Source organism: Mangifera indica, chromosome 14 (genome assembly GCF_011075055.1).
Source record: "Mangifera indica cultivar Alphonso chromosome 14, CATAS_Mindica_2.1, whole genome shotgun sequence".
NCBI classification, from domain to species: domain Eukaryota; kingdom Viridiplantae; phylum Streptophyta; class Magnoliopsida; order Sapindales; family Anacardiaceae; genus Mangifera; species Mangifera indica.
Genome location: NC_058150.1, coordinates 9,425,074 through 9,497,162, shown reverse-complemented (window position 1 = coordinate 9,497,162; position 72,089 = coordinate 9,425,074). Strand labels below are relative to the sequence as shown.

General features: G+C 33.0%; 3 protein-coding genes, 1 long non-coding RNA gene and 1 pseudogene across 10 annotated transcripts; 2 read left to right on the top strand and 3 right to left on the bottom strand.

The window, feature by feature from the left end:
- Window positions 1-27,561: 27,561 nt before the first annotated feature.
- LOC123196204 (clathrin interactor EPSIN 2-like) lies at window positions 27,562-36,175 on the top strand. 5 transcript variants are annotated; one of them, XM_044610123.1, is made up of 14 exons: window positions 27,597-27,835; window positions 28,612-28,747; window positions 29,259-29,310; window positions 29,600-29,679; window positions 29,761-29,839; window positions 30,092-30,175; window positions 30,292-30,437; window positions 31,524-31,823; window positions 31,912-32,007; window positions 32,098-32,330; window positions 33,042-33,256; window positions 34,087-34,383; window positions 34,432-35,095; window positions 35,191-36,175. In XM_044610123.1, the coding sequence occupies exons 2-14, from the start codon at window positions 28,713-28,715 to the stop codon at window positions 35,760-35,762; spliced, it is 2,853 nt and encodes a 950-aa protein (XP_044466058.1). In that variant the 5' UTR covers window positions 27,597-27,835; window positions 28,612-28,712; the 3' UTR covers window positions 35,763-36,175. The 5 variants fall into 5 exon arrangements, 4 of the variants coding, with proteins under 4 accessions (XP_044466056.1, XP_044466058.1, XP_044466057.1 ...); XM_044610122.1 differs by having other exon boundaries at window positions 34,087-35,095; window positions 35,191-35,480; window positions 35,517-36,175; XR_006497634.1 differs by having other exon boundaries at window positions 34,087-35,095; window positions 35,191-35,822; window positions 35,996-36,175.
- A 5,787-nt stretch (window positions 36,176-41,962) lies between these two features.
- On the top strand, window positions 41,963-44,086 carry LOC123196218. Its single transcript, XR_006497638.1, has 2 exons — window positions 41,963-42,287; window positions 42,564-44,086. It is a non-coding gene; the product is annotated as an uncharacterized LOC123196218 (long non-coding RNA).
- On the bottom strand, window positions 42,357-52,972 carry LOC123196217 (2,3-dimethylmalate lyase-like). Of its 3 annotated transcripts, none has more exons than XM_044610147.1 (9): window positions 52,518-52,972; window positions 50,838-51,049; window positions 47,498-47,779; window positions 46,724-46,846; window positions 45,815-45,962; window positions 45,211-45,425; window positions 44,315-44,351; window positions 44,072-44,222; window positions 42,357-42,695 (listed from the first exon to the last, which is right to left on the bottom strand). In XM_044610147.1, the coding sequence occupies exons 1-8, from the start codon at window positions 52,837-52,839 to the stop codon at window positions 44,104-44,106; spliced, it is 1,458 nt and encodes a 485-aa protein (XP_044466082.1). In that variant the 5' UTR covers window positions 52,840-52,972; the 3' UTR covers window positions 42,357-42,695; window positions 44,072-44,103. The 3 variants fall into 3 exon arrangements, with proteins under 3 accessions (XP_044466082.1, XP_044466084.1, XP_044466083.1); XM_044610149.1 differs by having other exon boundaries at window positions 42,357-42,614; XM_044610148.1 differs by lacking the exon at window positions 42,357-42,695 and adding an exon at window positions 43,601-43,939.
- Window positions 52,973-56,119: 3,147 nt separating this feature from the next.
- Window positions 56,120-58,710, bottom strand: LOC123196617 (DNA-directed RNA polymerases II, IV and V subunit 6A-like). Its single transcript, XM_044610669.1, has 7 exons — window positions 58,528-58,710; window positions 58,344-58,417; window positions 57,962-57,995; window positions 57,683-57,855; window positions 57,534-57,585; window positions 56,619-56,686; window positions 56,120-56,417 (listed from the first exon to the last, which is right to left on the bottom strand). Exons 2-7 carry the CDS (start codon window positions 58,376-58,378, stop codon window positions 56,348-56,350), a joined length of 432 nt encoding a protein of 143 aa, XP_044466604.1. The 5' UTR covers window positions 58,379-58,417; window positions 58,528-58,710; the 3' UTR covers window positions 56,120-56,347.
- LOC123196619 lies at window positions 58,528-71,186 on the bottom strand (annotated as a pseudogene).
- Window positions 71,187-72,089: the final 903 nt, after the last annotated feature.

Here is a 72,089-nt window from a genome sequence, read left to right as displayed (position 1 = left end):
AAAATATAACTATGAATTATAAATAATAAATAATAAAGGAAAGACTCCATAAGGGTTGGGTATTACATACATTGAAGCTCTATCAATTTGGCGTCCATCAATGCTTAACATGCTTCGAGTGTCGTTTGGCGCTCATCAGTGTTTCCAAGTCGCTTGTTAACTTTATGCATAAACCTTTCAATAAACTGCTAAAGTCAATTGAGTTTATCTTCAACCATTAACATGGGTGCAATGGTAGCCACATGGGGGAGTGTTTCTTCAGTCAATTGAAATGATGACATGATAGGCTATGCATAGGCAGAGCTGATGTGATAGGTGTACTTCGATTTTTCGATTATAGAGATTAGATTTCTGAAGAAGGTCCTATAAGGCCACGAGCATTATCATATTCTTCTCTTTCACCAACATACTCTACAACATCCTTGTACCACGATAACTGTCACTCAACTTCGAATGGAACCAAAATAGGAGTTATAACATCTTGGAAAATATGATCAATAGTTTAGTTACAAATTTGTAAAAATATATGTTTAATCATATTATATTACCAGACCTTCTAAACTCTTCCATTTTAACATTCAGGGAACCTTTTCTGTAGACTTACAAACTACAAAACGCTTCAGATTATTAAGAGTTTTGTATATCCACATATGCAATATTAACAATATGGTATTAGTTTACATATTCAATCATAAATATAAAAGTAAAATAAATATTATATTACCTAAAATGTCATTACATATCCCATTATTGCATACGATAACACTGGGATATTCTTTGAATATGGTGGATATGTTTTTGAAACTCCATCATACTTTTTCTCTGTAGCCTGACTCATAGATTATATAGTCACCCTCCAAACAAGTGTCCCCCATGGATATATATTAAATGCATCCTAATCATCAACTATACTCAATATGTGTTCTGATACGACTTTCCTATTATCTACTCTTATCAGTCTATAGTGAAACAAATATAGCATAATTATTTTTACCGCATCTTCATCATTATTGCCTCATGTCTTCTCTTTAAAAAATTTCCCAAATCACCATAGGATACATGTTTGGCATCTAAAGATACCTCTTTCTTAACTATGAATCTCTTATCGTATCACTCCTAGCCATTTATTTACCAAATTTCAACCATGTTATCAAAGCAAACTCAACAAAGTCAAATCTACAGTCAGCCTTATTCAGTCAAAACCAAAATTCTACTCCTAGTACTCCCTTGTTAACTTGTCAAAATAGTACAAAATGCATCAAAATGGAGTTATGTTTCAGGATTTCTAACTTAGAAATTGTCTAAAACAACTTTCTCTGAACAATTTTTTCTGCCCACGAGTAAGAGCATTCTTTATATGCTTAACTATTTCTACGTGACTTCTAACTTATATTTTAGCCATACAATTATGTGCATTATTAAATCGTCTTTCCCCAGGTTGATCATTAACTGAAATTCCTTGATAGATCCCCTAAAACAAAAAATTTGCAACATTAAATGATTTTAACCTAAAACAAAATAATCCATCCAAAAAATAATCTATCATGTGAGTACAAGTGCAAAGAGGTGCAAACAGGTGAGAAGAGGTGTGCTTGGGTGTGAAAAGGTGAGAAGAAGTGCGGGCGGGTGCGAAAAGGTATGTACTGGTGCATTTGGGTACGCATAGGTGCTTGTGAGTGTACCCAGGTGTGAAAGAGTGCAACGAGTATGACTAGAAACTTTTTTGCTCCGTCAACAACAACACAACATAATCAAATCGACAAAATATACTGCATTATAATCGAAACCTACAACTCTAAACCAAATGCAACAATATAATCAAAACCAAAAATAATAACCATTTCAACCATCCCTAAACCTACCTATTAAATCTTAATAATGCAAAGGAATCCGACATACCTCAAACAACTTAGACGATATTGCCACATAGTGTTTATCGACATCCATTATCTAAATGTGAATCGATGGAGTTTTATTTTGGTAAGAATAGATTGGTTGGTTTTTGGTTTTATAGGATATAATGGGTCAATGTGTTTTTAACTTCTTGCACCTTTCGCAACAAAATCGCACTCTTTCGCATTCACTTGTACCCTCATGCACCCACACGCACCCATGCGCACTTATACACACCCCTTTGCACCTGCACGCACTCACACCATTATTCACACTTATGTTCATCTTTTCTCATTCTAATCTGTATTTCAACAAAAATTGATTAATTTTCAAATAAGTTTTTGAATCTTCAAATCATAACTTATCAAACATTGTATGCTCTAAAAGAAAAGGTTGTCGAAAAAAACCATACTGAATCTGACGTAGTTAGCTGAGAGAGTAATGTAATTAGCCGAGGGGGATATTATTAAAAACAAAATTAAATTTTCTTAGAAAAGTAAAATCACTGTAAGTTTGCCTAAAAAGGTTTATGCGAAAAAATTGGTGTCTATTTTAATTAATATCCCTAATAAATGTGACTAATAGATGGGCTGCTTATGCATATCTGAAAAAAAACAAATATGAGTTTTAAGTTTTTCGGTTTTATACATGTTTAAACTTATACCTATAAAAATTATTTTCCAATTAGATTAATTATGGTAGTAATTTAAAAAATATATATATTTTTTACATTTTTTTTTTTACGAGTTTAGGATTTTCACTCCCCTTTCTCAATTATTTGAGCCATATATTGTAGGATTTTCACCCATCTTTCTCAATTTTATTATTGATGTCCATGTCGAAACCATAAGGTTGGCTTATTATAATTGAAGCACCTAAATAAAAAATCATGCATTGCAAGTATTGCAATTTAGTTATTAAAAAAAATTAAAAAACAAGCTAAAATAACGCTAGTACCCGTAAGTTCACCTAAATCTGCATGGACCAAGTACAAATCCATATTTTCATTACCCATTTAGAGCAACCCATTTTGGACCCGTATATGTTTTACTTATCCCAAGTTAAATGTTCTTAAATTAGTAGAACAGTGACAAAGAGATTAACAAATAATTTAACTGTGAGGACCCAATGAATATGTCATCAAACACTCTTAAAATCCTCTTTTCTAATGATTTGTGCATTCTGATTTTAGAGTTAACGAATGCCCCAAAATCAGTGCAATATCCATTTTAAAACTTTCAACATATAACATTGCACACGGTGTGTGCCTTCACCACATACTATTGTATGTCACTCAAATTTAAATTATCACGACACTTATCTATTCCGATTGACTTGCCAACTGACACATGGGCTTGATCATCCTATGCACAATTGCCCCTCACTAAAAAATCATACTTGATCATTTATTTCACATTAATTCATACATACATCAATATAATTACCTAAAATGACTACTATACCTTTGAGACATTTCTATGAGTGTTACAATGACATTCTAAGGTTTGGACCTAGATTTGGGCTCTAGTTTGGGATTAGCTTTAATTTTACCTTTTGGTTTGTCCCCCTCTATGCCAAGGTAAACTAGTTTAGGCATGAAATCATCCTGTTAACCCTTGGCTTTAGTCTTACCCTTTGCTTTGTCCCTCTCTAATGTCAAGCTCCTCAACTATCGAATGCCTTAGTAAGTTAGGCATGGAATCATCTTGTCAGCCCTTATTTTTATCTTTCAGTAAACTGGGCATAGGAATTTGAAATAGGCATTAAGACAAACTTTATGGCCAAGTCATCTACCAAGAATTTGCCACAAGATCTTACTGTCTCAATCAACCTAATCATCTTGACCATGTGAGGACCAACTTGGGCTGCTTCTTCAATCTTTCAATTGAAGAGTCCTTTGGATGTCTCATATCAATCTCTACGATCATGGCCTTGAAAGATCTTCAGCTAGTGATTGATCAAAGCTTGACCTTCCAACTGATTATCTTGGATATTAGGAGAAAAAAAAGACAACATGATGCTTAATGCATGTTTTACATTATTGAGATGCTTATCATGCATCATACTCTATGCAGGTAGATCCTACTCGATAGTATACATATCCTTTTGTGACTTTGTACCATCCAAATATGTCAATACTAGTCGTCAAAATTAGTCCCATTCAGCCTGGACTCTTTCTCGATTATTGATCGAAATGTTATATTATTTGTATCCATTTGATTACCATTATGTTTCCTTGGTTTACGAAGGCATGAAACGCCCTCCTACAGTGACACAACATACTTAAAAGGTATTATCAATCAATCATCATTCGTGAAACATACGATAATACAATTTTTTGTGCAATAAAATAAGATATAGTGATATTCAACCAAAACAGAACAAAATTTAGTTTTCAACACATATTTTTCATAAACCAGATCAACAAACAAGATCAAAGCAATAAAATAGACATAATTGATTTTTTGACTTCAAGAGCAACATTCAAACAATCATTAAATCGCAACCAATAAGCAATATGTGTATAAAATCATAATCCTTAGTGTATGTGATTTCTATTGCTCTATAAAATATAAAATACGGTTTTGCAAAGGCTAAAAAATTAGTGCTCTATAATTTAAATATACATACGCAAATTTTTCATCTACCTAGAAAGATATAACACTTTGTCCTTTGGAAAGTGGAGGTACAATTTCCTTTTATTTTCGTAAACTTGATTTTAATGCATGTTTATATTAGTTGATGAATAATAGATATAAAAATCTAACATTTCTTCTGCATGCCTTCATGTTTTCTCGTTAATTCAATTAGTTTTCAAACTTGCAAGGAATTAGAAAATAGACACAATATTAAACAATAAAATAAAATAGGTAAGAATTATAAAGAAAATGGAAATCCCGTGGAAGTGATTTCTCAGATTTTAAATGTCTTAGGGCCCTTTAGAACATTCTGAGAAGTTTAAATATGTCTGTTTAATAAATATTGTTTTAGACAAAACATTTTCTCTTATGTTGACGATAACTCTGATCTGATTGGCAGGTAAAACTCAATTACGGCTTGATTTCTATCTGGAGATTTAATAAAGGCCAAAGAACTTGTTCGCACCCAAGGTATAGTGAATTTCTATTCCCACCCATCAACTTTTAAAAACCCAATACCCACCGATGGCTTGGAAAACTAACGCCTACCCTTCAAAATTAAGTTAAGATTAAGGGAAAAATCATCATTTAATAATAATATTTAATATTTAGATCATTTTACCTCATTAATTTGAAAAACTAATAATTTTGTCCAAAATTAAGTTTTAAAAAATGACATTTTCCCCCTTACCTGGGGTTTCCAATTTCGTCGATGAATTTGCGACTAACGATGACTGATCTTTCTCCCTCTGGTGTTTAATATTGGATCGATGATGTCTGGATTCGATAAAATCCAGACATAATCCAAACGAAGAGTCAAAACTCTTCGTTTGGATCTCCGTCATCCAGATAAAGTCAGCTTCGTTTGGATGATGACGACAGTCTAGATGAGAAGATCAGTCTCTTCTGGATTGTCGTCGTTGTCCAGACGAAGTCGACTTTGTCTAGATGACAAAGATCTAGACGAAGAGTTGGATTTCATCTAGATTCCATCGAATCAAGACATCGTCAACCCAATATTGAACACCAGAGGGAGAGAGATCGGTTATCATTGGTTGAAAATTTGTCAAGTAAATTGGAAACCCTAGGTAGGGAGGAAAATATCACTTTTCAAAACTTAATTTTGGGTGAAATTATTGGTTTTACAAATTAAGTAGGTAAAATGATATAAATGTTAGATATTATTGTTAAATGATGATTTTGCTCTTAATCTTAACTTAATTTTAGAAGGTAGGTGTTAGTTTTCCAAACCATGGGTGGGTATTTGGGTTTTTGAAAGTTGGTGGGTGGCCATGGGAATTCACTATACCTTGGGTGGGAACAAGTCTGTTGGCCTTTAATAAATTTACGTACAATACAAATTGCCTGACAACAATTAATGAGTATTTATAGAAAGAAATTTATTAGATATATTGCGACGCATAACATTATGTGTATCTTATTCAATTTTTTTTACTCATATAAATTAATAAAATTATTATTAACTTTAAAATTAAATTTAATAGTATGATTATTTGTAGTCATATAAATTTATAAAATTAATATTTTTTAAAATAATTTATTTTCATTAATAAGTTAGCATATTATAATATTATTATTTCTATCCAACCAAACAAATTTTAAACTCAGAAGTATGATAAATATTCAATCACAAAAAAGTATATAATTTCCTTTCCACTTTCCGAACTTCCATCATGGTTTGTTAAAATATAAAGTAAATAAACCAGTAATAAAATTTTATTACATGAGATGTTGAATTTTATTTAAAATTTTATTTAAAGCAATGAGACATTGAATATATATGAATTCTTTTCAAATATTATTGATATTCAAAATCATTTAACAAAAAAAAAAAAAAAAAGACCCTTGAATCTAACTCATAAAATTAGGTAAGACGTAATCACCTCCATACAATTCAAGATTCACATCACAACAATAAACAAATATACCTTTAATTATTGGGCAAATTACCATGTCTTACCCGAACTTTAATAAATACATTTCCCATCTTCAAATTTGAAAAGTTTTTTTTCACCCATATATCAAAGTCATGAATCAATTTTATCAGTTAAAGAATCTATACAATACGTAATATAGTTTTCACCCTCCCTATTTATCTTCTTTATTCTTACCACTTTTTCCCAAATTAATTTACGGTATTGACAAAACTCATTATGGTCAGATCACACCCGTTTTTCACCATTGGCATCACTGACACACCACCACAACTACCACCATGATGCAATCACCCTTTTACACTGAAAGCTTAACTACAAGATCTTGTATGTGTCGACTCTGCAAGTAACATTATAACTACAACTGGTTTTGGTCTTAATTTGTCTTCATATGAAGGCCTTGGAAGCAATGGTGGGTTAGGCTCATTTAATTTGTCTATGGATTCACAGCCTTAGAAGCAATGATGAATTCATTGTCTTCAGCGGCTTCATTCGATGACGTTTTTAAAGCTTGAATTTCAATGAAGCAACAAGAAGTCATTGTAGAAATTATGACTATCATCATCAACCAAAGATTTCTTAGGGCTAAGAACTTTCTCTCAATCTAATATTCTCAATATTGTTGGTCTTGAAAATTGGATGAACTCTTCCTCTTCCTCTTCCTCTCATTCATGTTATGGGTATAAAAATTTTAGAAAGGTGAGTATCAAGATTTTCAAAGGTGAAGACTTGGGTTTGAGCTTCTGTTACTCTTGTCAAACCTTGACTTATCTAGTACAATGGTTATAGGTTAGGTCACTATGTCTTGGGTTTACCTGTCCAACAAATATAGTCAAGATAGTTCTAATATAAGAGTGTACAATAAAAATGATTTTTTGAGGTCCATTCAATTGTTAAGTTGTTTCCTAAGGTCCCTTTTTTTTCTCCCTACAAACTAGTCCTTTTTTATTTTTGTTTGAGTTAAAACTTCAAGCCATTTGATTTTGAATCAAGAATAAAGTAATACTCAAGTGATATGTGTCATCAAGTGACTTTAAATTAAGAATAAAATAATATTTGATCACATAATGATACATAATTTGTGTACTCAAAAATAGGTGTAGATAACATTGCTCTATATCAATAAAACTATGTATATCACTTAAGTATACACTTTATATATGTCACATAGTTGTTAAAACTTCGCTTTAAGTGCACTTAAGTGAGAGGCTCGTCAATGTAGTAGGTCTAACACTTTTAGACATGCAAGGCAAGCGAGAGTCTTAAAGCTCAGCGTAAGTGCACTTTAAAAGAAGTAAAATGCGCTAGAAAAGCATGATTTTAAACCAAAATCTCTTCTTTTTTAAGTCTAACACTAAGTCAATGTTTAAAGATAAAAAATTCTTAGAATACAAGTTCTCTAGTAAAGAATAATGTTTTGATGAAGAAATAAATAAAATCAGATATGAAAACTTTAATGATGAGAAAGAAGATATGACCTTCGATGATAAAAATGAAAACTTGAATTTTGATTAAAATACATGTTTGATAAAAGTTTATGTAGATTGAAGAATTTTTATATTTGTTTATGTTTTATTATAAATATATATTTCTTTTTTTTGAGATTTCATCTATAATATTATATTTTGGTATTTGAGTGATTAGTCTCTATTAATCTTTTTTATTGCTTTTTTCACTTAGACAATGGGACCCTTATCCCTTTTAGGTGTTTTTCGTCTTTGACAACTATGGTATGTCATCAAGTAATTGAGTAATTTTGAATTAAAGATAAATAACATTTAATTATATAATAATACATCATATGTATACTCATTTATATATTTAAAAGTGAATACACATAGCATTTGTCTTTGGATATTGTTACGCTTGTAAGTTAATTTCAAATCAATCATTAATGAACCCACACATCTTTTACTGAATCTATCCATAAATCTAATAGATTCCACTAACCCAATTAACAAATTAATGAGAAATAGGTTTTTCAAATTTGAGGGTCCTAAAATCATTGAATCAAAGGTGGGGTCGAAAATAGTGATTTGGCCTTAATGATAATAGAAAACAATGAACTTCTTTATGATTTTGACTTTCTTTTAGTAATTTTTTATATAAAGATTGATAATAATATAAACAATATAAAAAGTACGACTTTTTAGCTTGGCTCCAGTTTTCACCAAGTAAAATTGTTAACGGATAAGAAGATATGATCAAGAAGCATTGCCACTAAACATTAATCTCAATTTAATGACAATAAATGTGAAAGTTATGAATTATAAGATAATTCTATTTTTATTTTTAATTAAAAATAAAAAATAAAACGGATGTAAATTAAAATAATAATAAAAAACTTTTAAATTTAGCTTTATTACTTGATATCATCTAAAATTATATAGTTGAATATGACATGTATTTAAATAATTTAATTTAATTAATTATAATAACACAACTTAACATGTGAAATAATCTTGTTTTGATGTACCGATTTATGAATAAATGTTTTAATTATGACTTCAAATATATTTGTCATTTTAACCGTACATAAGTCTTCCTCTTTTTTTTTTTTTTTTTGGTTATAAATGAATATATTACAACATATTGATGCAATGCCTCATACTTAATCAATATATATATAATCTTGAGTTTCACATAGGATAGATTAAGTTAATATAATTAATATTAAAAAAAAATTCTTTTGTGTTTAATACAATGTATTTAAATGCAAATAAGAAAAAAAAATAAAGCCAAGGAAATGAAACACATGATTTTTAACATCCCGATTATTAGAATGTTTACATTAGTGTAGTTATTGATTGATATATATTATAACAGAATAGCTATGATTATTTAGTAATCCATACTTGCTTTGGTTTTTCTCTTTTTTGTCTGCTCTTTTCCTTTTTTTTCTTGGTATTTATAGGACTCTAAGGATTTCAAATCCTCTTAGGAATATAAAAGATGCATTTTCAATCCATTTTAAATGAAAAAATGAATATGATAGATATTAGAAACATCTCAGTTAGGAAGGTGAAATTATCTTGTTTGAGATGTGATATGTGAATATTTGTAGAAGATTCTATACTAATTTCTCTTTTAGTAGGAATTTTGTCATTATCTTAATTTGGAGAGACTTTTATTTTTCTTGTGAAGAGTCAAATATAATTTATTTGGTTGCAAGTTATTTGTGAAGACATTTGGAGTTTATTTAGAGATAACAATACCTTCTAGTTCTGAGAGTGCAATGTGGACTTCAAGAACTTCCAGAATCTTTAACTGCAAAAAAGATATTTCTACATGGAGATCTATCATATCTTTTGGATTATAACACGCTAGCTAGTGTTATTATAACTCTATACACTTTGAGTGGTGTATTTATCTTATCGTTTCATTTCCTTTTAATATATGATTGGATATGCATTGTTTGTACCTTGGGATAATTGACACATGTCCATAGTTGTTATCGAATAAATAGGATTCATTTTTTGCTATAAAAGAAGATGGAGAATGACCTAAACTATTCACTTTTTATAAAATCTTCTTTCTTGATGGCTTCTATGTATGTCTTCACATGTTCTCTTTAAAGTTCTCTTATATGTATATGAGAATTGAGGAATCCTTTTAAGTCTAATGGAAGAGGGATGTTTGGAGTCTGAATCCTTTATGGAAAAAGAGGATGGCTTTCCATATTCATTGACAACTAGCTTATGTTGACATGCTACTATACTTGATATCTTTATGCCTTTTCCATGGTTAGACGAGGGTGTTGTACACCATGATGGCTTTCTTTATATGGGTGTGTCGTCTTTCCTCCATGAACCTTCATAATCTTGGTGCAAGCTTTTGTTTTGATTCCTATATAAGGCTTCACTTTGGCTTTTCTTTAGGAATTAATATAGGTAGTACACTTGCCTCATTGAAGCAAAAGTCAGACTGAAGCTAAAGAATTTGTTAGAAGTGTCTCCCAAAGTTTATCTTATGAGTTCAACATAAGGGTAGCTTGATGTGAACTTCAATGATGACATGCAAAACCCAATCAAGAATTCAATTTTTGTCCAAGATTGAAACAGGTTCCATTTTGATCCGATACGAATGAAATTAGTATGAACCTTGGTATAGATTAGTGATTAGAACGCCACAAGAGATGAACCTTGATAAGTTCTTGATAGTTTTGAATCAAGAAGTTAAAATGTTGAAACAAGGTTGAAACTCACAGTTACTATTCATTCTTCTAAAAAAAATTGTTTTTTAAAATGGTATCTACAAACCCTAAAGGCCTAACTTGACCTTAACCTAATGGACTACCCCATTGCCTAAGCCCATTAACTAATTAAATACCCAATAACCTAAGTTTAAAGTCAACATGACATTTGAGCTTTAAAAATAAGTAATTTAAATAGCCCATTACAAAACACATAACTTAAATAGAAGCTTAGGTTTTAACAAAACAAGTCTTAGCCCATTACAAAAAAAATACTAATAATATAATCCTAGGTCTAACCAAGGCATGCTTGGACATCTTCCCTTGAATGCTTGAAGGTTGAATATGACATGCTACTCTTGGATTGGACTTTTATCCTTCATGGCTAATTCCTCTACTCTTTCTTGAACTAAGAACTGGATCTAATTAACTAGTCCTTCAGTGCCTTCCTTGACCCAATCAACCTCTATGATGATTAACTTGGACCAAAACTCTTTTATTAGTCCATTTAAGGTTTGTTGTAACTTTTTAGCTCGACTCTTTGTAATTGGTCTTGTTGGCATTTGAAGTGGATCAAACTTATGGCTTGGTGCTTTGATGATGTCTCTATCACTCCCCCTTCTTGAGAAGGGTTTTCCCTCAAATTTGTATATCAAACAAAGATAAGTCAAAAACATTAAACGTAGCACTTACAATGTACTCACTTGGAAGATCCAATCTATAGACATTATCTCTAATTCGCTCAAGGACTTGAAATAGACCATCTTCCCTTGAGTGGAGTTTTGACTTTCGTTGTTGAGGAAATCTTTCTTTTCGTATGTGTACCCACACCAATCTCTTGTTTGAAATATCACATTTTCCTTCCTTTGTTAAATTGCTTAGCAAACTACTCAATTTGTTTTTTAATGTATTGTTTGACCTTTTCATGAATCTACTTCATAAGCTTCGTTTTTCTTTTCCCGTCTAAGCTAGTTCTCTTATCAATAGGTAATGGCAAAAGACCCAAAGGAGTTAGTGGATTAAAACTATAAACAATCTCAAACAGGGAATAACTTGTAGCAGAATGCACCGTCCTATTATATGCAAATTGTACATATATAAAACATTCCTCCTAAGTTTTTAAGTTCTTTTCAATTATAACATGTAATAATTGAGTTAATGTCTTATTTACTACTTTAGTTTACCCGTTGGTTTATTGGTGACATATAGTGAAAAATAAGAGCTTTGTACCTAATTTTCCCCACAAGACCTTCTAGAAGTAACTAAGAAACTTAACATCTTCATCAGACATAATGCTCTTTAGAAATCCATGTAAACGTACTATGTCCCTAAAAAACAAATTAGCAATATTAGTAGCATCATCAGTTTTATGACATAGAATGAAATGTGCCATTTTGGAAAATCTATCAACAACCACAATAATTGCATCCCTACCCTTCCTTATCCTAGGCAACCCTAACATAAAGTCCATGGAAATATCAACCTAAGGTTCACTAAGTATTGGTAAAGGTGTATACAATCCATGGGGTAAAACTTTTGACTTAGCGTGCTTACACTTAACATATCTATTACAAATATGCTCAATATCTCTTTTCATATGTGGCCAAAATAAATGCTCTTGTAAGATGCCTAAGGTTTAGCCATGCTGAAAATTACTACCCCATGTGCTTCCCTAATAAGCAATTCACGTAAGGAACTCATAAGCATACACAATTTATTCTCCTTAAACAAATATCCATCATGCCTATAAAACTTACTAAATGCAACTTTCTCACAAGCATCATAAATATTGAAAACGTCTACATCAGTCACATACAAATCCTCGATATACTCAAACCCAAGCAACTTAGTATCTAAAGTTGAGATTACAGTATACCTGCATGATAACACATCTGTCACAACATTTTCCTTACCTTGCTTGTAATTGATAATATAATGAAACGTTTCTTGAATTCAACCCACCTAGCATGTCTTTTATTCAACTTATCTTGTCCCTTTAAATGTTTTAAGGACTCATAATCGATTTAGATGATGAACTCGAACTGCCAAAAGTAATGTTGCCACGTCTCTAATGCCTTCATCAAAGTGTATAACTCTTTGTCATACGTAGGGCACTTCAAGGTGGTCCTATTGAGTTTCTTACTAAAAAATGTTAAAAGTCTATTTTCTTGCATCAAAACAACTCCAATGTCTAAACCTAAAGCATCACATTAAACTTCAAACAGTTTAGAAAAATCAAACAAAGTAAAGGTGTAGTACTCAACTTATCTTTAATCAAAGCAAATGCATGTTCTTATCCCTCACCCCACTTAAACCCCACACTTTTTGTAATTATTTTAGTTAATGATGTAGCTAGTGTACTAAGTCTTATACAAATCTCCTATAGAAACTAGCTAGATCATGGAAACTCTTAACCTTGATAATAAAAATAGGCATCAACCACTTTTGCATAGCCTTGACCTTCTCCTCATCTACCTTAATCCCTCTAAATGAGCCCACAAATCTTAAGAACACAACCTAGTTAGTGTAAAAAGAATACTTCTTAAGATTACCAAACAATCTTTCTTTCCTAAGCATAAGCAAAATATCATGCAAGTATCTTTTATGCTCATTTAAACTACGACTATAAATGTGTATATCATCAAAATAGACAACTACAACCTTACTTACAAATGCACATGAGACATGTTTCATTAACCTCATAAACGTACTAAATGTGTTTGTAAGCCCAAATGGCATTACCAACCACTCATACAAGCCATGTTTGGTTTTCATTCATCACTTTCTTTCATCTTAATTTGATGATACTCACATTTTAAATCAATTTTTGAAAAGATACATAATCCATGCAATTCATCAAACATATCATCTAGCCAAGGTATGGGATAGTGATACTTTACAGTTATTTTGTTGATGGCTCGGTAGTCAACACACATCTTTTATAACCCATTATTCTTAGGTACTAGAATCACTGGTATAACATATGGACTTATGTTCTCCCTCACGTATCCCTTCTTCAACAGCTCTGTCACTTGCCTTTGAAGCTTCTTCGTCTCCTCAGGATTACTTCTATAAGCCAGTCATTAGGTATCGCCACTCCAGGTATGAAATCAATTTGGTGCTCAATCCCACGAACTAGTGGCAATCCATCTAAAATCTTCTCAGGGAACATGTCATTAAACTTCTACAAAAGAGAAACAAACATACTAGGAAAAGAATGGTCAACATTAGTGGAAAACAAAAATTGTTCCTTATAAACCAACAATAATAAATATTGTTTTGCCATAAGGGTTAACCTCACATCACTCGCTTTTGCAAAAAAACTCTTTTTATCCTGCTCATTTTTTCTCTCCCTTTTCTTTTCTCAAAGCCAAATTTCTCACTCTCTTTTTCTTTTCTCTTTTTTTTAGCTCTAGTATTTTTTTTTCTCATCCTCACTCGAATCTTTTTTTTTTCTTCTCATTCTCCCTTTCTTTCTTTTCATCAAACATCTTTTTTCTCCTCACTTGATCATCATAAACTTATTTTGGTTACAAAGGTACTAGGGTTATTAACTTATTGTTCATCATGAAAGAATACCTATTTTTAAACTCGTCATGTGTCATTTTTCTATCATAGTGCCATGACCTTCCCAACAAAATATAACCGACTTGCATGAATAGTACATCACATAAAACGTTATCTTGATACCTACCCACAAACAAAGCCACCACCATTTGTTTATTCACCCTAATCTCTTCATAGTCAGTCAACAACTAAAGTTTATAAGGTCTAAGGTGTTTAAGTGTAAATAAACTAAGTTTCTCTAAGGTCAGTACTGGCTACATTTGTGCAACTATCCTCATCTATGATCAAAGTGCACATCTTACCCTTCACATACACCTAGTATAAAAGATATTCTCTCTCTGTTTATTATTTTCTTCTTTGTACTATAAATTTAAAGCTCTCCTAGACACTAGTGCCTCACCCTCTACTACATACTCTAACTTTTCATCACTAGCATCCTCTAATGGTAGCATAAACTCATTACTCAACTCTTCTTTTGTCTCATACTCACCATCCTCACTCAATAACATAGTTCTTTTATTAGGACATTGAGAGGCTATGTGACCTCTACCTAAACACTTAAAACATTTTATCTCACTTTTTTTCTTAGGTGGTTTGGGTTTGGTACTACATTTTTGTCAGTTAGGTTCTTCTTCCCTAGATTTAGAGTGTTTGGTTTTTGGCTTATAAGGTGGTTTGTCATCTTTTTTTGACACACTTGGTTTCCAAAGGCTAGAATAGGACCCCACATCCCTTTTACCCTTTCTTTGTAATTGTCTCTCTACCTTCATTGTTATATGCACCAAATCCTCTAATTCTATATAATGTTGAACTTCTACTACATTTGTTATATCCTTATTCAACCCATTTAAAAACCTAGCCATAGTGGTCTCTGTATTCTCCTTTATATTAACCCTAGTCATGAGTATTTTCATCTCCTTGTGATAGTCCTCTACATTTTTTATCCCTTGTCTAAGCCCTTGTAATTTTTTAAGTAAATCCTGAAAAAATCGTTGCCTCATCAAGCTCTTCATATCATCCCAAGTATCTAGGGGTCTATCCAAATTTGTATACCTATTCTTTAGCAACTGATCCTACCAAATACTTGTATAATCAATGAATTCTACAACCATTAATTTCACCTTTTTTTTATCCATATACCTATGGATGTCGAAAACCTGATCTACTTTATGTTTCTAATCTAAATAGGCCTCTGGGTCATTTCTACCCTGAAAAGGTGAAATTTTCATCTTAATACTATTGAGGCTACTATCACCCTATCTATCTCCTCTATACAAACTATTTTTATGCCATCTTTATCCCCTTTTACTCTCTAAAGTAATTTGTTTAGCACTACTCTCATCACCCTCTTTATCAAAATTGTCCCTATCTTTAACTTGCTTTAAAAATGTTTTTCTTCTTTCCTTACTCTTACTAGATCCCTCTCTATCATTTTGTTGCTTCTCTAACCTATCTAATCTATCATTAACACCCCCTATCACATTAAAGAAGTGCTAGAATTGTTATTGGATGGCTTGCATTGTAGAAGCCTTGGTATTAGTTAAACCTTTCATAACACTAGTGTTTTTGGGATCTACCAGATCTAAAATTTCAGAAAAAAAAAATGTATATATAAAAATAAGAATCCTTACATGCTCCCTCATGTGTTTACACTTACGCTCTATTTTCACTCTAATTTTCTCACACACTCTATAATCTAAATTTTATAAAGAACCCACCAATGATAACCTTAAGATGAACACAATCACTAATGAAGACAAATGAATAGAATAAAAACTCAAGAAGGAAAAATTTTCAAAATTGAAAGATGAAAACAAATAAAAGAATGAAACAATCAAGAAGAGAAAACTTGAAAGAGACAAAAAGAATGGAGAGTCAAATTCAAAGGAGGTAACTGACTCTAATTTTGCTCTTTGATTTTTTTTCTTTCTTTTTTGATTTCTTTTTTTTTAACAACCTTTTGGCCAAATTTACACTATACTAGTTTCTTTATTTTTGTTTCCTTCTATGACTTGCAAGCAAACTTCAATCAAGAATAGAGTGACTCACACAAGATCTAGTCAACTACTTCCCAATTTCAGCAAACTCATACCTTTTTTCCAAACAAAATTCACACACTCAAAGAAAATAAGCCAAGACTCAAGCTTTAAATTTTGGCAATCTCAAGATTTCTTTCCAAAGTTCAAAGAATTCAACATAAACTGACAATAACTTTCAACCAACCCAAAATTCTCCTAAGAATTTAGGAACAGAACAAGAAAGATCAACCAAGACACTACTTTCCCAACTTGACAAACAAACTTTTCTCTAACAATTTCAAGATCAACACAAAACAAAATTCACCTAAGACATTACTTATCCAATTTAACTCACACTACACACGCCAAGGTTTGTTTGAAATTTTGATTATAAACCAATCAAACCTTAACCAAACTCAACATACCTATTCAACCACAACCAATCCTTTTTTTAATTTTTTTTTGTATATATATTTTTTTTTGTAGCTATTGTTTTTTTAAATCAAAGATCAATCAAAAACAAATTTAGACACCAAATAATCTAGAATTTGGCTTTACTGGTTTTTCAAGCAAGAATTCCAAGAATCAAAGGAAAAGACACTTAGAATGACAATTAACACAAAAGATAGAAGAAATAAGGATCAAGATCACAAAGGAAATTGAAAAATAATACAAGAATCATAAACCCTAAATTTGGCACTATCATGATTCACCAAGATTTGGTGAAATTTGATCAAACTCTTCCTTAGGTGATCGGATTAGATGTAGAAAGGAAGGAAACACAAGAATAACAAATTTTTTTGAAAAAACTAGCAAGACCCTAATTTGACATGACTCTGATATCAAATTTGAAGTGAACTTCAACGATGACGCGTAAACCCTGATCAAGAATTTGATCTTTGTCCATGATTGTAATAGGTTCCACCTTGACCCAATACAAATGAAATTCATACAAATTTTAGTATAGATTAGTGATTAGAATGCCACAACGAATGAACCTTAATAAGTTCTTGATAGTTTTTAATCAAGAAATTGAAATCTTGAAACAAAGTTGAAACTTACGATTACTATTCATTCTTTCTAAAAAAATTGTTTTTTAAAATGGTGTCTACAAACCCTAAAAGCCTAACTAATTTAATGTCCAATAACCTAAGTTAAAAGCCAACATGACATTTAGGCTTTAAAAATAACTAATTTAGGTAGCCCATTGCATAACGTATAACTTAAATAAAAGCTTGAGCTTTAATAAAACAAGTCTTAGCCCATTAAAAAGAAAAAATACTAATAACATAATCTTAGGCCTAACCAAGGCATGCTTGGATGTCTTCTCTTGAATGCTTCCTTGATGATCGAATATGACATACTACTCTTGGATTGGGCTTTTATCCCCTATGGCCTACTTTTTCTTGAACTGAGAACCAAATCCAATTAACTAATCCCTTGGTGCCTTCCTTGACCCAATTAGCCTTCATGATGCTTGACTTGGACCAAAGCTCTTCCACGAGTCCATTTAAAGCTTGTTGCAACATTTTGGCTCGATTTCTTGTAAGTGGTCTTACTAGTATTTAAAATGGATCTACCCCATGGCTCAGTACTCTGATGATGTCTCCATCACAACTTGACTCTAAGTGTTATTTATTTCTTTATATGATTTTTGTATTGCGTGGCATGTTCTAAATGCTTATATTATGTGTTTGTGCACTAATAGGTTTTGTTCTTCCATTGAATAAAAAGAAAGCTTGACATAAAGATATGCCATAGATTTGTAGAGAAAATTCTTGTTAACAAAGTAGAGCTCATGTGACTTAGACTGGTTTGCTAAAAATCATATCTTATCTAGGTTGGTCAAAGAATGGTTCAAAATGGAAATGTTCATATGAAGGTTTGTGTTAAGGAGCTTTTCTACCCTATTGGTTTTAGTAAAGGGTTCCTAAGGTTGAGTTTAGAGAGTGGCTTTAAACTGAAGAAAAAACTCCTCAACATAAAAAATGTCATACGTAATGAAGATTATACAATAAAATTTGTAATCACAAAATAAATCATACATATATTATCATGAAATTCTCATATAAGATCCACTTGTAAATCATTAACATGTATTCATAATCTAAACAATCATGTAATGAAGAATTCCATACTAGTGTTAGTGTCTCCTCCATGTATCAACACTAGAGTGTGGCTGAAAATTGCCTTCGACCTAAAAATAAGACAACATTTTGATATCACACGAAACGTGAGTGTCAAATGCTTCAAATGTACACTTTAGGTCTACTAGAACCTTTGTGAATGTTCATGATAAGGAGGTGAACAAATGTGACTATATATGTATGGGCAAAACTTTTGAAAAGCTGAAATTTTGTATCTTTATATAATAGATGATACCAATGTTCATCATCATGCAAGGTCGTATACTCTATTATATCTTATCATCTTATATATATGATTATCTTGATTTTGGGACATGTGTACGGGTGTGCATTAAACATGCACGACTATGCATATGACATGACATTTATCCATTTTCAACTTATTTATATGTAATTTAACCAAAATCCATTCACTTCTAGATTATCTCATTTTGGTCCTTAAAGCATAAAGACTTATTATAATACCCTCTTCATGAAACTACCCTCCAAAGGGAAGCATATCCATACTTGACTAGTTAAGCATGCAATTTACTTGAAACTTCATTCAAACATTCATATATTGAAATACTATAAATACCCTTTATATAAATCAACAATAGAGAAACATATGAAGGATGTTTGAAAATTAAGATACAATCCAAATTCATAAATTGTGTAGCAATAACATAAAAGAAACCAAGTTCCAAAAGTACAACTCATAACATAATAAAATAAAATTACTAAAGTGCCCCCACATTAGCTCTATGCACTTAACCCTCTCGCATAACATCTATCTTGATCACCTGTTACTGGCAAAACATAAAAGTAAGTGATTAAGTGATAATCACTCGATAAGTAAGAGAAGTTACTTTTACTTGGATTAATCCAACCTAACACAGTTATCAAGAGTACACCCTTAGACTCCATACTTTGATGATGTGGATTTTACTTTTACTCATTAACATAATTTGGGATCACTTTTGGTCCTATAAACTATTTTAAGAGTCTCTAAGGTCTCATACGATCATCTAGGATTCTCTTGAGAACCTAATCTAGGAAAGACTCACTTACTTCTTAAATGTTTGGACTAGGTTGAGACATAGATTCAACATTTTGGCCATGTGAAATAATATTATGTAGTTTTATTTCCTTACATTATTGGACTACGTTGTCATTGCTTGGGTTACTATGGCCCACTATACCTTGCTATGAGTTGTTATGTCCTATTGCAGACTATTTTGCCTTATTATTAACATGTGTAAAAGGTTTCTCACTAGTGTCCCTTCATAATGACCTTTATGACACATACAAACTCATGAGTAAAACTAGTCTCTTGGTTAAAGTAATTGGGGTATGATCATGGGAATGCATGCATCTCAATGTAACAACCCTCTCTAGAAGTATTGCCCTTAGAAAGAAAGTGTTACTAAATTGATTACTAGAGCACCTTGTTTAAACAAGAAATAGAATATAATAATAATAATTAGCTGAACAAAATTCTTTTATTAAAATACCAAAATAACCTTATAAAACCATATCTAAAAGTCTAACAAAATATGTTTATTAAGTCGAAACTACTAAAATAGGAAGTATGTCATAAAATGAGAATAAAACTAAATATGATATAAAATCTATAAAATGACAGAAATGTTTTCTAGCTCTACACCTTCTAACCATCACTCGTTCCATAACCATCATGATCACCTATATTTTGCACATATAAAAGTAAAGGGATGAATGATAAATATTTAGTAAGTAGAAGACTTGACCTTTATGTAAACTTTAAATTTCCTAAAATGCCCTTGGCCCTAAACTTTGTCATCTAGAGTTAACATCAAACTCCTTATTGAACAATGACGGGTCTTGATTACTAATCCGGTTCTCATATTTTATTTTTAGAACTAACTAGGCTATTCATCATGTCTTTGGAACGAATGATGTCCTAACCTAGTTACTAAGAAACCATTCCTTTAGATTCTGATCTAGTGTGACAATATTACTAATGATGAAAGTATCTAAATCTGGAAGCTAATTACAACTTAGCCAATTAGTTTGAATCGAATATAGGAATTCCACACCCTAGCTATGCAAGTTATTACTCCCCAACTAAGCTGTAACACCTCTCTCTGAGCAAGTAACCCTATCCAAAATATACACCATAAAGATGTGAGAGAACTAACTTTTATGATATGTTATAACAGTTATTAAATATAATACATTGAAAATAGTCCCACAATCCCAAAAGTGTATTATAAATTTAATACGATTATTCAAACATTATCTAAATAATATATATAAAACCCTATAAACATAATTATGCTTCCACGTGGTTCAATTCAAAACAAATATTTATCCAATCTAGCTGCATAAATACATGTAAAAAAAACTAGTATTAATGTAATAAACAATTTATGAGAAAGAGACATCCAAGCCTCTGCCCTTATACTTCACATCAAGCCATACCACTAGTCTCCGCGCTGCCACCTTACTGCTCTAGGACTCTAATTGCAAAATCACACAATAACATGTGAGTGAATCTACACTTAGTAAGTAGAAAAAGGTAATATATGAAATAATGCAAATTCTCCTCATATAGGAATCCATGGATGTTCTCCTAATATCCTAGATACCTATCCGAATTATTTGGGTGCCCAATGCCTTACTCACATAATAAGGTGTCATCTCAAATGACTAACCCCTATGATGTACATCGACGTCTCAAACATCAAGTGAAAAGCCTATGATATCCTGAATGTCATTCTTATATGCAACTCATACACATGTCGACCAAACTTTGGCCATTTATATGATCTACTCATATGATGAGACCTCTGGCCTCTCTTGTCTTAGCATACATATCCCATATGCTACTACGTCTATCATCAGTGTAGAATTACATAGATTTATTAATCTCATTGCTTTCATTGCCACTTTACACACAGTTTAGTGACTTATAATATTATTATACATCATTTCCAGATTTTTAACCTGGACTCAATCTGGTCAGGGTACATGTCATCATTCACATAGTCAGACATACTCATATTGATTTGCATCACCAACAACTCTCATTAAGGTCCTATCATTGGCTTTCTTCCAAAAACATTCCTTATAGGGGTAAATTTATCATTTCCCTAATCCATATATTCATATCAAAGCTTTATATAATTTTATTCAATTCTAAGTGTCTTTATTTCTTAGCTTCCCTAAATGTACATGGGTGTGTGTTACTCAATTCACATAATATGCATCATAAGCACACAAAAGTGTATCTTTGGTGTAAGGTACATGGTCGTGTGTCCTATACCGCATGAGTGTGTCCATTCTCAATTTCACACTTTCATGTCTTCAACCTACATAAGTCGAATTTCCTTGAAGACACACAAGGGTGTGTCAAGGAATTTCCATAATTTTGTGTCTGATTCATTCATTTTCCAGGTTATCAAACACCACTATCCCCATCTATAACATTATACCACCCTACTAATTCCCAACCAACATAATTCAAATCATCGACTCAATACACCAAATTCCCACAATAAGTATGTTTAATTTTCTCACTAATACTCCCAACACAACCGTTGAAACTATAAACTGTTATTCTCTTCTCTAAAACTTGAAAACTATCAATTATGTGCACTAAATCCATTACATACCATTAGTAAAGTGTTCTACAATAACTATTAATCAAGAACATACTCACAATCATTTCATCCATAGTCCAATACATGAACATTATTCAAATTAAACAAAAATAATCTTCTTTAACAAAGTTTTATTATTTTACCACATCACCAATATCATATTCACAGCATCACAATGATAACCATTAATCCATACAACAATTTAATCTCAAACCAGGACAGTAGAACTAGAAACCATTTGAAGAACAAATTTGCTTACTTACATTATTGTGATGACAGTGATAGTATTCTCATGGCTTGAAACAGCTCTAAAGGCTTCTCTCCTAGGATGACGTGGCTTTAACACTCTCTAATACTTATTCCTCTCTTGTTTGGTTAAAAGGAATTTAGGATAAAAGTGAGTGTTGCATACTATGCAATCATTTTTATTTTCAAGTTGATCAGATGTACACGGACGTATACGCTAGTTATGAAGCATTAAAACTACGTTTTGTGATTTTTACAAAATGTATCCTTATCCCAGATTCAAAATTTGTTGACTAAATATGATTGTGTACCATACTCACATGAGCAAGCATCCTAACCAATTTAGACCATATCATGCAATACGTAAAAAAGACTATTTTACCCTCTCTGCCACATTATGCACAGGTATGCAACCTCTCATAAATGGTTATGCATGCCACATTTCACATAAAAGCCTCTTAAGCACAATTTCACATAGAAGAATGTTAAAAAGACCAAATTACACTCAAGTATACATGTGGGTGTTATATCAGTTTTACTTTAATCAGGCTCTACTACAAGCACTACCCTACTATGGGTCTGGCATGGGAATAATTTCTCACGATGTCCCTTTATAATTATCATAGAATGATTAACATGCTTTAGCTTCCACCCTACTATGAGTTTGTGCCTCTTTCTAGCCTAGTTTTTTAGTCTACTTACTTTTCTACCCTTTATACATGACTGTGTGTGCTATCCACACATGATCGTGTGTCTAGTTACTATTAAGAGTCATTGTTTTTTTCCCCTTAAGGCCATAAGTTATATAACACCATTCATAGGCACATGGGCGTGTATCCTCCTCTATGCTCCTATGTATCTTTCAATTGAAAAAATACACTAAGTTTTCTTCCTAATGCCCACTCAACCACATATCTTTGCAAGGGTAGTTTCGTTACTTTATTTTTGTATTCAACCATAATGAGATTAAGTATTGAAAGTCCATACCTCTGAGATAACTATTGATTGGTCGACAATGTTCAGTGTTCATCAAAATGCTAAGAAAACCTATCCTAAAGTCTAGAGGTCACCTATACAGACATGTATCCCATACTACATGATTGTGTGTCAACTTCAAAATTTAGAAAACAGGCTTGGAAATGCACCCTACTTAGTTTTTAAGAGTCTTTTGCATAACCAGACATATATAAGCATCAAGAACACCTCTCTAACCACATTGTATCATGCCATAAAGATTAAAAGATCAAGCCACAATTTATTTAGGGCTCTTTATATTGTTTTTTTATCTTTCTTTGTAAATAGATGATGGAAGCTACTCTTATATTTAGATAACTAGGCATCAATCCTATTTTAGCTTGCATTAAAATCATCATAAAGTCGTATCCATGTCGACACTCATGCAAACAATAATAGAACTTAACCAATTTAACACTATGATGCATGTATATGAATAATCTTGGCTTAAAACTCTTCTAACACAAAATCTTTCTCATCGCAAAGTTTCATATCAATAAACTCAAGGATATTTATCAGCAAGAATCCTGAAAGGTTCACAAAGATCACAGAAACACCATCAGAGCTAGAGGATAAAATCAATTTACCTTATTCTTATAAGATTATCGTGCATAAGTAACCCTTCTTCTCTCTAGTTTTGACAGCAATTGATTTGCTGAGGAATGTCACCAAAACTGCCACAAAGAAGTTGGATGATCAATCTTTGGATTCCATGCTTTTCCTAGGGGTTTTGGGTTCTAGGGTTTTTAAAACTTATCTCTAAAAGTGTTAGGATGAACCCTTTATAAACTAATTTTGTACTTTAGACAAACGGGCATGTGTCAAGGCACACGAGTGTATGTCACTTAAATTTTTTACTAAACACTGAATCAGCTTATCCGACTACATGGTAAGGACATATAGGTGTGGCCTCCCTCAACACAGTTATGTGTCACCCAAAACATAAACTTTGACTTTTTAACTTATGTTGACACAAGAAAAGTACTATACTACCCTTGAGACGTATATGTAGGTGTTATATCGAGCCAAACTAACTATAGGCTTATAAGTAGTTTTCACCTTATTTATGCATACTTTTATGCCCTAACATGATTTATACTCTTTAGGCATGATTTGGTTCTGCTATGCACCCTATGCATCCTTAATATCCTTCAAGTCTACCTTATGAACACTTAGGTTCAACACTTAACTTATTTCCTTACTTTCTTAGTTGTATAATCATGCACTGTCGGGTACACTATTATGTGTTCTTTCCTCTATGCATGGTTAGACCCTTCATAGACAATCTTGGTTGTGACCTATTGCACAAACATACACAAGCAAGTGTATAGGCATACATCTTTCTCTTTGTGCATGGGTTAACCCCTTATCGATATTTTTAAGCATGACATGGCATACAAGCATGCATGATCTAATGTATGAGTGTACATTCCTGATCTATGCACAAAGATCATCATTTCTTTACAATCATACCTAAATCCTATGTGTAGTCTTGTAATTTTATCTCATGAACAATTGTACAACTTTTATGTATGGTTATTCTTTACGTTCTAATTTACTTGGCATAAGCAAATGTGTGTGTCCTCCACACAAGTGTCCATCAATCATTAAAAAAAAATAAAAGTTTAGGTGTACAAACGTGTATACCTTCATGCATGACCTTATATGCATAATTTCATAAAATTATAGGCTTGTCATGGTCATGCATGACCTTAGGATAATCGCACATATAAGTCCCATATTATGTTTAATTAAGGATGAATTTCACTTTTTTTTTTTTGGGTAAGTTGATGAATTTCAATTTTAAAAACTTCAAAACACATATCCTATCACCTGACATGTTTCTACCATCATGCTTTCACAAAATAAATCAATTACAACAACAGATCATAACCCATGTATATAGTTACACTAAGACTTGCTAACACAACATTTGCTTAAGACAATGTTTATGTATCTACAATCATGATATACCTCATCAAAATCACTAACATGGAATGCTAAAAATCAGGTATTCAAATTCACATATTTGACTTACATTCATTCACACTATTACATATGATCTTCATATTCAACCTATTAAACTATGATGCAAACATAATAGTAATATATTTTAGCATAAGATTAATCCATAAAATCAAATTTTCACTAAAATCCAATGAAATGGATGTTTGAATAACATGAATCAAAGCCTCTTACTTATTTAAGCTCCAATGTACCACAATATCCATATGCTAAGCTGATGTATAGGCATGAACCTTCTATGCACAACTATTCATCAGATGAAAAATCACATCCCTTTTGACACTTGGTTATTGTAATGCATAAACAAACATTTAACTTAAAATGACTAAAATAACCTTGAATTGTACCTATAGGTGTTAAAAAGGGCATTTTAGTAAATTTGAGTTACTGTGAATGTTTAATTGTCTTGTTATGCATTTTTGGTCAAGTGAAAATAACATTTCTCTTTGGATGATAAGACTTCTAGAAGGGGTCTTACAACCTCGTCAAGGTTAGGCAAATTGGGCTACTTATCCGATCGCCAACGAATGTTGAAACACTATTAGGTTTGTAAGTCTTTGGGACTATGAGTGTTAGTCTATAACATTGTCTTAAAAGAGCTTGACATGGTGTTTGATGCGAAAAAGTGTTTTCATTTATTCCGTGTTAAAGGGTAGTTTTAGTAGCAAAAGATAACACTTCATGTACAAAAGAGTATGGATTCAAGTCTCTTTTGGGGACATATTAAAATTAAATTTTTGATTTACCTGGTTCGATGGTTATGAGATCAGTTATTAAACTCAGGGTTTGTCTTGGTCGGTATGGTTGATTTGTTCCCAAAAGGGGCAATCCAACTCAGATGGAGTTCCTTGTTACAAAAAAATGTAGGGTTGTGTTGGGGGTAATAGGTTTTAGATGTGTGGTGTGAGCCAAAGAGGATTTGGGATCCTTTGATTACTAGTTTTTCATTCCCATCATTGTTGAGAGTGAGTAGTATTTAGGTACAATTTAGATGTTTCTATGATTGATTCTCTCTTGGAGGTGGGCTTTTCTAACAAGATGTACAATGATGAGACATAGTTATGCATCCGTTGGGTGACGTTGGGAAAATTTTCTATAATTAGTTTAGGTTTAGAAGTTGTACCTTGCTTGGGCTGCATAGTGCCAACCTTAAAGGTGGATCAACTATATTCCATAAAGTGGAAAGACTTTGAACTGCTCTCCGAGTCTTCCAAAGATGAATTATCTAAAGCTTTTTTGTGTCATCGATCGTAAGCCATCGTTAAGATTTACAGGGATTGCTGAGGTAGAATGTGATAACGCTCTCTTTCTAGTGTCAAATTGTTGATGTGATTTTTTATCACTAATTAATACACAAAATTTTGAGTCTTATACAAGATAAACTAAGAAAACATCCAATAGAATCTCAAGAGACTTATATGTCTGCTAAGAGGTATTAAAATACAAATAAAAAAATAGATTTAAAAAAAATGAGAAGTAAGATTTTTCACATGGTTGGACTAGGTAATTGGAATGTCTTCATCCACGGTGTAGTTATTGATTGATATGTTTTACAACATGATAGCTATGACTGCTTAGCATTAAGTATTTGCTTTGGTTTTTTTTTTTTTTAATTATTTGTTTATGTGTCTGTATATCTTATTTTCTCTTCATTGTTTGTATTTATAAGACTTTTAAAGTGAAAGACACATTGAAACTAAACATATTAGAATTTTAATTCCTCCTGAGATTATAATGGATATATTCATACTCCAATTTAAATGGAAAAAGGAATGTTGTAAAATTGGAGATATTCCGGTTAGAGAGGCAAAGATATCTTCTTATTTAATATTTAATATGAAAATATTTAATAAAAAATTATGAATAAATTCCTATTGGAGGATAAATCTCGAAAAAAAAATTCTTACAGGGTGAGGATTATTAACAACATATAAGATAACATTTACATAGTACAATTCAAGAAACTCTATGTGAAAAGAATAATTAGGCATATAAAAACTTTATCTTATAAAAATAGTATAATATTTCAAAAAAAAAATGTATATCAATAATGTATAATTTTTAAGGTATGTTAATTGGAGGAACATGAGACAAACTTTCCGAAGTCGAGGCATGTAACATGTTTTTTATAGGATAAATTATTGGACGAATTAACGTGATAAATGATTTGATGACAATAATTAATCAGCTTAAATACATGCTTAATGAAAAGAGATGATAACAAATAAAAGGGAAAAAACATGGGTGCTTATTTCGCTGCGTGTAAGTTGCGCTGTCTTTTTTGGATTTCTATTATTCATAGCGTTTGAGTTTCTCTCTCCGATTTTATAGATACAATAACTCATGCAGTCATGCTATGTTCCAAACCCCACCAACGCCAACTTAATACGCAGACTCCTCACCTCTCCTGTTTCTTGCTAAGCTTTTTCTTTTTTTCTTTTTAATACCAATTAAATCATAATTTTAACTTCAGATCCGCCCTTCCTTTCCATTCCTTTTCTGCTCAATTTATTCAGGTTTGATCTTTTTTACGTCTTGTCGGATCTGGGTTCGTTTCAGTTTTCTCAATTCTGTTCGTTTTAGATCTGAAGTTCTCGTTTTTGAATCTGAATCAGCTCATTTCGAGTCAATATAATTTTGATTGATTTAGATCATGTCAATTTCGAATGTCACATTTGTTTTTTATTGTCTTATTTATTCTGGGTGTGATTGAAAACTTTGTTTGTTGTGAATTGAATAAGTAGTATGTTGCAATTTTAGTTTCATCTGGGTTTGCCTTTGATCTCATAAAGATTGTGTGGGTGATGTATGGCTTTTTATTGCCTATGTGTGTTTGTGTGTGTGTATGTATACTGATTTTCTTAATGTTTGATTTCTAGTGGAAAATGATATTTGATGTTCGATTTGGTACATAATACATTCATCTTTCTTCTACAATCAATTGATGGTAGATTATGAAGCTTGGCCTTATAACTACCATTTCTTGTATGTGTGAGCGCATGTGTTGAAGAGTCAACATGGTTGTTGTAATGAGTTAGAAGCGTTCCATGCTTGTTACTGATTTGTATTGAAGAGGCTTAGGAGCAATGCTCTGTATACACACTTTTAAGTACATAATTGAATTCAGAAATAACGTGTCATCATATGATTAGATGTTATTTTATCTTGAATATTAGTGAATTACATAATAATATATCATTTATGTAATCAAAAGTGTGTACACGTATTTCTATTGATGTGGTTATGGTTTCATTTTTATAGCTGGCGCTAAACTCTTATGTTTTTCAAACAGTGCATAAAAAAGATTTTGGAGCAAGCTTGTCTTCTTTCAAAGTGGAGGGCAGCAATTATAACAGGTGCTGAAAGAGTATTGAGTTTTTTTTTGGAGATAGAATGAAGAAAGCCTTCGATCAAACTGTTAGAGATCTGTAAGTCTGAGAATTATTTCAATAAGTAGTTATTTCAACATCTCTAATGGTCTCGAAACTTGCTGATAACCCTCAAAATTGCCTTAGACATCACTGAAGTCTTGTGTGATAATAAAGCACTCTTTTCCGATGCCTCAAGCTTCTCCAAAGACTCCAAAAAAGCAATAAAGGCTATCGCCTTTTGACCTCTGATTGTCTTGACCATACTCAAGGAAGTGGCCACATCGCCTTGAGTAAAGCCTTGCCTAGGCATGCCTTTGAGAACTAAAGTTATTAGTAGTAACCTAATTGATATTTAGAATGTTTCACATTTCGAACAATAAGAATCTATTGTTAACAACATTTATCTAAACTGAAAGTTACACTTTCTCTTTTGATGGCACAACACTTTCACAATTCAGAACCACTTAGTTCATTGGTCCTTGTCTAATTTTTCTTCTTTGTGCATTGGTTCATTAAATCCTAGAGAATTTGTAATCATTTTGGTTAATCTTTTTCTATTTTCTTGCAGTAAGAGAGGAGTTAACAAGAAAGTGCTTAAAATTCCTGGAATTGAACAGAAGGTAAAATTTTCCCCTCATTTTATTCCCTATAGGTTCCACACCTTTTTAGTTAATTATGGCTATTTAGTGTTTTTTTTTTTTTTTCCCTGCAATTGACCTTGATGTGGTGACTTTCAAATTCTCTTTTGATAATGTGCTGTTGATATTGCAATATCCTTCATAATATCTTGACCTTTTGTTTCACTGATTAGTTTATAGTATGTCTTTAAATTTGATACCATCTGTCCCTTATGTAGAAGCAAGTAATAGTTGGTATAATTTATTTGATTATTTATTTTTCTTTTTTCAGGTTCTTGATGCTACTAGCAACGAGCCTTGGGGTCCGCATGGAACACTTCTTGCAGATATTGCACAGGCTACCAGGAACTAGTAAGCTTGAACATTTTATTCATATGTGCTTTTGATTGCCTAGTTTGATTCGAAATAATTCATTTTGACAAAATTTTGCAGCCATGAATACCAAATGATTATGGCAGTTATTTGGAAGCGGATTAATGACACTGGAAAGAATTGGCGGCATGTGTACAAGGTTCGCATTTCTTTGGATGTATTAGTTGCATTAAGTGGCTCATAATAATTGTTATCTTCCTGCATCCTCTTTATTTTTTTCTGATGTTTCTTTCTGAATTTTCTGTGCTATAAGTGGTGATTTTTCCCTTTATGAGAATTGTCATTTGTGGTGCTCCTCTTTTGATTCAGGATGCGCCTTGCATGTTTTCTGTTGCTTTGTCATGGTTTCTGGTAATATTAGAACTGAAATATTTTTTGTTCTGAGCTTCAGGCTTTGACAGTTTTGGAATATCTAGTAGCCCATGGGTCAGAGCGTGTCATAGATGATATCAGGGAACACGCATATCAAATATCGGTAATGATCAATTCCTTAATACTATTTGACAGCTAATTTTTCATTATATGCTTTAAAACCTCTTTTAGTGTATATATATTATAGTTTCTAAAAGCTATTCTTTTCCCATTTTGCAGGCATTGTCCGATTTCCAATATATTGATTCCAGTGGAAGGGATCAAGGTAACAATGTCAGAAGGAAATCTCAGAGCCTTGTGGCCCTAGTAAATGATAAAGAGAGGATAATAGAAGTTAGGCAGAAGGCTGCTGCTAACAGAGACAAGTGAGTCTGATCTATTAGAAATTCAGCTCAAATGCTTTTTCTTGGATTCTGAGTGTTAGTTTCTTTTTGTGTTCTCACTATTGATATATTGCCAGTATTTTCATTGTTTCTTTCTAATGTTGAAATCAAACCATCTCACACACACACACACACACACACACACATATTTCAAATTGTATACCATATTATGTTTTCATACAAACGAGAATGCTGTTTTCACTTAATACTCACATGCAGAATTAGAGTAATCTTAGTTATTATTGTTGTGCAAGGATAGTTTATTTTCACTTTTCCGATCAAAAGTTGTGGTTTCCTTTTTTTTTTTTTTTTTTGTGGTAACCATGGAGGCATGGATCACATATCACTTAGAGACAACTGTTCATTTTAAATTAATAGCTTTTGAGTGTTGCTTAACCCTGTAGCATCTTTGATGAGCAGAATAATATAAAAGTGAAGTAAGATGGTGGCAGAATTTTTTATGTTCATGTGTTTGAGTAATTGCTTGTTTTTGCTTTCATGTGTTTTCTTGATTGTTTGAATGAAAGAGTTGTAGTATCATTTTCAGTTCTTGTTTTGTCTGTAGGGTAGGCGTAGATTTCTTGCTGCACCATTAGGGTGGATTATGATAAGATATGTCAGAATTTGTTATAATCCTACTTTTGATAAATTATAATACTATGTTTCTAAAGTGTAAAAACCTACATTGAATTATGTTCAGGTAGTACAATTTTAGAAAAAAAAGTCAATATTTTGTTTAAAGTAATAAATATTGGGATGATATAAACATTAAAGTTTACCTTTATATTTTGTTGACACCAAGTTCTTGCAACTTGATTGCATCTTTTGCTTCTGTAAAAATACAGCAGCTACATTATCTCCTTAACAATTCATAAACCTTTTAAAGGGTTATATAAAGTGATGACTTGCATAGAGCAGTTGCTGCTGGTGTTGTTATATATGCTTAGTTTGTATTGGTAATGTGAGTGTAGGGGAGTGTATTTAAATTTGTGGATTTATTATCGGCTTCTCATTTGGTGGAAATAGAGATTCTGAGTGACATATAATTTTCTTTTTTTTGTTGAACAGATTTCGCAACCCATCAGCAGGTGGAATGTATCGACCAGGAGGATATGGTGAGAAATATGATTATGATCGTTATGAAGGCCGCCATGGAAGCAGGGATGATGATTATAGTTATGGGAGAGAGAGAGATTATGGGCATAAAGATGATGATCGGTATGGCAGAGATTATGAAGATCGATATGGCAGAGATGTGTACAGAGATGATGATTACCGCGGAAGGAGTAGAAGCGTTGACCATTACCAAGATGGCTCAAGCAGGAGCTCTGATAGAAACTGTGACGATGATGGTCAATCAACAAGTCGGTACGTATTAAGTTTTGTAAGTAATGATTGTCAATTTTTATCCTGAGCATAAGAATTAATAAACTTCCTCCATTTTTTATGTTGGCAGGCAACTTGAGCGGAAATTTTCTGAACAAAATATTGGTGCTCCTCCTAGTTATGAAGAAGCATTAAGTGAATCACGAAGTCCTGCTCGCAGTGATAGGTTTTATTTTATGTTATAGAAATGCAGTGATATATTTCTCTCTATTGTATTCATGACTATGGCCAGTTTTAACTCCTTTTTTGATTAAAGGGATGGAGAAAATACAGCAGCATCTGTTCCTAAAGCTTCTTCTCTGGCTGCTCCTGCAACTTCTTCTCCGCCTGCGGCTTCTGGAGCATTTTCTCCACCCGTTCATCCTGCAGCTTCTCCTCCACCTGCAAGCCATAATCCAACTCAAGGAGCTAACTCGTTCAACAATTCTACATCTGGGAACGAGGAAGTTTTGACTTCTGATGAATTTGATCCACGTAATTCATTTTCAGGTGCAGTAATTCCTGTACAGGTGCTGTTGTTTTGTCCAAATCATGAAGTCCTTTGTTTTAGTGTCTTTTTCTGCCATTCTATTAATATCTCATAAATTCTTCTAGTTACAACTTTCAAACATGCACACTTTTGATTTCTTTGTGCCCATTTTAATTTATTATTGAAATGTGAGATTACATTTTAGTTCCAATTTTGTGATAGGTGCCCAGACTTAGGACTATGTTCTTGTTTATTCGTAATTTGTTGCTTCAGGTTTTGAAAGGGCATTTGTCAATGGCACTGAAATCAATTTTACTATCAAATATAAACACAAGGTTTGAGAAAAAGTTAAGTCATTTGCCTAATTTGGCAAGTATTATGTCTAGGCCTCAGTTCTCATGAATACTTTCAACCTGGAAAAAATATGAATTTAATTTTCTCCAGAACCATCTTCATTCTAGGAGCAAATATTCAAAACTTGCATGATGGTGAAGATGGCGCAGCTGACAATAGGGAAAAAATCTGTACAAGTTTTCCTCTTTTCAATAATTTGTTAGTAAAATTACTGATATTTTCTTGTCAGATATGATGCACTGTTATTGACAGTAGGTCTGGGCTTTCTGTTTTGAGGAAATACTTTTTTTGAAGAGCTAAGATTGTTTCTTTGTTTCAGCTACTTCACAATGATATTCCGATAGTGGGAAACTCATTTTTTTCTTTCCTTTTATCAGCTACCCCTACTGTTGCAAGCACTCCTGCCCCTACTACCTCAAATAATGTTGAAATGGACCTGCTTGGCTCTTTGTCAGACTCTTTTTCTTCAAATACATTGGCCATTATGCCACCCATGCCTGCAACTCCCAGTAATGAAGCTGATGCACATGCTAATGCTAGTTCAATACAAACATTTGCTGCAACTCAGTCACCATCCAACATGATGAATCAGGTAGCATGATTTATTGAATAGATCGATCTTGAAATCCATTTTCCTTGGTTGATATGTTATATAATGAGAGATTTTGTTGTTTCAGAGCAGAGTTTAATTTCTCTTGTGGAGTGATATCTGCAGATACTTATTGATTTGCCTTTTAACAATGTAACCATCATAAAATTTGAATATTTAAACACAACAAAATCATTTGTAACCCATAAGACACTGTATTTCAGTTAAATAAGAAAAAGAAACTTGTAGTTAGAAAAATATTAGCAATAAGTTTGCAAGGTGTCGGTGTTTCTTATTTATAGTACATAAATTATCTAATGGTCTAATTCTCAAGGAATTCAACTGCTTGCTATAAACATGGACAGGAAAGATGTAATTTCTAGAAGGCTAGACACTTGGTCTTCTTCTCTATTAATTTGAAAATGCTATTATAGTATTTATAGATTGTGAAGATAACTTCCTCAGTGTAAACAAACAAAGATAAAATGGTTCTGAGAAATGATTTGAAACATCAAATATTAGTGAATAATTTTATTTCTGTGGGGTTTCCAAGTACATACTATAACAACTGACTAATAAGATGTGTTTCCTTCAAGGTTAGGAATATAGTATTCTTCCTGCACTTTTCTTTGTTTAGTTTGCCAATGGTTCATATAGCTCAGAGGATTATGAAGATATTTATTCTGATGTTCACTATATGGTTGAAAGACTAGTTCAATGAAAAGAGGTGGCTTTTAATTTCTGCAGACTTATTTTGTTTCTTTCATTATTTATTTTTAATTCTTTTGTCATAGTATTATAGTTTTTATATAAACATATTTTCTTTTGTGTAGTCATTTGATGATCCATTTGGGGAGTCTCCTTTTAAAGCTATCCCTTCTACAGAGTCTGCCACAGTTCAACAACTGACTTCAGCATCAACAGCTTCTTTCCATTCAACTCAAAATGCCGAAATGCCCCAGCCAGCAGCCCCCAATATGGAGTCGGTCCCCAATTTTGTGGATCCCTTATACAGCATTTCATACTCATCAAATGATTCCAATAGTCAACCTCCCTCAGTGAACTCTCAGTTTTTGCCTCAAGAACTGTTGATGTCGCAGCCGGAGACTGATATTCTTGCAGACATCCTTCCTCCATCAGGACCTTCAGCATCTGTAGCATCACAGGTAGCCTTTTCACCTCCAACTGGCCAACCTGCACCAACCCCTAATATTTATAGGAGCCAGTCTGCACAACAAACGGCTAATATGTATGGGAGCCAGTCTGCACAGCCAACTGCTAATATGCATGGGAACCAGCCTGCACAGCCAACTGCCAATATGTATGGGAACCAACTTGTACATCCAACCACTAACATGTATGGGAGCTTTCATCAACAGCCAGGATCTTTGACTCCACAGCAAGGACTGACTGGTCATGTAGGTCCAAACTTAGCCCCTCAATCCCTATCTGGTGCAGTTGCACAGTTTAGCAGTGGGACCTTTGCACCGCAAGGCACTTCTTCTGCCCATGTTGCTTCAAACTTGTCTCCTCAAACTTCAACTGGACCAGCTGCACAGTTTAACAGTGGAAACTTGATACCATATCAGAGTTCTGCAGTTCCTTCTACTCCACAAATTTCTCAACAGAATCCACCTGCACAGCAGAACAGCACTTTATTGAATGACCTTCCTCAAGCAGGACAAAACCCTACAATAGCTTCACAACCATCTCTTTCATCTTCAACGGGAGCGCTTGCTTTAGTACCGCCATCTCAACCATCCAAGGAAAAGTTTGAGCTGAAGTCAACAGTTTGGGCCGACACTCTTAGTAGAGGGCTAGTCAATTTGAATATATCTGGATGTGAGTGCTTTCACGATTCACAAAATCTAGTATAACAATTTTTATTTAATATCTTTCTTGCTTAGAAGTTTGACTTCGTATATCTCTATGTGCAGCTAAGACAAATCCTACTGCAGACATTGGAATTGATTTTGATGCCATTAACAGGAAAGAAAAGAGGTTGGAAAAGAAACCTCCACAAGCTCAGGTGACATCTACTGTTACCATGGGTAAAGCTATGGGATCTGGTTCTGGGTTAGGCCGTACTGGAGCTGGTGCTCTACGGCCACCGTCAAATCCTATGATGGGTTCTGGCATGGGAATGGGCATGGGTGGTGGCCCTGGTATGGGTATGGGCCGTGGTCAGATTATGGGAATGGGCATGGCTGGTGGCCAGGGTATTGGCATGGGCATGGGCATGGGCATGGGCATGGGCATGGGTATGGGTATGGGTATGGGTGGTGGTTCAGGAATGAGCATGGGAAGCTATGGAGGCATGAACCAACCAATGGGAATGGGAGTGGGAATGGGTATGGGAATGAACAATGGCATGAATATGGGAATTGGGCAAGGAGTCCAGATGCAACCACAAATTGGGATGCCTCCTGGCACAACAATGCCCAGTGATTATCGGCCCATGATGGGTACAGGAGGGTATACTCAACAACCATACAGTGGTGGCTATTAATGAGACAAAGCAACCTCCCTATGCAGAAGTGAGGACGGTACATACATGTTTGATTACGAGGTAAAAATGTTTGGCATAGCAAAATCTAGTTTTATCAATCATTTGATTATGAAGAACTTCTAGTTACATATATATGGCTTTGAGAGCTGTATTTTCGTTATCAACGTTTGTAATTTTCTGGGTGGCCTGATATCATTTTCGTCATTTATCGCCTTTTGCTTCATTCCTTTCAGGCCATGGTAGGCGTTTTGGTAAATTTGCTCTCTTCAGCTGTTGTGAAGTTGTGTACCAATGAGGAAAACCTTTTGTAGTAGGCTATCTCTTTTGATTCCTTACATTCTTTGTGATTTTGGAAAAAAAATTACAGTATGTGTTTACTTACTAAAACAATAAATTTCATATTTCATTTTTCACGTGTATTTTTCTTGCCTTCCCTCTATCCACTCTAGCACTGGAGTGAGTTTAGCATTAGATTAGATTCAGTTTTACTCTAGACTCATTTGAGTGCTAGAACATTAGAAATTTGCTTTTAGTTACTCTCTGAATTAACAATAGAAATTAAATGATAAAATTTCTCTAAGTTAACAAATAAATTAACTAAGTTTATCTTATAGAAAATAGGAAATAATATCACTGTTTTTGAAAGTGAATAATGAATGTATATAATAATTATTTTAACTTTACAAAAATAAGAAATGAAACTTTTCTGGAGCTGACTGCAGTCTAGGTCTAGCTTTAGAGTGAAGCCACTTAAAGCAATCAGTCGGAGTTATGAAGGCAAAAGTAGAAAGAAATCAGATTAAAACCCTTTATTATTTTTATTAAAGCCGAATACCAATTTCCCTTGGAAACTTTTATTTATTTTTTCCACCCCCGATTAACGAAAAGTTATTGGTGACCAGCTTGGCATCGCAACACCAAACCATCACCCACCGCACAAACTGACACCACCACACTCCTAAACTACTGCCAAGTTCATTTCACCCTCCCACCATTGCTGCCATTCGCAAGCCAATTTGCCACCACCACTAACATTCGCTAGGCAAACTACCACCGCCTATGATAGACCCAATGCTTTATGGTAAATCATTTTGGATAATGTTGTATTTGTATAAAATGTATCATATTTATGAATAAATAAAATGACATTTCATCATATTTGCTTTACAAAGATTTTACGTATGAGATGAATGTTCTTGGAATAGTATAATTATAACGAGTAATCAACAATATGCACCTATGGTGGCTGTGTTAGAAAAGTTTATACCCATATTATTAGCTAGACGAATGGCAAAAATATATAATAAGAGAATCATCATATTAAACAATCCTATTAAGAGGTGATGATAGTTTGGTACAATATATAAAGGAATATTGTTTGCATATTGACTAGATTGACTTATTAGATAATTTCATATAAATGATAATACTAGTGTTTGTAGAATAATTTCTTCAATGGATGATAGTGCAAATAATCCTTCGACTTAATATCACGGAGCATCTTGTGTACTAATCGACCTTGTTTAACACTAGCTAATGTAGTCCTTTTATTAGAGCTATCAAATCGGTAATTTTTGGCTATGCAGAGAAATAAATTAGAGCTATTTCAATAACAAAAACCTTGAACACCTATATGTGTTTGTTAATATGTTTTGTTAGTTTGACCAAGCGTGGTTCTCAGTAAATGAGTCTTGATAAATATTCATTTATTTTGAATCTTATATTGGATATGAATGTTTGTAATATTAAAATAGAACGTACACATCTAACCTTTGGAATTCATGTCTTGTCATCTCATTCCACCAATTGGTTTGCCAAAAAAATAAAGAAGAATTATTCAACTTCTATTGCTCTACAACAAAGTTTTGGAAATCCCGTTGGAATGCTCATTCTATTAATGGAAAGCTCATTCTACATGTAAAACACCTATTTTGGATTGCAAATCACCTATTCTATATCGAAGGAAATGTTTTATGAATGTTGACAAATGAAAGTTTCACATAAGGAATGACCATTCCATATAAAAATTTTTGTATTGTCCAATAATTGAACAATGAAAACAAATGGTAAGTGCTTGATTAGATTGATCGAGTCATATAGGAACAAGTTTCAAGTCTACTAGTATGCTAGGATGTCTTAGTTACACACATCAATGCACCTTCATTTCACACCTACCATAATGTACATGTCTCGTCTTGTCTCATCTTGACTTTCTCTTGAATTTTCAAAACTTTTGTCACTCCATCTTGCAAGGGCAAAGAACTTGTTGCTTTCTGTGCTATGCTAGTGGAGGCTCTGGAGAAGTCATAATAGGAGAGCACTTTAATGTGGGCTTTTTACTTAGATGTTTCCACCACAATATGCTTTCCATATATGGTATTCTTATTCTTGTTCTCCATTATGGAATTATGATGAACTTTAGAGTGATCATTCTAATAATGGAACACTCATTCTATGGTCAATTTGTAGTCGAGTTTCACGTTGATGCGTGACAAGGACTAACACTACAAAATTTGATATCTATATAACCTTATTGTAATCCTACAAAATTATAGAGTAAAAAATGTAATTTTAACAAACTCATAAATAATTAAAATTTTAAGTAAATTTAATTGTTTGGATGCAATATGTCTGATTAGCTGAATATGCACGGTGCCTAATACATGAGCCTTAGACCTATGGTTGTTTACATATTTTTTATTATTTTGGGAATATTTAAAATATGACCTATGTGTCCTTCCTTCCTTTAATTTTCTTAATGTACATTTTTTTCTCACCTTCCCTTTAAATGTATTTCCAGCTTTCTGATTTTATTGATGTAAAATTAGAATAGGAATTTTATTATTGATGTGATAAGATTTTTAGCAAAGAAATTTAATGTACTTGAAGACAGAGTGAAAGAAGACTTAAATATTTTTGAAGCCTCAAAATTTTGAAGAGTATGACCCTCAGGTTGACCTATTGATCCTTATGGGTTTGAAGGACTCAATTTTAGTTCGATCATGTATTGGAACATTTATCTTATGCTTAGTATACATGGTAGGTTTAATTTAACTAAATCTAAAGTGCACATGGTTAAAATTTATGAGACTGGTAATTTAACAAATCTCTTAATAATAATATCAAGTCAAAAATAACCCACTGCCTTTCATCACTATAGCCTCAATTAAATCTCTGCTTGTTGTGACCTCGTTTGCCTATGTGAAAGGTACATTGTTACCAGGTAAAAAATAGAGTATCCATTAGAAATTTCCTTAATAGTGATGGGTATGAATTAACTAATACACATGTGATTAACTAGAACTAGGAACAACCCATGTGAATGAAGCTCTACATTTTTTTATTTTTGGTAAGTAAAGTGTGTTTATAAACAAAAAAGCAATTCCAAACAATAGACTCGGAACAACCTAAGCTTCCCCTATTTGAGAGAACAAGATAGCAAAAATTGAACAAAGAATTTGCACCCCTATAGATGAAAAAACATTACCAAAGTTAGTGTCAACTTCTCTTAAACGTTTATCAAAGTACTTACAATGATAGGGTTTAAGAGGACATAATAAAAACACACCAATTACAATAGCTAATGTAATTTTCAGCATTTTTGAGGCCAAATCTGAAGCCAATAGAACTAATATGGAATCTATTCTAGAAAAACGTACTATAGGCAGAAAGGGATGGTTAATGGTAGGTCAAAATATACAGGGTGAAATGGTTGGCCAAAAAATTTACTTTGACTTTGTAAAGGGAAAGCTCAAGAGGTTTTCATCTCCTCCTTTTAAAATTACTTTCATGACTTCATTGAAAGGGTTTGGAGGACGCTTATGAGAAATAAATCTAGTAGAGAAAATAACACAGAGGTTTGGATGATAAAAGATTATGGAGTAAACAAATCATCGATTAAGTTGATAAACTTGTTGGGTATCCCACATTAGTTGTAAATTAAGTTGAATGTTGGTATAGAAGTGTAAATGAAAGTCTCACCATTAGCTAGTTTTTGGGGTGGGAGATTCTTAATATCACTTTTGTAGAGACCCAAGAAGTGATATCAAAGCCCCCCGATTCTAACTTTGGTAAAATCCCATCAACAAAAAACTGGGAGGATATTATTGGATCTATTATTAGGTGTTGATTGACCTAATTAAAGAGAGTTCGCATTAGGTTTTGTTGTGAGTGATATTCATTGACCTAGTTGAGGAGAGTATTATATTTAGATTTTGTGAGTGGTGTTAATTGGCCTAGTTGGGGGAGGTTATATTGAAGTTGTTCTAAGTGGTATCAGTTTGATGACCAAACATGTGATACGAGAGAGATATTTTTTTGGTGGTTGCACCTGTGTGGTGGGATCCATTAAATAAAATTAAAGGAAAAAAAAGGAATATTGAAATTTTTACAACCTAAACACTTTGTCTATACAAAATTACTACTTATTTTATTAACTAAACATTTATATCACAATGTCAATACAATACCACTATTACCCTTATCTTCAAACTTAAAAAAAAGAAAGCTCATCTGATTTTTAACTACAAATTAACTAGTTGTTTTATTAAAATCTTACATAAAACTTGTCTTAATTCAAGTGTTGATCTAAACCTCTTATAATCTTATCTATTTTTATTACACAATTAAAAACTTTAAAATTTCAGGTACGCAAACTTTGTGACTTTGTTGATAAATATTGTTTTTTTCAGTTAAATTAGTTAAAATACTGATAATTTAACTGAAAAAATTTATTAGATTAGGTGGAATGCATATTTTTAATATTTTATGATAAAATTAAGGCAAAAAAAACCCAACCGTAGAAGAAGAAAGAGTAGGCAAGACCCGAGGCGAGGTGCACTGGAGTTGCGCTATTACTTCTTCTCTTTCAACGTTTATTGCTTCTTGGTTAATTCTTCTCTCTCTCAGCATTTATTGTTTCTTTCTTTCTCTTTCTCTAGCATTTATTTACTTCTTGTTTAATTCTTCTCATAGAGCATTTATTGTTTCTTCTCTCCCTCGATTACGTTGCTTTATCGCTTTTTCTCTCAATTAGAGTGAAGCCACTTAAGCTATTGGAGTTATCAAGGTAAAAGTAGAAAGATCAAATTAAATGTCTTATCTATTAAGAAAAATAAGAATAGATCAGATATCAATTTTAATCCTTAAAAAATGGTCGAATGCTTGATTTCCACATAAAGCTTATCCTAATAACAATTTTCCACTCTTCACATCTGTTAGTATACTTATCCACTTGTCATCTTATTCCATGTTTGAAATTTATTAGATTTTATTATATATTAAGTGAAAAAAACAAAATCACCCTTTTATTATTTTTATTAAAGTTGAATAACAATTCCCCTTGGAAACTTTTATTAATTTTTCCACCCCCAATTAATAAAAAGTTATCAGTGACCAAATTGGAATTGCTCCACACAAACTAACACCACCACACTCCTACTAAACTACTGCCAACACCATATCACCCTACCACCATTGTTGTCATTCACAAGCTAATCTTGATGGGGCATCAAGGCGTGGAAGGAAAGCAAGGGTAAGATATAGAAATAAAAGAGGTCAATAAAAGATCCGAGGTAAAAGAGAGGTTGGGTGAAAAAAGAAAATAAAGAGAAAAATGATATTAATGACATTGAAGGCTAATGAAAAAAGGGTGATAGAGCGGAAAATATAAAAAAAATGTTGAAGGAATAAGCTAAGTGCAAGAGAATGATGTGGCACATACTATGGCAATCAAGGATGATGTGGCAGCTTATCTGGCAATGTGGCATGATGACATAGGCATGGATAATGATATGAAGCCACATAGAAAGCCTTATGCATGTGGAATAAGAATTCCTAATTGAGTAGAGTTTGGTTTAAATCAACTTTCCTTGTAGAAATTGGTTTAAAACAAATTTTCTAGTCCTATTTAGTTAATTAAGTATTTCATAAGTATTAGTTTACCTAATAATTTAAGAGTTCTATTTTAATTTAGGAAATAAAGAGCTTTTGTGATTTATTATTTAGGAAAATTCAATTTTATTTAGAATTCTATTAATATTATTTTATGAAGTCATGGTTTTTTAGAACTTAAAATTAATGAACATTCCTAATTATAGTTAAACTAGAGTCCTAATTTAATAAGTTATCTATTATAATAGTGTTAGGATTTTTATATTAATTAGGAGAGTCATTAACTTATATAAAGGGTTTAAGTTTTCACAATCAAATCAATTTAATTAATCAGTTCATCAACTATTAATAAAAATTTAGATATAAGTTTTATTTTAAGAATTGCTTAGCAAAAATTGCATTGAATTCTTGTTTATCTCTTCTTCTGTTAAACAATGTCAACCTTTTTGTGTCCCTGTGAACAATATCATAACCCCATCATTGTTTGCTTTGTGTCAAGTGGCATTAGAGCCTTGTCTAGAGATGTTTAGGCATAAAAAAGATATGGAGAGAAGTTTGTCAAACACACCTACTCAACTTGATGATTCACAGCACAAAAGAACCTTTCATAATGAGTGCACGGTTATTAGTAAGGTATGCAAACTCGTGATTGATAATTATAGTTGTGAAATTTTGTATCTAATAGATTGGTGGAGTGCTTCAAGCCAGAAACCATACCTTATCCTACTGCATATAGTATTGATTAGATTCAAACTAGTCTGAATATGAGAATAACAGAACAATGTAAGCTACCTTTATCTTTAGGGAAAACCTACAAATCTAAGATCCTTTATAACATAGTTGAGATGGATGTTTGTCATGTTCTTCTTCGACATCCATAACAATATGGTGTGGATGCTACATATGCAGGTCAAGACAATGCTTACTCTTTCATATTGAGGAAAAAGCAAATCATCGTACCTAACAAGGTTGAAGGAAACGCTCTAAAGCAAGAGGGAAGAGTCTTAATTTCCATACCATCAAAGGAGGATGAATTCAAACCTAGAATTGATAAAAAAAAGTCAAATAAGTGAAGGAAACTTCAAAAGAAAATAACATTCTCTTCAATCTAGATAGTGCTAAAATCAAAGAAGGTGATAAGATGATAGTTATAATTACTAATCAAGATGAAGAAATTGAGGCAAAAAAAGATATAAACTCGGCTCAAGCTTGGTGCAGTGTTCAACTCGAACAAATTGATCTCTATCTAAAGAAAAATTAGCTCATTTTCAAAATCAACATCTCATCAACATTGCTATACAAAAACTCGTCTCACTAACAATCTTTTTCTTCTCTAACAATTCTTCTTCTCCATTAAGTTTGTTTCTCTAACAATTGTTCAACAACTCAAACAAGATTATTCAATGGCTCAAGCAAGCTACACTCAAACTCGAGTTGGTCATTTTAGATTCAAGTGATGTTTAAATTGCCCCTTATTCAAATCTATACCCGTATCTAGAATTTCCCTTGAAACAAAATCGTCACCTCTACTTTATAGTACTTATATCAGACAAACAAAACTAAGTAAATCAATGAAAACCTTCGCAAAACTATAGGAACCCAAGAAAAAACTTTATTTGTAAGACTAAAGAAATCTCAAAGTAGTGCACGTAATCAATAACAGAAGGCTTAAAAAGATTGAAGACGATTTCATACAACTACTTCTTTGCTTATTATAAGTTAGGCAAAGCTTATCATGCTCCACATCAAGTAAAACAATTTGAGTTGAACAAGCAATTTAATCCAAACCCACATATAGGTGCCTGAATTTTGATATATTCATTCATAATCTCCAGTTGATGCCTTTGCATTTGCACTTTTTCAATTATCTGGTTAGCATTTATGTCATCAAAAATAAGTTATCAACGAAATAGAAATAATCAGGCATTATAGCACAACAGCAAGCGTTTATATTGTCTTCTTTTTGTTCTAGTATGCTCATTCTCATAAGCGGTAAGACTCACTATATCTTCTCATAACTGGGAACAGTCATTTACATTCTACTTTACATTTAAGCTCAAAAATTTGATAGTGAAAGCAAACATTGCAAATAAACAAGCCAAACCAGAGGGTTCCATAACATGCAATTATTCAATATACAATTCAATTGTCATTTTTATTTATTTTTAATAAAGTTTTAAGTATCAATTTCATGTAAGGATCATTTCTCTTGCTTTATTTTGCCCTGAAGTGAGGTTGGTTTTACAGTTTAACTCTCAAATGTGTGCTCGTACTTCAGGTCAATGCTGCAAAAGAATGGAGAAGCAGAGTTTCAAGGTAGTGATTCCCAGGATATTTAGTGTAGCAGCAAGTATCTTAGAGCTTAATTATGTAAATGGTCACAGATTTTTGCTTTATATTCGAAAAGGAAACCTTACCGTTGACTCGTAAAAGCTAACTGGTGTTGAATTCATTCAAGAAAGACCTGAATCCTGTCACCCATTGCATCATTAAAATCTAACAGCAGCTTTCCTCCAACTTCATCTGCTGCTTCATCCAAAAGTTCTTTGAGGTTTACACCCCCCAATGCTGTGTGACAAAATGAGAGTATTTTCAGTTAGTTACTCAAAAACTAATCCAAAGAAGACAGATTTTGAAAAAGTCTGCTCAATAAATTATACCTGGAACTATATTTGTGATTCCTTCCAAAAATCCAGCCTATTGAGGAATAAGTAACCAGAAACAAAAAGACAATAGTTACTCTTTCATAAACAAACTAGGGCAACATTATGGAAAAACTAGTGCTATCAATTATGGCACCTTGTACAGAAAGAAAGGTCATAGCATGTGTAATTATGTCTTTAACATACTGTATGAAGTAAGGCTTATGATAGGATGTATATTCATACATACTTCCATTGACAAAGTCAGATCTTGCAGGAGACTAGCCTCAGCTAAAATGTTGGGATTTTCGTGAATTTTGTCTTAACACAAGGTACACTTGAAAAAAAGGCTATTTGTTTAGCAAATGCTGTATTAGGATAAGAAAAAATAAAGGTTTTAGCCTGCTTTAAGAAAAAGTCCTGACTAGCCCCTAGAGACAAATCAAGCTTGTCCAGCATATCACAGAATTTTTTAGCTCAACATAGGTGAAAACTAAATAAAGCAAAAATTTAATCCTAAACTGAAGATTTTTCTTTTTCATAAAATAGAAAATTATAACCACCAAACAGTTAATTTCTAAGCATTAAGCATATTTCAGGATTTTGTTCAGACATAATATGCTTTGCCCCTACCAACATGGCTAAGTCCGAGTTAATGATATTTCATGAAGGCTCAAACTCAAATAAATAGTTGGACAAGTACATGCACTATCTTTCAAGTAATAAAAACGCAAAGTCAAGGTAAATTCTGAAGTACAATGTTGGCTGGGATAATCAGATTTAATTTCAGATAAGAAATGTAGTGGAAACATTGGTCAATTGGTTCAAAAGAAATATTCAACTATATTATAATAAAACTGATAGTAATAATAGGAGCACATAATGATGGTTATACTTGTCCATAGATCACTTACAGGAATTCTAACGTCGAGCCTCTCAAATCCATCTCTACCAGTTATTTTGATTCTCAGTGTCCGAGACCAGATCCCATTTAAGGGGCTCCTTGAACCATCTGCACCATAGTTATTCATTACTTCAGGAGTTATAACTTCAACAGCAGGATTTGAGAGACTTCGGCCACTCCTTGCTGTATCATCTTGAACCCTTGGTTGTCTACTGTATTGAGTAACTGCTCACTGACAACACATATATAATTACAAATCTAACAATGGCTCAGTCTTTTGTCAATGTTACTTGCGGCAAACAGGAGTGCTCAAAAAATTGTCAGATCTATATTTATGTAATAAAGAAGGCAGAATATGAATAAAATTCCAAGAACAAATAATCAATAAAAATTTAAAAGATAGACAACCTGACTCAGAATGGATAAATGACTCAGAGCTCAGTTATGTTCACAAAAAAAAAAAAAATGATCAACTTTATATGCTGATTAATATGTCATCCAAACTAATAAGGTTAAGATCCATATAAAGCTAGAAAGACTAGATTATCACGATCACATCAATAATTGACAGGACAAAGCTGGTGATTGAGATAAGAGTCCCAGATTGCACCCACCTTTCTCAGAAACTGAGCGACGAGTAGTGGCATACAGCTTCTCCTCTTCGTGATAAGCATTGAAACCTAAGAGTTCTTTCAGTTCTTCGAAAGATGGCATACTCCCTGGAGGAGGTATCCGGCCTCCTTTAATTGCAGCCAGTGCATCCTGAAAATGAGTCCTAATATTTGACTTAGCACCAAGCTATAGGATCCATATACTTATCATGGATTAAAAAATAAGCAATATTTAAAGTTAAATTTAGTATCAATTCCTTGGAGCAGATTCCAATGAAAGATTACATCATCTTAAAATTACAAGAAGACTAAGAATACAATGCACATATCGGCTAGTAATCACAAAATTCATTTATCTTCAGACTCAACCAATTTAACCAGCCACAAAATCACATGCTTAATGTACATATATCATTTTCCATTCACAGATGATGGAAATATCAAGGCAATAATCAACTGATAAACCAAATAATGCATGTGTGGTAAATAATAGCCAGAGGGTTTAACTGCAGGCTTTCAGGATTGGCTTAATGACCTTCACCTAATATCAACTGGACATAGCAATGAATTTAAGTCAAAATAATACAACCAGAATAAATAATCAGTTAACACTTAACAGTAACAGATTCTGCTATACAAAACAAAATAATCATCAGACAAAAGCCAAGAGAGAAACAATTGTATATTAAATTTATACAACTTAGAATCAAGTTGTCAAAATACAATCTCATTAACTAGGAAAAAAGAGTCATTCCATTTACTTGTGTGCACAATGAAAGAATTTTGACTAAATGATCATCCTCAATGAGTAACCTCAATCTCAGGCTTCCTATTTCTCTTTTTCAATTAAACATGATGCATCCTTGATGATTTGTTACTGTTTTATCCACAAGAACAGTGTACTAATCTGACCTGCATTGCTCGAATAGATACTCCTATCAAGGAAAGTGGGTAAATCACGAGTTTAAATCCAACCTCCTCAAGTTCAAGAGGGTTAAGAATTGGTGTTTTTCCTCCACCTTCAAGCATATTGGCCTGTCTAGGAATAAAGGAGAATTATCAGAAATGAAAACTGAATTTGAAATGAACTGATATATTTTCACTTTGGCATGAAATTATAAATATGCCAACATTATATGTAGAACAATGCAAGCTAAGCAAATGAAAGACAAAACTATTGGCAAAGGGAAGACTAAGACAAATTGGAAGCACATGACATCATGTCAGCGCTTATGACTAAGTTCATCCAAAATGAGAAAAATTGCTGATATTCTCATAGCAGTTCCAACTTCTCAAAATTCTGAGGTCTGTAATTTATAGTTACTAATCACAATAAATGCAACAAAAACAAACAAAAAAATAATTGAAACTTATAGGTAATTACAGTATGTGACTATCAACTGTCAGCAGAGACATAAAGTACAGGGGACAATATACCCTGCTTTCACCAAAAGAATCAAATGATATTTGTCAGATTATAAGCTGTGAATTTCACAACAACTAAAATGACAATCAAAAGGAACATAGCGTTAGCCTTTGTCCAAGATAATAATTGTTGTAAGACGTAACAATTTTTATATATGATTTGTTATATGAGCAAAAATTCAGTTCTTCAAAGATGCAAATAACATCATTTACACACTATTAAATTTCATATGATGTTATATCAAAACAAATGTATTGTACCAATTTGGGAACACGAGGAGAGATTTCACAGAATGCATTCATCTCTGCTTTCGAAGCTAGAGCATCAATGAAAAGAACATCAGCTCCAGCATCAGCAAAAGCCCTTGACCTCCAGAGTGCTTCCTCCAAAGACACTGCTTGACGAGAATCAGTCCGTGCCACAATAACGATGTCAGAGCCACTTTCTTTCCGAGCATCAATTGCTGCTTTTATTTGCATCACTGCTTCTTCTTTAGACACCACTTTCCTGCTACGTGTATGACCACATGCTTTTGGAGATACCTTGCAATGAACAAAAGCCCAATGAAGGTAAAGTTTAAGTTAATGTAGCCATGACACTGGTTACTAAATTAAAGAAATTGTGTATAATGATCAAATAAAAATACTCATCGAAACAATGATGAGGAAAAAATTGTAAATATTGTCCTAAACTCGTAAGAACAAGGTCATTAGAGCTATAAATCCATATAATTTCCATCTTCCTATCTAGTGGACACAAAGTCCTAATTGCCAAGCAATGTTGCAAAATGTTAGAGCCAAGGTTTATGTAACCCGCAAGGAAAGAAAGCACAGGTAGCACACAATGTACCAAGTGGTAGAAAAAAATGTGGGTTGTGTGTAAGCAGTTATGATGACATGAGCAAAAAGAAGAGGAGGAGAGAAAGGGGGAAATATGAAAACGTGCAGGATTAGTTATGTTATAGGCAGGTATAAAAGCGAAATTGCAGGAGGAAGGAGGCAGGAAGGAAAATCAGAAAGGAAGCATAGGCATAGGAGAATTTTGGGCTCTCGAGAACCAGGAGAATTGTGTTTTATGTTTTTTTTTTTTTCCGTTCTTCGTAAGAATTGTAATCATTTGGTATAAATATCCTAATTCCATTTCATTTTGTTTGAGTTTGGTTCTTTGAGAGTTTGGAGTTTTCGGGTTCTTAACAGTACCAATTTATTAGGAACTCAACAAATACCAAGAAAATAGATTGTTAGATGATCAAATTAACAGCAGAAAATGGTCAAAATAGACAATGAATTTGAATTGATTCAACCAACTTTACAATGGATGAGAGTTTGTTATTCTTTCCCACACATAACAGGAAAAAAAAAAAAAAAGAATGAACAATTTCCTCTTCTAGGTCTAGCTTTTGAGAGGCCAACTCTCTCACTCAATCAACCTAAGTTTGTTCAAACAAAACCCAATTTTTCTTGAGTAATTTTATGACAAAGATTTTCAAATTGGTTGATGCTACATTGAAATTCAGTTCGGTTTACAACCTCAGACGGATGGATAGACCGAAGTTGTGAATTGGAGTTTAGAGACTATCTTCGGTTTTTCTATTTCCAACAACCACAACAATGGCCCAAGGTGGCTCGCATGGACCATTTTCATAGCACTGTGAGCATGACTCCTTTTCAGGCAATCTATGGGCAAGATCCATCACCTCTACTCCAGTTAGTAGATGAAGAATGCAATATCAAAGAGGTCAATATGGTGATTAAGAAAATGAATCTCATTCTAGACAAACTTATGGCCAACCTTTCCAAAGCCCGTGATAGAATGTGGAGGTTCAGTGAGAGGGGCCAAAGAAAGGTGAGTTTTGACGTCGAGACTATGTATTTCCTCAGTTACAACCATATCGATTTCCCTCCTTAGCCTTCCGCCCTAACAAAAAGCTCAACTAAACCTCTGGCAAGTAAGGCCAGACGGTAAGTAACTACTCCCACATGCTAAATTATCTCATAAGGCCCATTTGTGGGGACAAATGGGCCTTATGAGATAATTTAGCATGTGGGAGTAGTTACTTACCATTTGGCCTTACCTGCCACTGTCAAGATTCGCCAAGTTTTTTGTGCCCAAATTAAAGAAACAAATCAGCTCCTCTATAATTAGTTAGCCACTACCGGATTGCTTAACTAAGGATATAGAGCTCCAAATGCACCCATCGGCTATGCTAGACTATCATGATTCTTCCGAAGGTGAGTTAGAACTTTTGATAAATTAGTTGCACTAATTAGATTAATAGAACTCCTAGGAACTTTATTATTGCTTTCATCATCTCTTCTTCACTTCCACCTTGAGGACAAAGTCCTACTGGATGGGCAGAGTAATATTAGAGCCAAGGTTTATGTAACCCACAAGAAAGAAAAGCACAAGGGGCACACCATGGACCAGGTGGTAGAGAAAAATATGGGGTGTGCATGAGTAGTTATGAAGAAATGGGCAGCGGTTTTCTGGCATGGGCAAGAGGATAAGGGAGGAGAGAAATGGGGAAACAAGGAAACATGCAAGAGTATTTATGCAATAGGTAGGTATAAAGGAAGAATTGTGGGAGGAAAGAGGCAGAGGGGAAATCAAAAAGGAAGCATAGGCATTGGAGAGTTTTGGCCTCTTGAAAGCTAGTAGAATACTGTTTTTTTATTTTTCGTTCTTTGTAAGCACTGTTATCATTTAGTATAAAGATCTCATTTCCATTCCATTTTGTTTGAGTTTGGTTGTTTCAGAGTTTGGAGTTTTCGGATCGTAACACAATCACTAGCATATTTATTAATGAATTTACAATAATTTTTATTTTAAAACAAGTAAAAGAATATGCAAAAGCATAATTAGAACATATTTTGAGAAATTTAAGGTCCTCTATTTTCTTAAAAAAAAAAAAATCTCAACAATAAGTATGAATTTCTTTGTGATCCAATCATTCTTGTGACTTGGAGGTAGATTCTTTCTATGAACTCACTCTTAAGGTTGTTTTCCCATTGCATTTTTTAAAATCCAAGGGAAGACCAATTTCTTTCAATTGGCTATTCTAGTTTCTATGCCTTTTTAGCTATTATAATCACTTTTTGAAATCCATTTTTTTCTGCCAAAGTTCAAAATCCAAAAAACATCCATTACTTGAATTACAACCCCAAAAATGTTTAAACCTAATTCCGCTAGTTCTCTCTCCACATGCTTACAGGCCCAAACAGGTCTGAGGCTTGTTTCTTAAAATCTAATCTGTTTCTAGTCATCCAAATGCTGAAACTTGACAGCCTAGACTTCTAAGTTCTAAATCGAATTTCAATATACTGGAACATTAAGTTTCCTTGAATTCTAACATAAAAGTATTACCTGTACAAGTCTCAAGCTTGAACCAGATAAATAACACTGTAAATATAAGGAAGGTTTGTAATTTTTTGAATAAACGTATCACAGATATAAAAACCCATTTGTGTTTCAAAAATATCTACAACGAATCAAATTGAAAAAAAATCCAAAGATAGCCATCTAACTTTAAAATAAAGCAGAAAAAATGGCTTAGCCAGTGTAACTATTCAGGAATCTTTTAAATTTTTATAAAATATGAACCTGATCTTCAAGAATGATTCCTGCAAAGCCAGCTCTGATAAATCCCTTGACAGTTCTCTTAACATTCATTGCATTACCATAACCATTCTGACCATCCCCTATAACAGGAATCGTCACAGCCTGGGTGATCAGCTGGCCCTGATCCACCATCTCTCCATAGGACAAAAATCCAGTGTCTGGCAAGGCCAGTCGAGCAGCAGATATAGAATATCCTAGTGGAATCATTTAATGACATTAACAAACTTGCTTGTCTATTGAGTGAGAAAATATGTGGCCAAAGTAATCAAAAATTCTTATTCATATGAAAAAGGTTAATTAGACTGCATCTACTTGCATAATTTTGACTGTCATCTTTGTATTAATCTTTTCCTTCTTTCAGGTTTCTTCAGATCTGCTACCTGATTTTTTGCTGTCTTCTTAGAGAAAAGAATGAGAACTAATAGTATTATATCCCCTCTACACATACCTTAACTTATACATCCTGCTAAACCCGATTGCTTAAAAATTTTGTTTTGATTTTAACCTGATACCTTGTAAGGAATCTCTAGAGATCAGTATAACAGATAATAGTCTGGGCCACAGAAAATAGAAACCATTCCAAGCCATACGACTAATTACTTTTGCATATTTGTCAGATATGATCAAGAACAACAAGAAACATCAGATCTATGTATGAGTCTGAATACATGCCACCACAAAACCATGCCTGGATTTTATCAAAAACAAAAAGGAAATTTGACCTTTCCCTGTCCCTATTCCTACTATTGAATCAAAGTAATGTGATCATGTGAATAAAAAACGAGTAGATAGATAAAATCACAATATTAGAAATAATAGAAATTTCTGATTATCGTCAACCAAAATCATACAAATTACAACACAATCCAGTAACTCTCAAAAGCAAAATCTATCAAAACCTCCTAACACACAATAAAATTTCATCAAGCATTTCAACTGTACATTAAAATAGTTGCATTTTAATATCGCAGCCCGAATTCCAAGTATTCAAATCAAAGAACTCCAAATAGACAGTCAAAAACACACAAAAAAAAAAAAAAATGTTTTTACAAACATAACTTCAAAACGTATATAATAGAAATCTGATGTTTCACAATGAAACCAAATCAGCCCAAGGATTAACAATCTCAAACTCAAGTATTTCAAGTCAATCAGTAAAATTGAAACAAGCCCACATCAAGCAATCTCACGTATCACCTAAAAAAATCCTTCTCGAAAAGCTTGGTCATGATTTTACAATGAAAGTAATAATCCGAAAAGAAGAACGATCTCAAACTCGAATACTTTCTTAAAAAGAAACAAACCGCCTTCATAAAATTTCGTTTTATTAATAAAAACAAGAAAACACATAACATAAGACTAGCGAAACAGCAAACGAATCCTCCTTCTCTATAAAGAACCTAATCATCTCCCATAAAAAAATTATTAACTCAGCATTCAAACTTATTACTTCATAATTAAACACACAGACACACACATCATGCAATCTAATTAACCATTAAAAAGAACACATGAAATAATAGATATAAAAATAAAATAAGTCTTTCCTACAAGCTTCACCAACCCAATTAAAAGCAAACAATTAGAAAAAAAGTGAAACTAAATATGCCGTGCAATCTCATTAATCAAATAAAAAACGAACATACAAAACACAAAATTTACCACTAGTGAAACAATAAAGAAAGCCGGCATCTTGAACGAGCTTAGCACTGAGAGCATCGAAACAAGCGGGTCCCTGATGAACACCTGGCAACTCAAGAATTTGCCGGAGTGTTTTGGCCGGAGAAACTCTCTCCGACGAACAAGCTACGATGGTTCTGTGATGGATTCCTGTCCTTACTTTGTTAAGCTTTTGAAATGGGGAGCTGGAGGGGAAGAAAAAAGACCGTTTCGGAGAAAAAAGAGGACCTTTAAATTTCAGAAAGGGTGATGGGTTAGAATCACAGGCATACAAATTTCTGGTTGGTGTAAGCGAAGAATTCATTGTTCGAGTTTTGAAGTTTGGAGTTTGAGTTTGCTAATGATTTTCGGTTAAGACTTGAGAGAAAGTGGAGTTTCGATGGAGTCGAGGGTGAAAATGAAAAGTTTTAGAAGTTTTTTTTGTTTTTTTTTTGAAAGCGATTTCCTTAGCGTTCATTATAAAAATACATTTTTTTATAATGTTCCTTTAATATTGTAATTTAATATTTTCAAAAATTATTAAAAACTTTCGAAATTATTAGATTTTTTAATAATATATTCGGATAAAATCATAAATGGCCAAATGACTAAATCCCACCTGAACTTTGATGAAAGAACACCATTTTCGTTTAAAAAGTTCACTTACATATTCATCATTCATTTTTGTTAATGTATTTGTTAAATTTCTTTATAAATTACTAATTTATTATTTTAAAAAAATTATAAAATAACCCTAAATACTTAAAACAATTTTTTAATTAAAATTATTAGAATAACCAATCATAATTGTCAAGAGAGAAACTTGATATTGAGGGTAGTGTCGACCAAGAAGAAATAGTTGAATTGACCATGGTAGGAGAGAGGTTATTATCAATAGAATTGGAGAAATCACAGTGGTGTGAAAGAGCAAAGTCACATGCTTCCTTTTTGATTTAAAATTTTCGAAATTTTATTCAAATGATTATTTTCATAATAGATCTTTGAAAGCTTTAAAATGTATCATTGATATTTTTAAACCTAACTTCAATACTTGTACTTAGTGACAATGATGAAATAAGACTTAAAGCTTAAATGGATAGGAAGAATAAACATTTTAAATCCATTTAGTAAGAAGGGTTACAAGCTAATTTAATCATATGAACCTAAATACGGCAATGGGCATGACCTAGCCTCAACATGACTTATAAAATTGTGAGTCATGACAAGACTTGTAAACATGAAAGGTAACGTCAGAGTCTCATAGAAATGTTTACGAGCTAATCCAACATATTTCACATATTTAAATTAAAAATTTTAATATTAATTTATCAAAAAAGATTTTGATATACAATAATAGATCAAAAGAAATTAAAAGATTGAATAAAAATATTTTTGGAATTTTAACATTTTTAATAAGGTAAAAAGAGATTAGAAATAAATTTAGGTTTGACTTTTTCTTAGAGATAATATATTTTAAAAAATTAAAAAAAAAAAAATTTCATAGATCGTCCGTTTCTATCAAAAAACTTTACAAAAATATGATCTATGATATTATGGGTCATCTCTTAATCCTTCAAAATTTATAGAGTCAAAATTTATAGAGTTAGCATGACTTGTTATTGTCTATACGCTTGTTAATTTAGGCACAAAATAGTCCATAACATGTTGGGTCATTTTGGTGATCCAATGTGAAACTAATATTAATCAAAAAAAAAAAAAAAAAACAGAAAAATCCGTTTTCCTACCTAATTCAGGAAACCCTAGGGATAATAAATGACATTCTTCCAGCATTTTATACTTAATTTTTCAATTAAAATTTTTAGGTTTCTAGACTTTGAAAATATTTATTTTATAGAAGATAAATCTAGACCTGGCCACGGGCCGGTTTGGCCCGTGAACCGGACCGAAACCGGCCCGGATAAACCCGAAACCGGAACCGGCAGACCCGGAACCGAACTGAACCGGAACCGAAACCGTGGCTCTACGGTTCGGTTTCGGTTCACATAAATTGTAACCGTGGAACCGCCGGTTCACACGGTTTATGAACCGAGGGTTTACTGTGCTGAACCGAAAAAAATTTGAAATTTTTTTGATTTTTTTTTGAATTTTATTTAAAAGGCAACGGTTCCCTGCGCAGGGAACCGTTGCCTTTTGAAGGAAAAATTGCAGGGGACCAGGTCCCCTGCAATTTTCATAAAGTAGTCCCCTGTAATTTTTAGAATTTCAATTCACCCCCCTATTTCTAATTTTTTTCAAAAAAGTTTTTTTCTATATATACCCCTTTAAATTCTATTCTCTCAAATCTCAATCTCTCTACTCTCTCACTCAATCCTTCAAACTCTCATTCTCATTCTTTAAACTCTTAATATTCTCTCAATCTTTCAATTCAATCAAATTTTCTTAAATTTAATTAAATTCTTTCTTAATTTTTTATTAATTTCAATTTCAATTTTTTTATACAATTCATAATTAATTATAGAATTTATTTCTATAATTAATTTTATTTATTATTTTTTTATTATCTTTTATAATTAATCATATAATTTATTTATATAATTAATTTTATTTATTTAAAAATTAGGAAGTTTAATTGAAAAATTAAGTTCAAGCCTTTCTTTTAAATTTCAATTATTGTAATTAATAATTTAAAAATTAAATCAAGATCATGTATTAGAATTGACGGTTCAATATCGGTTTCGAACCGAAACTGTCGGTTCCGAACCGGGGCCATGAACCAGAACCGGTGGTTCCGAACCGTGGACGAACCGTCCTGTTACGGTTTCGGTTCAGGGTCCTTATATTTTCGAACCGTGAACTGGCGGTTTCGAACCGAAACCAGCGGTTCATGAACCGTGGCCAGGTCTAGATAAATCCAATCATCTAATATGACCATAACTTTGCCAGAAACATTAATTCTAATTGTTTAAAAGAGTTTTAAGGTTATCGTTTTTAGTATCCGTATGAATTTTGAATTTCAGTAGATAATATAAATAAAAGGAATTATATTAAATATCCTTAGTTGAAGGACTGAATTGAAAAATAGCCTAAAAAAAAAAGGCCCCAATACATTTATGAAATCTCAGGACTAGAAAAAGTTAGTTCAAAACACAAGTAATAGTTAAGTTTCAAAAGAAAGCTATTAATGAAATATTATGGATGCATTTACACCCTTGAATATTATGAATGAGTGAATACGAATACTCTATTGAAAAATAGAGTATTTGATGCTTTTGGGGTTGTTTGTAGCTTTATATTCTTTCTTGTATACATTTCAATTCAGATTTAGAGAAGCTAATAACCCATTTAAATTACTAGTGTCTTGTCTGTGAAATAAATGAACTATGATTTTGTAGTTGAAAACAGTGAGAGGCCAATTTAGGAGGCAATTCCCTGAGTTCCTTCAGCTCTTATGATTTTTGATGTTATCCGAATCTCCAAGGCAATTCTTCAGTCGATCACTTCCAAATCTACTTGGAACCGTACTTGGTTCTCCCTAATTTAAAAACAAGGCATCCTAGTCTAAAATGTCGTTTCATTTTAGACTCATTGCCCTCTTAACGTTTTCCGTTTCCTTCAAAAAGGTAAATTTGGCACATTAAGCACAGTGGTATCAAACATCAGTTCTCGTCATTGTCGGAAAGAAATACAAGATCTTGTCCAGGTATATACATAATTGAAGAAACCAAATAGCCAAACTAACACCATACAAGACGCTGAGCCCAAAAATGACTCTTCAGAAACATTTAGACAATATTAATTTGAAACCCACATTTGCCTTTACCATTGATGCAAAGTCTCCAGCCCAGCCAGAGTTGGTTATGTTAGGGTTGTCATCAGCCTCCACCCACTTGCCTCTTCCAAGAGTCTTCAACAATCAATTCATCAACTCCCCAATCTTCGTAGCTGGAAAGCAATGCGAAATCCATAGAAATGTTCATTATTTATGAAGGAAATTTTATATGTAACAGAAAATGAACAGAGACAACATAAATATTCTTTTCTTGATAAAGTTCCACAAGCAGTAACTCAAACTAAGATTCTCAATCAAACCATTTTGCTGAAAAGAGAAAAAAAAGAAAAAGCATTATCTATTAAGAGTCTCACCTTCCATCAGGAAGGTAGCGACGGATTGTAAATGGGATTTTTCTCTCCCGAAGCTCCTTCATGGCAATCTAAACAGATAGAATGCAACATCATTCAATTGTAGCATGAAAAAGCATCATAATATCAGTACATTAATATTTATAGTAAAAACCACTATTTTAATACATGATACAGAAGAGCAAAATCATGACAATGTTACTGGAGAACAAATGTCTTTATTTCAAAAATGTTGGGACAAAATGCTTAGTCGAAATTACAACACTGGAATAAAGAGTCCCCCATTACCCCATAGTATGACCCAGTAGTTTATTTATTAAAAGAAACTGCAAAGGGAGTTAAGACTCCTGACAAGGTGACGAAAACAGGCAAAGTCCTATTAACCAGGCACTACCACTATAATTAGTGTGGGCACTGAACATAAACAAAATGTAAGCCACAACATTCAGGCAATAAAATGAACAGCATAGCCTACAATTTTACAAATGGAAGCATGAATCAGGTAAATATAGTACAATTATAAAGCACCATCAAATTTGAGTGAATATTTTACCATAACAAATAGTACTACCAAAGATATGCCCACATTTCATTATAACACCAAAATTAGGAACAAATATTGGATGTCCTAGTTATTTATTTATTTATTTAGTATGCAATGGCATATTTGTTTCTAATCCACCCTTTCATGTGTTCATTCTTCATGAACATTTCAACACAGGCCAAATTTATGTACACACGTAAAGTCTAATTTACAAATTCAACTCCTTAAAACCAAAAGTATCTTCAGTCCACTGCACAAATGAACACGGTTAAATGGGTTGATTGTTATAATCCAATGGGTGTAACTAGAAGCATCCTAACTTTTAGATGGGAAAAAAATTTTAGTCATTCAACATTATTTTCAGGGAATCTTACCTCAAGTGGATCAGTCTCACCCTCCAACTCAACCATTACAGGAGCATTCATGCTGATCAATGAAAAAGTAAACGTGTAAATGCTTCAACCCAGATAGTGAAACAAAAGATCTATAGTGGTTACAAAAAAAATAACTGAGGAAGAAAAACCTGATCTGCAGAGCCCGAGTACCCAAGATTCTGGCACGCTCGTATTTGGTCATATATTTTGATGTTTTCCGAGCTCCATCTTTAACTCCCTCATCTTCTTTGTCTTCAGCTTCAATAGGTTCGCCAGGAACATCTTCATTGTTATTGTTCTCTACATCCTCCTCTGCTCCTTCCTGTTCCACAAGACTCAACCAAAGTTCATGCTAGTTCATTAAAACAGAAAAAGAAACAAAAATATAACATATTTTTCTGTAAGTCAATCAAACTAACAACCCTTACTTCAATCTCAGGCTCCAGTGGCTCATCCTCGTATCTGCGACAGAAATTTAACCCAATTTACTAAGCTCAATAACCAACTCAAAAGAGAAAAAAACAAAAAGCTCAAACCTGAAAAAAAAAAATGCATAAACATATAAAGTTCAAAGATAATCGCAACTTAGAGGTAATCTAATATCTAAGACACACCACCTCTGAAAGCAAGTTTTTCTTAGTGGAAATACGAAAATTAATTTTTTAATTTAAAAAACAAGAAATTTACCCACGCTAATACCTTAAGGTAATGGCAAAGACGCAAAAGAAAAATAAATTAATAATGATAAAAGAAAAAAAAAAAGAAAAATTGAAACCATAAGTCTCCATCATAGAAGAAGAGAGGACTAACCCCATATCCACATCATTGTAATCGTCGTCGGCCATGGTGATTTTCAGGCTCGGCTTTGCTTTTTCCCCAAAGCCCTAACCCAAAACAAGGAACAGAGATTTTTTTTTCTTTGATTATATAAAATTAACTATTGTCAAAATATTAGAAAATAATAATAATAATAAAGCACTGGAAGTTAACTCACGGATGAAGACTAGGTTTCTGATTCCAGAGATTCTAATGTCCAGGTCGACTGGTGGTTCAACGAAGTGATGATGATTGGTCGTTGCCGGCAGACCAGGCGTACAAGAGGAGAATTTTGTTTCGTTAACAGTGTCAGAGCAAATTTTAGACTAGGGTTATTTTGTTATCTTAATTTATGGTGGGTTTACCTACAGTTTTATCCTTCAAGTTCTTAAAAATAACAGAAAGGAGGACGGTTTCAATACTTCATCATGGCTGAGAATATTAAGGGTCGGGCCATGACAGGCCCATAGGCTTTGCGGGGCATGTTGAGGGACTTAAGGTCTGCCCGCCAAAAACAATAAATAATTTTAAAAATTAAAAAAGTAAATATATATAAAATGACGAGTTAACCCGCTCAAAACACAACGGAAGGGATTTGAGGTCTGCCTTCAGTTTTGACATATTGTGGGTCAACACTACAAGGTTTACAACTTCCAACAATAACGAAATAGACGTTTTAAATTATTATTAAAGACATGCAAAAGCATAAACCTTCCCAAGATCTTACTAGTGGTATCATATGTTAAAACAATCCTAATAGATTTTAGATTTTATCCCTACGTTTGTTGTCTTGTCTCCTTCATCTTTTATAGACGTTGGAAGGTGTTGAAGTTGCTCTTGATCCAAGTATAAAACTATATCACGATATCCACATGAAACACGAAAGGAGAGAAGACTGGAATCGCATAGTTTCTAAAACACTATGTACGAGTAGGGGCATATTTTGTGTGAACATAGATGTGAATATGTGAATAACAAAAACCACTTGTGAAATTTGCATATACATTTATAGATGCCATGTACGAAACTAAAAATTTGCATATGTATTTATAGATATCATGTACGATATAGGCGTATATTGCATTATGCAATTTTGTATAACATGTCATTTATCTAGATTTCATAACAGATAAGGATCCAAAAATCATTTACGCCTGTGCATAAAGTTTGGATAACCTTACATAGGCCAAAATAAATTCAAATGGATTTATCCTTATCCAGTTGGATAGACTAATTCCATCACAATTCCATACATATATATATATACTCCAAAATTATTACACTTTAGTCTCTAGTTGCAATAAATTGTACTTTAACCTAAAGACCTCTCGAGACTAAAAATTTTTAATCTAAGTTCTGAATCAGATTCAACTTAAATAATCTTATGCCATTAGAGTTTCATCAATTTCTTTTATATGTGACACATAGGCTCTCTGTTATGTCAGTAGTGATCAAATTCATGTTAGGCTCTTGACCTAACAGTCATCCGAACACAAACCAAAATTGATCTCTATGAAAGGCATCATGACCACTTGATTAACAGAGTCAACGATTGATCTCTTAACTTGTTAGTAATATGGTTACCCATATAATTTGAGTTTTTCGTTATACAATATCTTTTTCAAAATTGAGGTTCAGATAAAGTGTTTCCTTCAAGGAACCTTTAATACACATGAACTGAATTCTATCAATAATTAGGTGATATCAGATTAAGTATCAACTCAATTATATTATGGTCATGATTTAATTATTGTCGTCATTCGTCAGTGCCTATCTAAGATATCAACTCTCATGCTCAAGAGTGATGAATTTTTTATTAATATACTATAACCTTTGTACACATTTTGATATGACAAATCATCACCTTTTTGTCAACCCTTCTATAAGAACTATGTTGAGTTGTTGTCATACCACATTAATCCCTATGTAAAACGGTTTAGTGACTCAAGTTTAAGCATCACACGTGTCTTCATTTACTGAAAGGATATATTTCGTAGACATTGAAGTAACCATTCATATAAAATTCTTTTGGTAGGTTTATATGGACAACATGTGTACAAAATGCATTTATGTATTGTACCAAACTATCAACAAATAATTTTGACATGTGCGATCTATCATCACTTTTCGATGAGTTGTTCAATGTTACGACAATTCTGTTACTATTATCTATACCCTTGATCATGATAATATCATAACTATAAATGTTTTAAAAACGACTACCTAATGTACATATAAGATTTTCATGATCATTTTCACACACTGAGCCCCTTGTTATGATTTAACCATTGGAAGGGTAATTATCTAAATTGTCTTTCCAATAAGGCCCAAAGGTTGCTATTCCTCCATCCTTCCCATTTCAACCTTACGATGCACCTTCACCTTCACTCCTACCCAAAGAGTCCTAGAAAATATAAACAGACTGATATTTCAGTGGTCTTGCCAATTACAAAAACATCTTTGGAGACTAATCTATCCTTCATCCAAAGCCTTTTCCACCCAAACACTCTCCCTCTGGTTATAGACCACCCTCACAATCCACTTCTCCACCTCTACCTCTACCTCTACCTCCACCTCCTCCTTCTTATCATGGTAAAACTATTGTCATTTCTGAACCTATTGACACGAGTCCTACCAAACCTTTGCCTTCACAATAGGTCATCTTTCCTAATCCTATTAGTGATTATCTTATGGCCCACACCAGACAAACCAAACATAGTTCATCTTCATCAGACATCAGTTCTCTTCCTTCTTCTGTCACTTCAGAACTCCAGTCTATCACTTCTGATAGTTTGGACCACAACCATGTTTTCACTTATGAATATGGCCAAACTTCCCAATCTCAAGATGAAGTTGAATCAACCATGGATAAACCTCACCCTTCTGACTCAACTAAACAATCCTTACATCCTCGTGCATCTCAGTATATGCCAAATATGACCTCTAAATTCCAAACCTTCACTTTTGATGATATCCCAGTCTCTCAATACCGTAATCGTATCCATGAAATGATTGGTTGGTTAAATATCGAAATGTTAAAACCTAGTGCTAATCTTGTCCAGGTTCTCACCTCTTTTGTATCTCACTTTACTGGAAATTTAAAGGAATGGTGGATTGCATTGGCACAGTACAGGTAGACTCAACTCCTCCAAATTCCTGATATCGATCAATTCATGTACAACATATATGTGGAATTCTTGGGCAACCCAACCCATATTGCTGATCAAGCCAGAGAAGAATTTTTTAAACTCAAGTGTTGTTCTTTCAATCCAAAAGCTTTAGAAAAGCACTTCAAAAAGACTCGTGCTAGATTCTACATTCTCAAAGGTGTTGATGATCCCAATTTAAAGCAGACTTATCTCAATCAATTGCCTGAACCTCTCGACAATGAAACTTTGTGATTCCTTGAATTCCAAGGCAAAACTTTGGCTCAAACTACTTTAGACGATCTTAATCAGTTGGTGCTCAATCAATTGCAACTGCTCTACAACAAATCTAAGTTTCTTACCAATGTTGAGAAACTTGGCAGATCATTGGTAAAAACTTGTAACCGTCCTAATCTCAAAATTAAGTGTTCTCATATTGAGAAAACTTGTGCTTATCGCACAACTAAGAAAAAACATCACAGACGATACAATCCCAAATATAAAAGACGATCTCATTATTTCAAGCCACGTCGTCACAGATGTCGTTTTTTCCGTAAAAAGAACTCTTTTCAGAAGAATGATCGCTGCTTCATATGCAAAAAGAAATGAAACTTTTCTAAACAATATCCTTTAGCCAAAAGGAAGAAAATGGTTCAACAAATTTCACAGATTGCTAACCTTCAAGACCATGATGTGGAATCACTCTATTCTAAAATAGACTTTGAACATTTAACTTTGAATTTCATCCTTTACGAGTCCGAGTCAGATATTTCTATTGATACATCCTCTAATGAAGAAGAATATTCCACTTTTTACGATGTAATGTTATAAACTCACCATTCGCACCATCAATAGCCCTTTGTAAAACTTAAGCTCTTACTTCACAAGTACGATCGTCCTATCAAAATCATTGCTTTGGTTGATACTGGTGTTGTTTCTTCCATTCTAAAGCCCTCTGTCATTCTTCAAAGCTATTGGAAGCCATTCAAACAATATTTTAATGCTGCCAACAACAAAGTTTTTGCTACTGAAGCCATTAGCAAAACTGTGACCATTCAACTGTTTCCTTCTGTTAACATCAATCACAAATTTCTTGCCTCTAATCTTTCTTGCAAAGATGCAATTGTTGGATTTGACTTTATTCAAAAATTTCTGGATAAATGTATTTATCATCACTCTGATGGACTACAACATACCCAACAATTTCTATCATGGAGCAAGATTCCTAATTACTTCACCATCACCCCATTTGAAACTCTTCGACAAAATATTATTGAAGAACCATGTGCCACCTCACATTCAAATTTCCTTACCAAGTGTGAAAAACCTCTCTGGAAAAGCCTGAATATTTCATCACACTTTCTTTCAAAAAAAATAAAGATGTCAACCCCACAAAAGCAACCCACCATGGTATGAATCCCGCCCTAGCTCAACAAGCTGAACAAGAACTAGCCCAACTTAGACAAGAAAGCCTCATTGAGCCCACTCAATCCCATGAGTTTGTGCTGTGTTCTATGTTAACAAACGTGCTAAACAAATGCGAGGAAAGTTCAGACTCATAATCAATTACAAGCCTCTCAATAATTTCCTCTAAGATGACAAGTTTTCCATACTCAATAAACAACACTTCTTTGCACGCCTAGCCCAAGCAAAAGTCCTTTCCAAGTTTGACTTCAAAGTTGGTTTTTGGTAACTGGGTATTACTCTTTAAGACAGGCCCAAAACTGTTTTCTCTCTCCCTGGTCATCACTACCAATGGACTATTATGCCTTTTGGCCTTAAAACTACTTCATCCCTGTTCCAAAAGGCCTTTACAAAAATCTTCAGCCCAATTCAAAACCAAGCCTTCATCCATATTGATGACATCCTTTTATTTTCCCAAACTGACAAAGACTATATTGACCTCCTCACCCATTTTCATAATCTAGTTAGAGATCATGACATCATGTTGTCCAAGAAGAAAATGCTTTTAGCCCAAACCTCCATAAAATTTTTTGGAATAACAATTTTTAATGGTTGTTATGTCCCCTAACCTCACATCGCCATTCACCTATAAGACTTTTCAGATGAAAACCTCTACATAAAACAGATATAACAATTTCTCGGAATCATAAATTACGTTTCTGAATTTGTCCTTTATCTTAGTAACCTTACTAAACCCTTTTACCAGTTACTCAAAAAAGATTCCTCTTCTTGGATAGATGTGCAAACCAAGTTATTTAAAAAGATCAAAGCCATTATTCCTCATTTGCCCCCTCTTAAGATTCCTGTAGATGGCACTCGAATCCTGTAGACAAATGCTAGTGATGAACACTCGTCAACGATTCTTCTAGAAGAACTTAATGAAAAGAAACACGTGTGTGGCTACAAAAGTAGACACTTTAAACCTTCAAAATAACATTACCACTCTACCTTCAAAGAAATCTTAGCTATCAAGCACATAATTGAAAATTTTGAATTCCATTTGAGTGGACATCATTTTATTGTGGAGACAAATATAACTTCTTTTCCATCGATGCTAGTGCCTAAATCCAAGAGATTACCATAACCACAACTCACGCGCTGGAATGAATGGTTTGTTAATTATTCCTTTACTGTCAGACATGTTAAAAGAAAGGATAATATATCCCTGATTTTCTATCTCGACCTCTCTATAAAAAGCCTCTTAAGCCACTTACCCTTTTTACTCCTCCACTCCATACCTATACCATGACCTCTACTGACCTCTTACCTCTTGGATTATCTGATTTACCACCAGAATTTTCTTCCATTTTCTCAACCTTACCCATTGACGAAAATGAAACCTTCAAGAACCTCATGTTTTAATACCAGACCAAAGTCATTCAATATACTGGCCCATATACCCTCGGTTCTATTGATGTCTATCTAGATTTCCCCTATATCACCTTGTTCTCAGTCCGAAACCTTGCAAAAGACTTTATTTGGAATTTTTTTTTTATTTTTATGGTATTTATTTGCTAAGTATGCTATTACAGTCAAATTCCCAGTAAGTTTGATGCTCACATGGCTTAATCAGATCGAGAATAAACCTTATGATCTAGAGCTAATTCCATTCAAGATTTTCCTCTAATGGGTTTACCATCTCCCTTGGTGGACCTGCACATTCTTTCAATACCAATTGGACCACCATAGCTTTAACAGACCTGCAAAAACCCAGTACTCCATCTCATTTCTCACAAAAAAAGCCCAAGTCTTGAAATATCATAAAAAAGTTCTGTTTGAAACCAATCTACGAAAATATGCACATCTTTCATACACTCCAAAAGTATCGCATAACGTATGGCTAGGAATAGCGTAACTTTGAAAGGTCAATCACAGAAGCAAATGCAATCATCCCACATCAAGTATGGTCTACCCCTACAGATGATGCTCCCTGGGAAGAATATCCTACCTTCTACACAGCTCAGCTAGAAAAAACAAAAAATTCTTTTTATGATAAACTCAATGAACTACACAAACTGGCATGCTCCACTCAAACAACATATTAGGCCTCCAGTTCACATCAAGACATAGACATCTTTCCACAACTGTCCTCAGAATTATCGCTATCCATCTGGCAAGCACCCACTATCGAAAAAGAACTTCCTCTTGTTCTAATACATCTAGATGCATATCCTTCCACTTATCCTTATCATGAACAAGACTCCTCAGTATATCGCTATCTACAGGAAGAAAATGGTTGAATGGTCATAGTTTTGCTAATGGCTTCAGTAGCAAAAATTTTGTTGTTGGCTGCACGAAAATATTGCTTGAATGACTTCCAATAGCTTTGAGGAATAACAGAGGGCTTTAGAATGGAAGAAACAACACCAGTATCAACCAAAGCAATGATCTTGATAGGATGGTCGTACTTGTGAAGTAAGAGCTTGAGTTTTACAAGGGGCTGTTGATGGTGCGGACGATAAGCTTGTAACATTACACCATAAAAAGTGGGATATTCTTCTTCATCAGAGGATGTATCAGTGGAAATATCTGACTGGGACTCATAGAGGATGAAATCCAAATTTGAATGTTCAAAGTCTATTTCAGAATAGAGTGATTCCACATCATGGTCTTGAAGGTTAGCAATCTGTGAAATTTGTTGAACCATTTTCTTCCTTTTGGCTCAAAGATATTGTTTAGAAAAGTGTCATTTCTTCTTGCATATGAAGCAACGATCATTCTTTTGAAAATAGTTCTTTTTGCAGAAGAAACAACGTCTGTGATGGCGTGGCTTGAAATAATGAGATCGTCTTTTGTATTTGGGATTATATCGTGTATGATGTTTTTTCTTGGTTGTGCGATAAGCACAAGTTTTCTCAATATAAGAGCACTTAATTTTGAGATCAAGATAGTCACAAGTTTTTCCCAGTGATCTACCAAGTTTATCAATGTTGGTAAGAAACATAAATTTGTTACAGAGCAACTGCAATTGATTGAGCACCAACTGATAAAGATCGCCTAAAGTAGTTTGAGCCAAAGTTTTGCCTTGGAATTCAAGGAATTGCAAAGTTTCATTGCCGAGGGGTTCAAACAATTGTGATAGACCTGCTTTAAATTGGGATCATCAACACCTTTGAGAATGTAGAATCTAGCACGAGCTTTTTTGAAATGCTTTTCTAAATTTTTGGATTGAAAGAACAACACTTGAGTTTAAAAAATTCTTCTCTGGCTTGATCAGCAATATGGACTGGACTGCCCAAGAATTCCACATATATGTTATACATGAATTGGTCGATATCAGGAATTTGAAATAGTTGAGTATGTCTGTACTGTGCCAATGCAATCCACCATTCCTTTAAATCTCCAACAAAGTGAGATACAAAATAGGTGAGAACCTGGACAAGATTAGCACCAGGTTTTAATATTTCGGTATTTAACCAATCAGTCATTTTATGGATACGATTACGGTATTGAGAGACTAGAATATCATCAAAAGTGAAGGTCTGAAATTTAGAGGTTGTGTTTGGCACATATTGAACACTTTAGAATCCAATTTTAGGTTGTCCACATTAACAAACCATACCTTGAGCAAGATAGGGACAAATGAGTAAAACAGTAACATAGCCACTGCAAAGCTAAAAAATGGAAGAGACTGAAACCAAGAACAAAAGAAAAATTATGTTAGATTAAATTGCAATATAAGAAACTATACCAAATTTCTACATGTACACAAAACAAAACACTAATTTCCATTTAGTCATCATTAGACAATAAAAAAAAAATATATCGTTTATTTCTTTACTGTTACAAATATAGCTCCCTAGTGAATTCATAATATTAAAGTTGTAACTAATTTAATTATCTAGATGTATTTGGTAGACAATTTTGTTTGAAGACAATTTCAACTTGTATTTTGAATGAGTTAATCACATAACGGAAAGCAAGAGAGACTTACAGCTCCAGTCGTCGAATGAATAGATTTCAACTCATTTTGCTCAAGTATGCTTCTACAGGCATCATTAAGGAGTTCAAATTGAAAGTAAATTCAAAATTATAGGAACAATAACTCAAAAGCTTTCCATGATAAATAATATGGTGCAAAATCATTAAAGCTGTAAAAGTGTCGTTTTGTTATTGGATTTAGGATCCACCCATGATAGGTCAAATGCATAAAGTTTGTAACATCATGATTAAGTTAAAATGAACAAAAATAGCTAAAAATAAACAGAAAGTTCCATAAACACAAGAGGAACTTAACCACTTAATGAAACTATCAATGCATTGCACTAAAGTAAAGGATACATTTGGATAGCACTTATGATGGCACCAAAGAAGCCCAAAAAATCACATAAGTTCAATTCTATCAGCATTCTTCACTAGAAATTCGTGCATAATAGAGGAAAAGGGTTGAAGTTAAAACTTGTAGTTGACTTCATGAAGCTGGTATAAATCACCAAGTTAAATCCTAAAACACTTTCATGTTCTAACTTTTAACCATCATAATGGTTGTTTCTTCAAACCCAGTAAAAAGAAATATCTACACCAAAAAGCAGAAGAACTTTAACCATATATCTTCAAACAAGAAAATATAACAAATAAACTATTAAATCCCAAAGTGAGAGACAAAGAGATTGCTAAGTCTATATATGGAAGTACAAGTAGATGTTTTGTTTCTATACAAACAAACATTAGAAACAAAGACTGCTAGATTTAGAGAACAACTAGAAAATGAACTTCTTAGAACAAACATATGTTAGAAAACATTGAAACAAAAACAACCCAGAGCATAAGATAACACAATTCAAAATATAAAAAATGGAATTGATCTTTCTGCCAGTAATGGAAAAGGAGCACAGATGTATTAGTTCCATGAAATATGATGAGACATTAATACAATGACTACCAGGATCAAATCCCAAGATGGTGGAGCAGAAAAAAGAAAGTAAAGAACAAGGAAGAAAGGGAAGAAAGAGAGACAACAACATGAAGGGCAAGAGAAGCAAAGCTCAAAACAGAAAACCAGAAGAGAGAGAGAGAGAAATGGAGACTGGAAATCCTGAAATTTCAAGGAAAAAACAGAAGCTGAAGAGTCTTAAAATTTCTCATCATTATCTATGGTAATGAAAATGGAAACATATCATGTCACTAACTGATAACAAGTTTAGAATTTTCTTACCTCTCTGACATTACTAATGGTGTATAATGTTGCCCCCGCCATAACAAGTCCATCTCTTAAACGAGGGTTGCTCCCACCTAGAAGCCATATAATGATGCAGATATTGTTAATACAAATATTCATATTACACCTGAAAATGCTAAGGAAGACAAATGGCAATCTAGAAGTGAACATTGAGAATCTGCTAGTATATCTGAACCTCATGCCACAATTGCATTTCCTCATATGAAAATTCATAGTTGGTCAGACACAACAGAATCTTGTCAGACAAGAGCAGTAGCTCTAACATTGGACTGAAGGATAGTTTATTACAATTTATGTGAACTTGCCTCCCCTTAGATTGAACTTAACATGGATTCTCCTAGTTTAAGAAACAGGAAAAAAAAACTATAACATAGGCTTCTATATTCTGATGAATTTGGGAAGTGTTTTTCGATAATTAGGAAGGCTAAGTCACAAGGATGGTTTACATATAAGACACTTCAAAGGAAAACCAGAGACAAGCATCAAGAAATGTTACGATCAACTAGCTGAATCAAAATTTTTTTCTTTTTTACTTGCTCGATCTCCTGCATGAACATCTGAAAACACAACCAAGACAAGCCCAGCAACACAAACAACCACACCAATTATCTTTTTGAATCTGTACTTTATCTTTAAGAATATCCAGGTAAGCAACATCACAGATGGGATTGACCAAGAGTCCAATAGCATGACACTGGTCAGAGAAGTGTACTGTTAAGCCTTCACCACTTGCATGGAATGAAAATTGAATGAATTAATACAAACCCAAAAAAAAAAAAAAAAGTATAATCTCAAGAGAGTAGAATGTTCGTCCATATATGATGCTAAGATACCACTGCTGTATCTTTTGCTGAGATGAAGACCTGAAAACAAGAATTTTTGTGTAGTGTATGCCTTAAAAATGAATAATTTTTCTTTCCTTTATTATTTATTTATTTATTTATTTTGGTGTTTATTCTTCTGAGGTTGTAACTATATATATGTGAGTTTGGAAGCATCTTCAGAAAAATAAAAATAAATAAAAAAAGAAGTTACCTAAAATAAAAGTAAGCCATTCTTACAAATTTTGATTTAAACTTTCTATTGCAGCATATTAGAATAAACTTAGCTACATAAACAGGGATGTGATATAGAGATAAGAAAAACAGTATATCCACTGTCATGAAACACTCACCAAGAAAATTGGCCTCAACATCAACCACCCAAGGATTAGATAGTAATACCACTTTGCCTGCACAAATTCCAAAAAGAAATAAATAACTAACATTTCAGATACTAATAAGAAGGAAGTGAAGGACCAAATGAGTGGATACTCAAATTAATTTTTCGGCCTTTTTCCTGCAAGACGCAAAACCACCAGTTCATTCTGATAAAACGCTGATTAATGTGGCAAAAAGAAATTTATCACAGTAAACAAGCTCATATCACCTCCTTGGCAATTAACTTCTACCAACTCAGTAGTCAGTTCCTTCTCATTATTAATCACAATCTCATAAAACAACACAACTTCCAAACATTCTAAGTGTTGGAAAGCTTAACTACCCAAAATAGAGCTTGCATTTCCTTCTCCTATTTTGGGTGAGCTTGGAATAGTAAATCTTAAACCAGACCTTACATAGTACAAATACAGAGAATTTACTATTCCATTAACTTGAATGTCATTATGACAAAAGTAGCACATAACTGTGTTAGCCTTCCCACATTAATTTGAAAGGGTAAAACTGATCCTCAAGATCTCCTTTAGAACAATACTAATTATTGTCAATCAGCATCTGCCCGCCCAGATTCCTAACCATTCCATGAACACCCTTCAAGTTTAACAATGCTTTCTAAAGAAATTAAAATAAAATCATCAAATGAAGTAACTCTCCAATGGCAAGCATGAAATTAACACATAAATATGCACGTTATGAGTGTGTGTGTATATATATTTGTTGACACACAATTTTCATGCCCTGAAAATTTTAAAATTTCACCCCAATAAAGTTCATTCAATTTTTAAAGAAGTGAATATTTGGTGTTCAGACCACATGGGCGAAGAGTAGAGAATACCTTAAGTGGTTGCCTCCTGTAAAGCATGTAACTTCCATAGAAAATAGCTAGCAACACGTAGTTGAGAAACGACTGCGACGTTGGCGCATTAATTCCTAATAATACACAGTACGATAGGTAGGTAAATAACCATTTTGCACTATCAAACACTAAAATTTTTTCAGTAATTTGGTTAATAAGAAACTTAAGAGAGAAAGTCAACACATATAATCTGAAAAAATTAAATCAAATGTCTAAATGCACGTCACCAATCCGAATCAATAATTAAAATATATATATATATATATTATTGCAAATTGTTTATATAAAAGAAGAAGAAGACCAATTACTTCTAGCAAACAACTACAAATGAACTACAAGTTCAAAAGTTGAAACACTGCAGGGACCATATAAAATATATGGCTGAATTCTGTTGCTAAGATATGAATGAAAGCATGAAAATACTTCATAACTAACTTTTCCTCAATGCAACAACTAAAAAACAACTCCATAAAGTAACAAAGAGAGAGAAAACGAACCTTTTCTAGCAAGTTCAGAAGAAGCAAAGCCAGTAGAAGTAATCAAAAGCGAAAGAAATTGTCCCTAACCAAGTCCGACCAATGTCTTCTTTGTTCAAAACTCCTTAAAACTCATCATACTTTCCCAATAAACAGTCCCCAGCAATCCCCAAAAAGCCAAAGTTCCCCAAAACCCAATTGAAATAACCGAAAAAAAAAAAAATCAAAAGCCCGTTTGCAAAACAAACTTTGCGAGCTATGGAAGGAATAAATAACAAAAATAAGACTAACCCAGATAAAGTTTTGGAGAGTTAAGAGTAATGGATTGAGTCTAAAGGAGAATTGAGTATAAAGGAATAACGACAAGGGTTGGCGTAAGTAAAGGGACAGTGTAATAAGAGTTTGTTTTGGATGTGATGGGTCTGAGCCCTGAAATTTGGCGAAACTGATGCGAAAGAACTGCCTTTTCTTTTGGGTTGCTTGACACTTTCTCACTCCGGTGATGTCAAACCCATGAATTTCCACAATTTATCTGGCTATATTAGTTAATTCTGTTATATTTGAAGATAAAAATATGAAAAAATAAAACATGTTATAATAATATTCAAATAATAAAATTGATCTTTTATCGTTTATTTTATAAACTTATTTAAATTCAATTCACGATCTCTTGATTAAAGTGTGACTTTCAATCAATATCTCTTACCGAATTGATAATACCATCATCACCTTATCGCTTCGATTATATTATTAATATCACTTATCACCATTAACAACACCATTATTATCAACAAGGGTCATCAACATTTAACAATCATATTCTTGTGGAAACTTCGACGGATGAAAGTTTAAAATTTTAAATGTTAACGTTTGAAGTTTGAATACTAATTTCTGAGAGAGGTTTGATTTTTTTTTTTTTTATTATTGATTACATTAGTTATATAGACAGTGAATATTTATTATATTAGTCAAATTAGAACAAGTTTTGATGTCAAATTAAAATGAAAAGCAGAAATGAGATTTCTTGGAAATTGAGTACAAGTGCAAGTGAGAATGTGAACTACGAGTGTGTATACATGAGAATGCGTACATTTCTTTCACTTTATATAAAAATATTTATATAACAATTTTTATATACATATGAGTGCGAGAGCATTCTTGCGCTCATGTCTTATATAAATAATATATAAGACATGTGCACAAGAATGCATGCATTCCTCACATTCTTGCATGCATGCACTCACACTTCACATTCATAGTGGCACCTGCATTTCGTATTCGTATTTGCACTTGCACTTCACACTCGATTTCCAGAAATTCGTGTTTCTACTTTCTGTTCTGATTTGATATTAGAAATTGTTCTACTTTGATTAATACAACAGATATTAATTGTCTACACAAC

What these genes read in the sequence shown, in the direction of transcription:
- LOC123196204 (XM_044610121.1), top strand. Translation starts at nt 28,713, where the DNA reads ATGAAGAAAGCCTTCGATCAAACTGTTAGAGATCT. An exon ending in GATCAAACTGTTAGAGATCT is followed by an intron (nt 28,748 to 29,258) that starts GTAAGTCTGAGA and finishes ATTTTCTTGCAG; the next exon opens with TAAGAGAGGAGTTAACAAGA. An exon ending in GATGGTCAATCAACAAGTCG is followed by an intron (nt 31,824 to 31,911) that starts GTACGTATTAAG and finishes TTATGTTGGCAG; the next exon opens with GCAACTTGAGCGGAAATTTT.
- LOC123196617 (XM_044610669.1), bottom strand. Translation starts at nt 58,378, where the DNA reads ATGGCCGACGACGATTACAATGATGTGGATATGGG. An exon ending in CACTGGAGCCTGAGATTGAA is followed by an intron (nt 57,856 to 57,961) that starts GTAAGGGTTGTT and finishes CTTGTGGAACAG; the next exon opens with GAAGGAGCAGAGGAGGATGT. An exon ending in CGCTACCTTCCTGATGGAAG is followed by an intron (nt 56,418 to 56,618) that starts GTGAGACTCTTA and finishes ATTGCTTTCCAG; the next exon opens with CTACGAAGATTGGGGAGTTG.
- LOC123196217 (XM_044610147.1), bottom strand. Translation starts at nt 52,839, where the DNA reads ATGAATTCTTCGCTTACACCAACCAGAAATTTGTATGCCTGTGATTCT. An exon ending in GAATCATTCTTGAAGATCAG is followed by an intron (nt 47,780 to 50,837) that starts GTTCATATTTTA and finishes GTTCATTGCAAG; the next exon opens with GTATCTCCAAAAGCATGTGG. An exon ending in TATCTATTCGAGCAATGCAG is followed by an intron (nt 45,963 to 46,723) that starts GTCAGATTAGTA and finishes ACTCATTTTCAG; the next exon opens with GATGCACTGGCTGCAATTAA.